The following is a 66,575-nucleotide window of genomic DNA, read 5'->3' on the forward strand; positions in this document are numbered from 1 at the left end:
AAGCATCCGCCACTTCTAAGAAGCGTGACTTTCTGGGTAAGAAAAGATACGCGAAAATGTGACTGCTCTCTGTGTTTCTGTGAATTGCAGAGTATTTACCCCACCTGCCCTGTGCCGCCTTCTGGGACCTCGTCCTTCCCACGGGCCGCAGGTGCCATCCCACTCAGTCCTGCCCCTCCTCCTCCCCTTTCAGATTCCAGGACGATTCTGGAACCAGCTCTCCTGTCTGGCCAGGGTGAGACCATGAGACTCCACCTCAGGCACCTGGGCTTTGATCTTTTGCAAGGGACAGGGACAACAGGAGAGCATCTGCAGGGGCCCCTGGAGGGAGGTGGAGGTGGCTGGAAAATGGGAATGGACAAAACTCCCTTCGGTTTATGCCCAGAAAGAAAGACGCCAAGAGCAGCATATTCAGTAACTGCTGGTGTTTATTGGAGATCAGCCGGGGGCGGCAGGGCAGGGGTGACAGGCGGGGAGCAGGCTGCACACGCTGACTGGGCCTCCGCTGAGCTCGGCCCGAGGGCGGCACGCGACGACCCCCTTCTCCCGCGCCCAGCTTCGGGCTCCGCTCCGTGCTGCTCTAACCCCACTGCAGCCCAGGGCTTGGGGGACTGGGGAAACCGGCCGGGACGTTCCAAGAAGAGCCAGGAGGGCGGAGCATTCTGGGGGGAAGCTGGTTATTGACACCTGGGTGTAGATGAACGTTGCCCCAGAGAGCGCCGGGATAGCGAGTAATACTCCCCCAGCCGGCACCAGGGAATGGAGTGCTGATCCCCGACATTCCCGTGGGGTGTGGCATGGGCCTCGTTCCCCACCCAGTCCCAGGACCTCCACCTCCCCAGGACACACTGGGACTCAGGGTCCCCCAGGGGTGACCAGCCGGAACCCTGTGGACGAGAGACCAGGGTGAGCGTTGGGTGAGGATTTCTCCCTGGGCTCCTATCGGGCTAGAACGGGGCGGCCATCTAGACTCCGAGCCCTGGAGGAGGAGCCCAGCCTCGGCAGAGGGGCCCGCTGCGCGCGCAGGGAACTCCTCGGGCAAGGGGCCGCTGGACAGGTAAGACAGGCCTTCCGGCAGCGCTTCCCCAGGACCGTCCTCCGCCGCAGCAGCCAGCACCTGCCAGGGATCCTCGGAGGGCCAGGAATCCAGGGCGGGCGGCCCCCCACGTGGAGGCCACCTCTGCACCCCAGGACGCCCTGCAGGTTGGGAGCTGCCTAACAGAGCAGCATCGAGCTTCAGGGGAGCCCGTGCTAAATCTCTGGACCTTCGGGCTGGTGCGGGCAGAGGATGTTCAGAGGTGGAGGAGCCAGTCAAGGAAGGTTGTCCAGGCAGAGGCAACTGGGACCCCAAGTTCTGGGGAACTTTCTCCTCCACTACATTGATGCTCCGGGCAAAGAGGCCTGAGGGAAAGAGAAGATAAAGGATTTGTTCTGTAAAATTCGGATTCAGTGAAAAGGCTGCACTCAAAGACCCAGAAGGCCACATGTGGCCCAAGGGCCACAGGTCCCCACCCCTGGATGTTTGGTCCCCATGCCCTCCCTCCCTGATTCCCTGGGAGAGCTCAATGTGTACCCTCCTGCCTTCACCCCTTCCCTTAATTTCAGTTCCCCAGGGGACCCGCAGTCCCCCTGCCCAGGGTCAGCAGGGCCTCTGCACCTGGGAGAAGAAGACAGAGCAGCCTCAGGCCCCGGAGAGCCCAGCTCCCTGCCACGCGGCCCTGCATCCTGCTCAGCCCCATCTCCCTCGCCCAGGCAGCTGGCCCTTTATCCTGTCAGGGGGGCGGGGGACAGCAGGAACAGGCTGGGCCCGCGGTTGTGGAGACAATACATCTCCGCATCCCACCCTCATTCCTGATACGGTCTGTGGCAACAGGTGCACCTGAATGTCCCAGAGGAAGCTGGGTGTCTCCCCGCCCTGGCGCCTTTCCTGCTCGACCCAGGTGACCTGGCTCACAGCCCACCCCTGGCTGCTAGCCCTACCCTTCCCTGGATCCCTTCACCCTGGGCCCCAATCTCTGCATGGCCTCTCTCAGCAACAGAAACACTGGTTCTCTTCTCTCTTTGGGATCCAGATCTTTCTCTCCCAGCATCCCCATATCACCTTTGCCTGGACTCCACCCTGCAGGAGTTCTGGGGTGCAGAAGTGGTCCCCTCTGAGGAGCTGCTCCTACATGAGACCCTGGGTATCGGGCAAGACCTGGTTCCCATCCTTACGAGATGATGGTGTGTTAATTCCCTATTGCTGCAGTGACAATTACCACAGACTTAATGGCTTGCAACAATGCAAATTTATTACTTTACTGTTTGGAGACCAGGAGTCCAAAATGGGGCTCACTGGGTTGCAATCGAGGTGTCAGCAGGGCTGTTTCTTTCTGGAGCTCTAGAGGAGAATCCTTTCCCTACTAGAGGCTGCCCACGTTCCTTGGCTCGTGGTCCCTCCCCTCCATCCTCAAAGTCGGAAACAGCAGGCTCTTCTCACGTTGCCTCACTCCGACTTCCTCTTCTGCTTCCCACGTCCACATTTAAGGTCCCATGATTACACTGGACCCACCCAGATAATCCGGGATAATCTCCCCATTTTAAAGTCAGATGCCTAATAACCTTAATCCCATCTGCAACCTTAATTTCCCTTTGCCATGTAACCTAACATGTTCACAGATTCTGGGGATTAGGACGCGGACATCTTTGGTGGCGTTGGGGTGTGGATACCATTCTGCCTACCACAGATGGCCAGGTGTGCCCTAGAATATAAGAAATACTGAGAGAAAGCGGCTGTTTACAGGTAGCAGTAGAGGAGGCTGGGTGAGATTACACACCTGTAATTCTAGCACTCTGGGAGGCCGAGGCGGGAGGATTGTTTGAGCCCGGGAGTTCGAGACCAGCCTGAGCAAGAGCGAAACCCCATCTCTACTAAAAATAGAAAAATTAGCCGGGCATGGTGGCGCATGCCTGTAGTCCCAGCTACTCCAGAGGCTGAGGCAGGAGGATCACTGGTGCCCAGGAGTTTGAGGGTGCTGTGAGCTGGGCTGATGCCACCACACTCAAGCCTGAGCAACACAGTGAGACTCTGTCTCAAAAAAAAAAAAGGGAGAACAGTAGAGGAGGGCATTTGGGTGCTGTTGTCAAATGCCCATGATTTGATCATTGTTGGAGCTGGGTGATGCGAACATAGGGACTCACTAACCGTCTTGTCTATTTTTAAATATGTTTGAGTTTTTTTAATAAAATTTTTTAGATGCCTTTGTTCTCTCTGCTGCTTCTGGGAGGCCCCCAGAGGAGGCTTCCCTGGCTGCCTGAGGTCCGACCATGCAGCGTTAGCTACTGCCCCATCCCCACCCCCAGCCCCTGCTGGCTGGTAGCAGAAGAGCTAAGAGCTCCTCTCCAGAACTGGCCAATGGGTGGAGACCAGGGGCCTTTTTGAGTGACATCCACTGTTAACCTGGAGCACGCCAGAGACTAAGCCCCGCACAGGGGGCCTGCCCCTTTCCAAAATTCCCATCCACGGAGCCTCTGCAGGCCACGATTCCTGCCATTGGCTGCAGTCCAGGGGCCAAATGCTGGACCAAGGGTGACTCAACAGTGGTGACAGAAACAGGACTGTTTTGTAGCCATGCTGTGTCTTCAGTCAACCCTGCAGGTTGGCTCAGCTGCCCCAGGTCATTTCTGGTCACTGTTAATACATTTCTGCTGGTTCTGGACTTGGAATTTCAACGGTTCTGAATTCGGGACCAGCTAACACCGTCCCATAAGAGAGAATGGGTTAGGACAGGGCCCGGGAAGGGCTGAGTTCCCTTGCAGCTGAGCAGCGGCCCTGAGAGGTGGCCTGTGCTCTGGGTGTCACCCTTCCTATGGGGACAAGCACAGCCCACTGTGCCCTCCTTGGGACACGAGAACAGCCTCAGCCTCAGCCGCCCCCCTGCCTGTGTCCAGCCTGGCCCTCACCGCGCTCTTCCCTTCCTCCCTTCTCCCACACAGGCCACCTCCTCTTCTCCACTGGCGCGTCCCACGGGGGAGGAGTCAGCGTTGGTTGGTGGAGCAGAGCCATGCCTGCTTGGTAGCTGCCCTCGCACCCCTCACCGAGAGCCACGCGGTCCACAGCTCTCACTGGGGAACCCCGCCCGGCCGCCCGAGTGGACCCTGCGGCTCTGCTCTGCCACAGCTGGGCTTACTGACGTAGGCGGTGAGTCACCTCGCTTGGCTGCACTCCGCCCCACTCCCCTCTCTGTCCTCCCCTCTTTCCACCCCAGCTCCCAGGACAACGCCCAGCGGACTCCTGCTCAGTCGACAGGAATCCCGTCCGGGTTGTTGTGCCCCAGAAACCCCGGAAATGGAGGCTGGCGAGTCCCAGAGAGGATGGCGTCTAGAAGGCGAGGCACACTGATGGGAGAGGAGTTTGGGCGGGCAGGGAGGAAACAGGGAGGGCTCCGTAGGAGGGGAGGGCAGGACCTGGAGCTGGAGGAGGACTGGGGACATCTGCTTTCCGTTCAACAAATATTTACTGTTTCCTCCCTTGTGGGAGGAGCTGTAAGGTAAGCTGTAAGAGAAGTACAGGCCAAGACATGAATGCAAATGAGGGACACGGGGACCTCCAGAGGCACAGGAGGGACACCACCAGGCTCTAAGAGGAGATGCAGGACTCCAAGAAGGCAAAAGGTCTGCACGTGGTCCATGCGGTTTATTGAGCCGGCTGTGCAGCACCCACAGACGGCAGGCTGCCCTGTCTCCCTCACCCAGGGAAGCACCTGAGCTTGGGGAGAAGCAGCGGCAGGAATGGGGCTGAGACGGAGGCCCTGAGAGGCGAGGGGTGTCTGGAAACAGTGATCTGTGGGGGCGAGGGGGCGTGGTGAGTCTGCAATGGAGGGTGGAGGTGGAATCGGGAGTGAGAGCCCGGTGGCATATAGGGTTGGTTGACCAGATGGCAAAGAAAGGTTGGTGAAAAGTGGCCACTGTTTTCAGATAATGGTTTGCTTTATTTGGCAAAGGGAAGAGGAAGGGGTAACTCACCCGGGCAACAGAGGGGATGGAGGAAGTAGAGCAGGTGTCTTGGGAGGGAGGAGGGCAACTGAGCTACCCTTGTGTCTGGGCCCTGGGGATGGGAGACGGGACGTGTACGCGTGTTGCCCGCCCAGGCACGTACGCAAAACCTGACTAGGGACTGCCCAGCACCTCTCCCTGGGGTAGGAAAGCTTCAGGGTCCGCTAGCTGGGGCCCCAGGGGCTTCACTTGGGCCAGGACATCCCGGATGGAGCGGCAGGGGATCCTTCCAGAGCTGCTGGAGCCACAGGGCTTGGCACCAGCGGAGGGGTCAGGCTGGGGAGAGCCATCAGGACCCCCACTCAGCGTCGAGGAGGAGACAGAAAGGCAAGGGTGGCCAGAGGAGCTGGACGTGCTGCCACAGGGCTGAAGGACGATTTTGCCACCTGACTGGGAACTGGAGCTGCTGCTGAAGGAGCCGGGGCCTGGGGGCGAGCAGGGCCCCTGGGAAGCACCGCCACATGGGTGGGAGGAAGAGCCGGAGCTGCTGGAGATGCTGGAAGTGATGCGGACTCCAGAGCCGGAGGGGGAGCAGGGCCCCTTGGAGCCCGTGGAGCCGACGCCACAGAGCCGGACCCCGCCAGTGCCCACTGGCTGGAACACAATGGCAGAGGAAGCTCCCGACGCCTGGACGCCGGAACCGGGAGAGCTATGGCTGGGGATGATGGGGTTGCTGGAGAAGTATTTGCCTTCGGAGATGGGGGGCCCAGCTGCAAAGGAGGGGACACCGGGGGAGCCTTTGACAGAGTTCTCTTTGGTGAAGTAGCCCACAGGGTAGATTTTGCCCTTACTGTAGGTCATGCCTGGCACCAGATAACTGTCAGAGGAGCCACCCACCACCTCATAGCCACCGTAGGATTTGTCTACAGAGGTGATGGGGGGGCAGGGCTTGCCTGGAAGGCCACCACTGCTGCAGGGGGCACCCTGAACCGCTCCGGGGCCACCAGAGCCGTGCTGCTCCACCACCACCACCACAGGCCGCTGGCCCCCTGACACTGAGTGGGAGCTGGAGATGTAGGAGCCAGAGTGCGAGACGACGGGCCCTCCGCTGCAGGGGGAGTCGGGGACGTCGGAGCTGCAGGGACGCAGGTTGGAGCTGACGCTCAGGCCGCTGCCGCTGAATGCGCCGGAGCTCTGGGAAATGGAAGAGCTTTCTCTAGACTGGGAAGGGCTTCCCGCGGGGGAAGAATCAGCGTTGGTCGGTAGAGCAGAGCCATGCCCTGGTTGGTAGTTGATGAGTTCCGACTGAGAGCTGCTGCCTCCCGACTGCGAGGAGCCAGATGCGCCATGTAGACTGGAGCCGGAGCTGGAGGAATAGCTGCTCTGGGAATATCCTGTTCCTGGCTTAAATAATGAAGATCCTGAAGAACCACCCTGGGCGACACTGGATCCACTGGAGCCACCACTGGAGGTGCCAGAACCACTAGGGCCACTGCTGGAGCCACCACTGGAGCCACCGCTGGAGATACTGGAACTGGAAATGGAGCCGCTGTAGCTGCTGAAGCCGCTGGAGCCGCCCTTCCCAGCGGGGCAGGGGTGGTTAAGGGAGGTGATCCGCGTGGGATCCTTACAGGGATCTGAGAAGGTCGCGACACTCTTAGCCAAGCTCCCTGGGGGGAAAGCGGTGGTTAGCAAGGGCAACAGGCTTCTCCCCCCGCCAGCCCATCTCAGTCATCCGCCACTCTGAGTTCTCCCAGGAGGAGCCCAGGGAGAGTTCCAGTGGAGAAAGGAGGGAGAACTCGCTGTTGTCGCTAAAGGATACGGAGATGGCAGGATGAGGGCAGTTTCATTGTGGGGAGGCACACACCTACCAGAAAAATGGAAAATGAGACTCCGAAGTGGGAGGCCTCGAAGGGGTGCGCTGAAGACAAGAGAGAGGGAGAAGCGGCAGGAACGAATAGGTCCCAAGGAAAGGACCATAAAGAGACAGAGTGGGGAAACTGAGGCTCTGAGAAGTGGGGGGCATAAATCCTGAGGGGAGTAATCCCAGGCCAGACCGTAGGGCCAAAGGGAAGGAGAAGACACAAGGCAAAACAGTGGAGGGACGAGAGGGAAGGAGAAATGTAGAAAGAGACTCTGGGGAGAGAGACACCGTGGCAGTGGGGCTGAAGCAGGGAAGGGCACTCGAGGCCTAAGACCCGTCACCAGCCCCCTCGTGAGAGTCCAGGCTTGGGCAAAGGACGGAAACTCTGCTTCCCGCCTCAGCGCCGGCCATGGCAGTAAAGCTGGGTGGCCCAGGATGTGGGGCCACCGCCTGTTGCTTCAGAACCTGCCAGTACCGGTGTGACAGGACACCGCACCCTGAGCCACCTGCTCTCGCTGGCCCAGCCCAGGGCACCAGGATGAAACCCCACGAGCCTCTGAGGCTCCTGACCAGTATCAGCTTCCATCTCCCCCCGCCCAGCCAGCGTGCTCGTGCGGCCGCCCCACCCAGGCCGGCATCTGACTTCCGCTGCCTTTGCTCCCCTGGAGGATGTGGGACCACCACTTTCCTCACCCACCCTTTGCTCCCAACCCCCAGGCCCAGTCACCCCATCCTTCCTCCGCAACTCTCTCACCTGAGTTCCTTCTGCCCACCCCAAAGCCTCCAGGTCCCAAGTGGCGTGGACGGAGCCACATGCACATACTAGCAAGTCACTAAACCTCTCTGAGCTTTAGTGCATACATTCAAAGAACTGGAATCTGCTCTGCCTTCTCACAGTGCCACTATGAAGACTAAGTGAGATCATCTACATGGAAGATGCTTTAAAAAACACAAAGCGTTGGAGATTATGGTTTATTATAGCCACTCATCCTTGAATCCTTCACCAACAACCAGATCTCCATAATCTAGAATGTCCCCGCCCTCTCCTCAAAAAGCAATTCTCTGTGTGCTTCTCCATGCCAAACCCCAGCTGTGCCCCCCACCCCTTCGCCCCTCTCCCCCTCTCTGTTCCCCCAGACGCCACCCACCCGCCAGTCCAGGGGAAGGTCGCAGGAATTCCTCAAGAGCTGTAAATGCCTGGTGGTCAACAGCACAGGGCCAGGAGTCACCCAGCCCGCGGCTTCAGTCCTGGCTGCACTGCTTCCTAATGTGCAGTCTGGAGCCAGTTAGTTTCCCAGCCTCTCCAAGACTCTGTCCTCATTCGTGAGTGGGGATAACAAATCTCTCCTAAAATTCTTTTTTTTTTTTTTGAGACAGTCTCGCTCTGTTGCCCTGGCTAGAGTGCTGTAGCGTCAGCCTAGCTCACAGCAACCTCAAACTCCTGGGCTCAAGCAATCCTCCTGCCTCAGCCTCCCGAGTAGCTGGGACTACAGGCATGTACCACCAAGCCCAGCTAATTTTTTCTATGTATTTTTAGTTGTCCAGCTAATTTCTTTCTATTTTTAGTAGAGACGGGGTCTCGCTCTTGCTCAGGCTGATCTCAAACTCCTGAGCTCAAAGGATCCACCCGCCTTGGCCTCCCAGAGTGCTGGGATTACAGGCATGAGCCACTGCTCCGGGTCTCTCCTACGATTCTTATAATGATGAAAAGTGCTAATGTTTGATCAAAAGTGTCTGGTGCATAAAGGGGCTCTAAAAATGGTAGCAATTATTATTACTGTTAAATGCCCAATCTTCATCTTCTAGCATTCCCGTAATAATACCAACCACCACCACCATTTATAGAGCCCTCTAGAATTTCCAAAGCACCTGTCACATACATGGTTTAATTTGAGATACACAGAGAGACTAGAGGTAGGTGTTATAATTAACCCATTTTAAAGTTTCCGAAACTGAGGCTTAGAAGGTTTAAGTGACTTGCCTGAGGTGACAAGGCAGTGAGGAGCAGCCCCCTGACTCAAACACCAGCTTCCAGAGCCCCTGCCCTTCAAGCTTGCTGGGTCCTCTCCTGGACTCTCCCTCCGCCCCCCCCTGCCCCCCCCCCCGCCACTCCCAGGGCCCCCAGCCCCTACCTGGCAGGAGGAGACCGGCCAGCAGCAGTGCCATCACCCTGCGCCCGCCCACACGCCCCGTCTGGGGTGCCCAAGAGGAGCCCATCTTGGACTGAGCGGCCTTCGGACTGACAGCAGCTCGTGGCCGGCCAGGGCCTTTATGCCAGGGCTGGACATTCCCTGGGCAGGAGTCACGGTAGGGAGGGGAGGAGGGGCGGAGGGGGTGGGTGCCCCGGGGGAAGTTGGCGTGGCCGGGAGGAGCTCAGTAATCAGCCCGGAGCATCTGCCTACTCAGCAGTGGCAGTGGCTGCAGCGTGGGGTGCCCATGGCCACAGGTCCTGCGATCCTGCCACCTGACTGGCCTGCCCTGGCTCCTCATTGCCTCACCTGGAACCAGGTGCTCTGCCCCACGGCCGCCCACTCCGAGGCGGCCACTCTGGCTCCCCTCACGCTCCTGCCTCCCCCGGCTGGCCTGTGACTCCCACCCCACCTCCACTTCAGCTCTCCCTTCGGCACTTGGGGGCCTGCTCCCGCCCTACACCCCATGACTGGGGCTCCCATCCAAGCCCCCAACCCCCATCTGCTCCAGCCCTCGGGACCCCATCACTCTACCTCCACTTTCCTCCTTCAGGTGTGAGATCTGCCCACGCCCCCCGCCCCAGTCTCCCCTGCTGCCACTGCCCAAGTACCAGGCTGGCCACACGCCTAGCGTGCGTTCTATCAAGGGTGAACCTTTCCCTCTCAGAAACCCGGCGTCTGCTTCCCAGAACCAACTCCCCGAGCCTCCCTCCTGGGAGCACCCGGGACAGCGTGGGGGTGCTGGGAGCCAGGGCCCAGCCTGGGCCTCAGGCTGGGCTAGGGACCCCTGGCATAGCTGGGCCCCGGTTACCCACAGGCCACTCTCAGCCCCTGACCCAGACCTCAGAGGGTGAGCAAGAGGCTAATGAGGCTAATTGGGGAGGTGGTGGCCCCGGGCTGGGTGAGTGAGCAGGAAGCAGCAGCCAGCTCGTGCTGGGCAGAAGAGGAGGGCCAGGCAGGCTCGGGCCCCAAGATGCAAGGCAGGCCTGGAGGCAGCCCTGGTCTGCTAAGAGGGTGCTTCCCTCCCTCGGCTTTGGCTCGGCCCCACCTCAGCCCATTAACTGCTCATTAGTATTGCCAAGAGTATCAGTATCGGAGGGAGGGGCAGGGATCCCTCGACCTGCCCTCCCTCCTCCCCCAGGCCCAGTCAGACAGCACGCCTGGGGGAGCCCCTGCTGCCCTTACCCAAACTCTTGGCTTCTAGAAGTTCCTGCCTGCTCACAAAGGCAGCTCTGTCCCTGGAGCCCTTGGGCTGGTCTCTCCCACTCTCTACCTCCTGAGCCTCCTGTAACTCCAGCCCAGCACCAGGACAGAAGTGTCCCTGTCTGATAAGGCAGACACTGCCACATGGGGCTAGCAGAACCCACCGAAGAATCGGATTTTGAATTTCACCTAATTTCAATGTGGACGGCCACAAGCAGCCAGCGGCTGCCGTCTAGTCTAGCCCTTGGCTTGCTGGCGGCACTGAAAGGGGACCGGGAGCTTTGCGCAGTGGCAGCGTGGTAGCCAGCGAGGTTCGTCCGAGGCACGACTATTGCTAACTGAAAACTTCCCAAAGCCCCGCATGACGCCTTGCAGTACGGTGGGCACTGGCAATTTTTGACAGTCTCTGTGGACAGAGTGAAGGAAGAGGGGCTGTGGGAGTCACGGAGAGAGGAGGTGATGGGACAGCGTCCCCTGAAGAGGGCTGATGTTTGGGGGAAAACAAGCAACAAAACAAAAAACAGCAGCTTCAGAATGAAGAAGGGATGGGTTCAAGTCCCATTGACCCCTGGCTCTGGGCAACTCACCAAACCTTTCTGAACTTCAATTTCTTCAACTCTAAAATGGGAATATTTTATTTAATTAATTCATTTATTCTTCAGAGATAGGGTCTCACTGTCAGCCAGGCTAGAGTGCCATGGTGTCATCGTAGCTACAGTAACCTCGAACTCCTGGGCTCAAGCGATCCTCCCGCCGTGGCCTCCCAGGGTGCTAGGATGACAGGTGTGAGCCACCGGTGCTGGGCAGCAAATGGGAATATTTTAAATAGTCCTGCCTTGCAAGGTTGTGTGAGGCTCAAACAGGAAATTATCAGAAAGATTAAATGGGACAAGGGCTGCAGTCCCCTAGCCCAGCCCCCTGCCCACCCCTGAAGAGTCTCCTCTGCTCCTCTCCTGCCACAAAGGTGACACGGGGATGCCATTTAAAGTGACGCTGACCTTCTGAACATGCGTCCCTCCCAAGCGCCCTCCTAGGCCCTCAGGCCCGGCTCCCTGCAGGGAGGAGGCTGGGGCAGTGAGGGGCTCAGCAGGCAGCAGGGAGGCCTGCCGAGCCTGTGGACAGGAACGTGGGTGGGAGAAGGCCGGGGAGCAGCAGGGCATGTGGCTTACTCTTTTCCAACACAAGCTTCCTCGGATCAGCCAGAGGTGGCAAAGTTTGTCTTGTTTTCTTTCTCACATTCCTGCCGGCTGCCGTCAGCGTTTGGCCAGGACAGCAGCGCTGGAGGAGGCGCAGTCTCTCCCGGCCTCTGCCAGGTCTCCGGCCACCCACGCGGGCTGGCCGTGTGGCCACACTCCTCCTCCCGCTGCTCTCTCCTGCCCCCGATGTCCACCCCTGTCCCTGTCATCCCGCCACCCTGGGCCTCCCGCTTCCTCAACTGCCCTGCACACATCTGGGCCCTCTGAGCTCCAGTCGCGCTGCCAGTTTCTCACTGAAAACCTGTCTGCTCCGCTGTGGTTTGCTCTGGTGCTCACCGTCGACCTTTCTCTCTGTGCAGGCAGGGAAGCCCGAAGCTGACGGGGCAAAGGAGGGAAGGGAGGGACACGGGCTGAGTGCCCACCTTCTGTGAAGCTGCCAGTTTGGTGACGTCCACAGGAGTGCAGGCGGGTCTGCTGCATTCCACAGCGACAGTCTGCCCCGACCCTGCCAGCAGGTGCCCGGCCCCATGGACAGACTGGGGAGAATGCGGGGACACGGATCCACCGCTCCCCACTCCCCACCAGAGAAAAGCAAGCTTGAAACATGTGCCTTCCGTAGGCAAGAGATGGGGACGCCTGCCTTGTGCTATGAAGAAGGCAGGTCTCTGTCCCCTCCGGCAAGCCGGTGCTGCTGTCTTTTCTGTGCCAGGCACCGGCTCCCCGGCATGGCCCTGTGCTGTGCTTTGGAAATTGCAACGAGGAGGAAGACGGCTTGTTCCTTGCCCTGAAGGAGCTGCAGCGCAGCAGGCATGCAGCGGAGAGAAGGCTAGCGTGGAGAAGGGGCAGGCTTGGCTGCGAGGCGAGCGGCTTCCCTGGGCCTTGAGGAATAAATGAGGAGCCGGAAGCAGGCCACTGAGACTCAGGGCCCTGGCGGTGCTTCCGGTATAGGTAGGATGAGCAGATGGCTTGGGTTGGTGAGGGTCACACGTGCAGGGAAATAGTAGGTGGGAGAAGGGACGGGCTGCTGGGACCAGACTGTAGATGCCACAACACCAGGCTAACGGAATTTGGATTGTATAAGAAATGGAGTAGACACAAGAGGACGCAGGGAACGGAAGGGCTTTGAATGGCCAAAGAGGAGGCTGAAGCCGGGCGTGGTGGTGCAGCACCTGCAGTCCCAGGGACTCAGGAGACTGAGAGGAGAGGATTGCTTGAGCCAGGACTTCGAGACCAGCCTGGGCAACACAGCAAGATGCTGAAAAGAGGAGCCTTGGGGCAAGAGAATGCCATTTACTGATTGCCTACCTCAGGCCAGACACTGTGCCCTGTGTGTTGGACGTGTGTTGTCTTGTTTAATTCTCACAACAGCCCTACAGAGTTACGTGATTTTTCTCCTTATCTCACACATGAAGAAACTGAGTTTAAATTATTTGCCCAAAACAACTACTAACAAGCAAAAACGTTTTGGAAAAGACTCAAACCCAGGCCTGTTGGACTTCCAAGCCCACACGGACCTCATTACTCTGTGCCTCTGACACTGTGCTATAAAGGGGTGGCAGTGGGTCGTGGGTCTTCACCGCTCCTTAAACCCTGAAGAGTGCATGCAAAAGTTCTCGTGTGTTTGTATCTTCCTAGAGAGAAGGTTTCCACTTCCATCCAAGCCTCAGAAGTGAAGAAGCCCTAAGTGGGAGAGTCGCCAGGAATGAGGTCCTCGCACCAGCTTCTGTCCCCTGCATGGCATCCGTGGACCTCCAAGGCAGGAGAAGCCCTGGAACAGGTGCTCCACTTAGGAACCCTTGGCAGACCTGGGGTTTAGGCTTGGGAGAAAGGAATCGGGGTCAACACAGGAGGCAAAGCCTGAAAGAGGAGCTTATTTGTGGTGGGGAGAGGAGAGAGAGGCCCCCAGAGCCACTCTGGGCTCCCGGACCTGTGGCCCCCTCCGCGTTTGTTGCTCCCTGCTGCGCTCCAGTCCTAGGCCTTTTCCTCTCCGCCTCTCTTTCTCCACCACGCCCAGGCCCAGTGGACTCCTCTCTCCAGCCGTAGCAGCGCCCCTCTCCCCGAGCGCGCGCGGATGCCGCCCGCCCCAGCGGGGCATGTCCTCCCGGTTGTTCTTCCTGTAGTGGGGAGGGCGGCCCTGAGTCACCCACTCTCTTCACCTGGTTCCTCTGGTGACCAAGGACACAGAAGGCGAGGGCGCGTCGCACCGCGCGGCGCCTACCCGTCGTTGCGGGGAGGGACCCTCTAGCCCAGGTGCGCCCAGGAGACCGGCCAAACGCCGGCGCCGCCTCAGTCTCTGCGTCTGGGGGGCGCCCTGCTCACTCTGCGGGGTCTCCCCTGTGGGGCGCTCAAGGGCTCCTTTGCCATCTTCCCCAATGGAGTCCGCAGCGTCGTCTCTGCAGCACCCCGCGGCTTCAGGAAGCGGCAGAAACCTTCTCCCCCGGACCCATCCGTGGAGCGGGCAAAGCGCAAATGTGTTCGTGGCGTTTTCGGCACTTAGCTTTAGTCGGAGCTTGGGTGCTATTTTGGAATAAAAGAATAAATGACTGTCGGGCCATGCTTCCCCCTTCCACCTTCCTGGGGACACATCTCCCTCCTCTCTGGTTTCCTCTCTGCTGCCCTCTGCCCGCCCAACCGCACCTGCTATGTGCAAAGCCCCACGGTCCGGGGACACAGCGAGGGGCGGGGCAGGGGAGACACGTGCCCTGGGCTCTGACACAGCCGCTCGCGGGCCTGTCTGTCCTGCCCTCATTCCGCACGGGTGACTATCCCCCTGGCCGCCCTCCTCCCTACTGGATTAGCTCCTTTTTTTTTTTAATTTGAGGGATGCCCACAGCAACAGGCTTCCACTGCCACATGGTGGAGCTCCAGGGCTGGGACCCCTGACCGGGCACTGATCTGACGCTGAGGGCAGAGTAGGACGGTGCTTGAAAAATCCCCAAGGGGACTCTGCTAGGTGCCGCCACTGCAGCATAATGTGTTGCTCCTAGCTGAGAATTCCTGCTCTGAGGAGCAGTCTGCACCCCACCCCTCTTCCCCGAATATTCCATGGTGTGGGCTGTGCTCATCTCTGCCCTTCCTTCCTTCTTCCCTGCTCTGCTCCCTGACCCATCACTCCCTCCTCTAGAACCGGCCCCCTGGGGCTTGGCTGGGTCAGCCTCCACTTGCCATCTGCCCATGCCCTGTCCAAACCCTCCTGGCAGCCCTGCTGGCCCCTCCATGGGACCCAGGGCACCACAGACAGCACATGGGAGTCAGAGCCAGGTGCATCTTCAGACCTTGGATCCAGAAAGAGGAAGAATTTGGCAGGTGGAGGCTCTGCCCACCAGGCTATCTGCACCCCAATTCTTTTCCCTTCACCCCTCCTTCCCAAAAGCAGCAGCGAGTCAGCTGAGGGACAGTCATGCTCCCTGGGCCCAAGCCTCCATCGCTCCGTTTAAGTAACATCTGATTTGGCCACCAGCCCTCTTGTCTTGTGAGGAGGCGCATACTGAAGCTGTGATTAGCTCTCAGGGTCACAATAATATTTTTCTTCTCGTTCTGTGGGGCGAGTGCCAGGGAAAACAGCACTCACTGCTCATTATGTGCACCTATGAAATAGTCATTCTTTCCCCTAGCGCTATTAATGCTTTTTATTGCTATTGGTCACCCAGAATTAGAGACCCAGCTCCCTCGAGAGGGTGAGAGGGCCAGGGTGCAGTCTGAGTGTGCTCTTAGGAGAGGCCAGGAAGCCTTGGAGTAGGAGGGCTTGCGTGGCCCCAGAGCTCCTGGGGACAGGCTGAGCGCGGGCCTGTCTTCTCTCCTGTCTTCTGGGCTGTCTGAATGCCCCTCGGTGAGAGCGCCTCTCGGGCAGGGAGCTTCTCCTATTCCCCAGCGTCTCCCTGGCACCTGATGCCTCACCCAGCAACAGAGGTTTCCGGTAAACACAGAGTCCTATGGCAGAGGCCAGCATCTCGTGTCCAGCTCTGTTCTCCCGGACCCCAGGACTAGCCAGCCCCACCAGAAAAGGGTGCCAACTCCTTGCCAGCGTGTAACATTCAGGTTATTGCAAACAAACATGTGCACGCGCAGGACTTACCTTGACTCTCTCAGTGAGCCTAGGAGACAGGATATTTGTCCTTTGGAGTTGCAGACACCAGTTTAGGGAGTTAAGCATGACGCCCACTACCGGTATTGGGGATTTACCCTGGAATCTTGACTCTGTGTTGCACGCACTGTGCCACGCTGCTTTTGCCTCTTCTCCCCAGGTGGCCCCGCGGCCGGGCTCGCTCCCTCATTCCATTCGGTTCCTATCGCCCGTCTCCTCCTCAGACTCCTCGCGTGGACGTCACTCTCTTTCCCTCCTCTGCCTCGCGCTGCTTCCTAGCGTTTATCGCTACGCGGCGGCCTCTCATGGATACGCCTGTGCATCCGCCTGCCGTCACCGCCCCCAGGCAGGCCGCGGCGGGCCGTGACCGTGACCGCAGGGCTGGAGCGCGGGCTCGGGAGGCAGCAGTAAGCCGCCGCCGAGAATGCACAAGCAGCGAGTGCGCGCACCGCTGGCCAGGCAGCCCGTGCCTGGATTTTCCGGAGGGCTCCGGAGCCTGCCTCGCCTCCCCACACCTCGCGCCTGGCTCCCCGTCCCGGGGTCGCCCTAGGGAGCCACGATGTCGGGCACGCAAAGAGCAAAGGCCGCTCTAGGCTGCCCTCTGGTGGCAGGGCTGGAAACGCCCACACTCCAGGAACTCGGACTCGGCATTGCGTGGAGCTGAGATTGTCAAAGGAATCCCCTGGGCCGGCGGTGGCTCACGCCTGTGATCCCAGCACTCTGGGAGGCCGAGGCGGGGGGATCGCTCGAGGTCAGGAGTTCGAGACCAGCCTGAGCAAGAACGAGACCCCGTCTCTACTAAAAATAGAAAGAAATGATCTGGACAGCTAAAAATATATATAGAAAAAAATTAGCTGGGCATGGTGGCTCATGCCTGTAGTCCTAGCTACTTAGGAGGCTGAGGCAGGAGGATCGCTTGAGCCCAGGAGTTTGAGGTTGCTGTGAGCTAGGCTGACGCCACGGCACTCACTCTAGCCTGGGCAACAGAGTGAGACTCTGTCTCAAAAAAAAAAAAAAAAAAGAGAGAGAGAGAAAAGAAATCCCCTAAAGTCCCTTCCCAAGTTCCCAAGGTCACACAGAGACAGATGGCAAGTAGGGACAAGAACCCAGGTCACAGTCTGATGCTCTCACCATGCTCTCCTGCCTGCCCCCATCGCAGGGGTTGGGAGTGCTGCGAAAGAGAAGGCATGTCTGGGGAAGGGACTGATGACAGCCTTTGAGGGCATTAGAGAAAAAAACTTAGGAGGTGGATTTGGTTTAATTTAACAAGTTTTCTAAATCACTGCCAGGCACCTGGTGAGCACTTAATTAAAGATTAGAGGAAGAAAAATGTACAGTAAGAGAACTTAGGTTTATACCAAAGCAAGTCTTTTTTGGCCAAATGAATTTGAAACGTGAAATTGGCTGAGTTCAGACTTCCCCCTGGGGCTCCTACCTCAGGGTGTGCCCCTCTCTCATTCAACCTTTACCACGTGTTATTGCCGTGATTTATATGTTTGTTTCCTCCCTAGATGCAGGGCTCCTACAGGGCAGGGAGGACTGAAACTGCTTCCTGGACTGGCACCAGTACCCAGCACCCCACACAGCGGGTGCTCAGTGAGTGTTGGTCATGTGCAAACAGATGAACAGATGAGTGGTTTGGAGTTTCCCTGCCTGGAGAGCTTCAAAGCAGCACAGACAACTACCTCTTCTGTCTAGTCCAAGACGTCATTCCTGCACAAAGGCTGAGGGTTGTGCCGGGTAGTTTCTCAAGGTAACTCAGCTTCTATAATTAGATTTTACCATGATACCAGTTCTAGGTTCTTTCCTTTCATTGGCCAAGCATTTGTTAACTATCTGCCATGCCCAAGGTGCTGGGCTATTGTTCTGTATGTCTGTTACCCTATTCTATTATTTAATTCCATGACTCCGTGTTGACGGGAGATGGGCAGGTGCTCCCATCACATTCACTGCTAGGCGAGGTCAGCCGGGGCAGGCAGAGAGGAATGGGCATCGTCTGATCTGCATGGAAAAGTGGCACAGGGGGTTTCCCTGTGCTACCACTCTGCACCAGCCAGGCCCACTCAGTCTCCTCCCCAGCTAATAAACATGGCCTGGGTGCCGATACCCACTGCCTATTAGTAGGTGCTAGAATCTCCAGTGACCTCGTGCCTCCCGCTTCTCTCTCCCACTCACGCACCTGTTGCGTTGGACTGGGGAGAACTGATTTGGAGCCAGGCAGCCCTGCGTCCAGTCCTGACTTTGGCACTTGTGATGTGTCTTGGACTGGTGAGTTACCTCTGTGAAATGGGGCTGATCACTTCTTTGATTGAATGCCTCCTGGGCCAGGTGCTAGGAGAGGAGTATGGGATACAAAGACAGACAAGGCACAGTCCCTGTCCTCAGGAGGCTCAGACCTGACAAGGAGAGGAGGGCGTGGAAACCAGCACAGCGCTCTGGATGGAAGGCAGGCAGCCTGCCGTGAGGAGCCCTCCCTTCTTACCTGGGCCGCTCCAGTACTCAGTTCCCTTTCCTCACTTTCTCTCTTCTTTAAGAATTTTCTTTCTCTTTCTTTTCCCAACTAACTCATCTCATTGGCTTGAGGGATTCAGACCTTCCTCCCTTCCCTTCCTCCCGCCACAGGACGCCCAGGCCTGTGTGTCTTCCTCCGCATGGCAGCGCAGTTCTAACAGAGAAGAGAGTTTCAGATAGGAGCTCGGGCGCCTGGCAGGACCTCCCCTAAGTTTTCCCCAAGCCCCATCCATCCAACGGTGTCTGTCTTCTCCAGGTTACAAACCCTTTATTCCAACCATTTCAATCTGCTCTCTGTTGACCAAATTTGCCATTCATTAAAGAATTCACCGATTCATAAAACATGTATTAAGTGTACATGAAGGCCCAGATACTGTATTCTGTGTCAGGGTTACACAGAATAAAGAAATGGGATAACGCAGTGGTTAAAATCAGAGTTGTTGGCATAGCATAGGCCTGAGTTCAAATCCCGGTTCTGCCATTTGTCGCCTGTATGAGCTTGCACTAGCGGCTGTACCTCTCCAGGCCTGTGTTTCTGGTTTAGGCGACGTGCTGACAACCATAGGGTTATCGTGCAAATTAAGCAAGACCCTAATCTGTAGAGCATTTGGCAACAGCCCCCACAGCACGTCTTCCCCAGAAGCAGACACTGGGACAAAGATTCAAGTAAAAGAGATTTATTTAAAAGTGATGAGGGTGGAGAGGAGTGGAAAGGGAGTGGGGAAGTGGCACGGGGCGGGGGGGGGGGGGGGGACGGGGGGAGGGGCAGGGGGCCTGCGGGGGAGACTGGAAGGAGCCAAACAAATGAGCGGACACAGCACAGTCTCATGGAGGACAACCTGGGCTCACAGGGCTGGGGTATTGATACCTTCGCATTTGTGGTCATTGGTTAAGGCCTGGGGTTGGGGTGGGGGAGTGAGAGGGTGGGGGCTGTGAGGATGTGAGAGAGACAAAATTTCCAGGCGATTCTAGAGCTCTGCACCAGGAAAAGGTCCGGCTGCCTGAGGCAGGGGCTACTGGGAGTGACAGAGGCACAAACATGGTCCAGGGATCCCAGGAGAAACATGCGCAACAGTCTCTGCCCACGAGAGGCTGGAGGCCTGGGAGCAGAAGAGGCATGAATCGATACATCGTCGCTGTTGGGATGACCCGGGTGGGCAGTGGTCCCACGGAGTTGTCCCTGAGGAGACACACAAGCCGTCTGGGAGAGGAAGGCCATTCCGGACGTAGGAAACAGTGCCCACGAAGGCAGAGGCCTGCCACAGCCTGGAGCACACAGGCGCGAGGGCAGCTGGGGAGGTGGTCCGTCCGCTGCCCCCCACGCCACCCCCACAGGCGGCTTCCGGACTGTCCCCCACCCTCCAGCCACGCGGCTGGCCCTCCCCTCCAGGTCCTGCTCTGGGTCCTCCTCCTGGAAGCCTCCCTTGACCATTCCAACTCACCGTGACTCTTCTGAACTCACGGCGTTTACTGCTAAGGCTACTACTTTGGTGCTTACTCATGCAATTATGCAGTTATATGTATTCTTACTGTCTGCGATGTTATTTAACCGTACCTAAAAATCCTGGCTCTCCCAGATGAATTTTAAGCTTCCTGCAAGTGGAAACTGCATATTTTTATTGTTTATATGTTTATATTCTCTCATGGCACCCGGCATCGGTGGACATATTAAAAGCATAAAATGAATGAATGAGTGAATCCTGTCTACTTTGGGGCCTATTAAATTCTACTAGGCTCACCCCTACAATTCTTATGGATTGTAAGATTATTCCTAAACCCTAAGCTTAGTTTTGTTTCATCTGTGCCACGTGTAGGGTTTTTATTTTGTTTGTTTGTTTTTTATGAGACAGGATTTCTTCTGTCACCCAGGCATGGATCATAGCTCACTGTAGCCTTGAATTCCTGGGCTCAAGCAATCCTCCCTCCTCCAAAGCCCTGAGATTACATTGCCCTGCCCTGGCCACATGAGGTTTCAAGGGAGTTACCACTTAAGCAAACTGGGTCCCTAGAGATGATTTTTAAGGTTATGCACCCTCAATTTCTTTTAGCCACTCTTCAAACCCACTTGACTGACACTAGGCCATGGGGATGTCTGGGCTCCTGCCCTTTGCATTTGACTGCTCCCCTAAAAGATTTTGAAAAACTATGCCCCTTGCACATTAAGTCAACATCTAACATTTGTAATCATTTAAATAGTATTGCAAAGGGTATGCTTTCCAGTGAATTGTAAATATTTATTAAATATCACATCACATTTTTTTTTTTTTTTTTTTTTTTTTGAGACAGAGTCTCGCTCTGTTGCCCGGGCTAGAGTGCAGTAGCATCAGCCTAGCTCACAGCAACCTCAAACTTCTGGGCTTAAGCAATCCTCCTGCTTCAGCCTCCCGAGTAGCTGGGACTACAGGCATGCGCCACCATGCCTGGCTAATTTTTTTTTTCTATGTATATTTTTAGTTGGCCAGATAATTTCTTTCTATTTTTAGTAGAGACAGCTCTTGCTCAGGCTGGTCTCAAACTTCTGACCTCGAGTGATCCACCCACCTCAGCCTCCCAGAGTGCTAGGATTATAGGCGTGAACCACCACGCCCAGCCCACATCACATTTTTAAAATTTTATTTTTTATGCTGAGTCTGTCAGAGACTGTGCATTACTCTTATAAGTGTAGCAAATGGAATATAACACCATAGCACTTTCGTATCTGTTAACACCGTTTTAAGAAATACGTGAACAAGCCCTTTAACCAGTCAGAAATTTTACCTTGTTCCTTTTTCTTTTTAGTTCCTTTTTTCATTCCACTTTCCCTATAGGATTTTATCTTAATGAAACAATTTTTTCATTGTATATCTCTTTTCTGTATTTTATTGTACATCTTTTTGGAAAGTCTGTTATTGTATGTCTCTGTAACAAAAATATGTATATAGATTGAAATTTATTTCCCATGAAAGTGTTAAAAATAAGGCTGGGCGTGCTGGCTCACGCCTGTAATCCTACCACTCTGGGAGGCTGAGATGGGAGGATCACTTGAGCTCAGGAGTTCAAGACCAGCTTGAGCAAGAGTGAGATCCCGTCTCTGCAAAAAATAGAGAAATTAGCTGGGTGTGGTGGTGCACACCTGTAGTCCCAGCTGCTCGGGAGGCTGAAGCAGGACAGCTTGAGCCCAAGAGTTTGAGGTTGCTGGGAGCTATGATGATGCTATTGCACTCTACCCCATGGGACAGAGCGAGACTCTGTCTCAAAAAAAAAAAAGTGTTAAAAAGTTATTCTGTTCTAGGTTTATATTGCAATTATTACAATTAGTCAAAACTATAAATACTGACAATATTTAAACATAAAAAGTAAACTTTTACTGAAAATGCATCTCTTAATGAGATGGAAAGGGTTTATTTGTTTTCCTTTGACCTTTGTTTGGCCTCTCCAGGAAGGGCACCCTGGTCAAGCTCAGGGTGGGCAAGAGATTCATTTAGGAAGGGACATTTATACATCTGGAAATTGATCTGCCCACATACCTCTGGGAAAATTTGCATGTACCACTAGTGGTATCCAAATCATAAGTCATTAAACAGAGACTTAACTTGTTTTCCCATTCTTTGATACAAGGGTCCCAGAAAAGTAGGGATGTGGGCCTGACTGTCCTTATATCCAACCCTCCGGGCAATCTAGGAACTCAAATTCCTTCCAGATCTCTGCAAGATTAGGACTGTGAGGAGGGCATCTGAACATTCAAAAACCTAATCATTAGTAAAGAAGCTGCCTAGAGTCAGAATTAAGAAAACATGGTTTTTATTTTTCTATTTCATGGAAGCACCATCATTGTCTACCGATAGTTCCCAGTCGTCGGCCGCCAGGTGGCAGCAGAGAACACAACGCTGGTAGCCCTGCCCCAGCGTCCCCGGCGGGGGCAGAGGAAGTGGGACGGGGTGAGGACAGGACATGAGGTAGGAGTGTATTTAGGCTGTCAGAGAAAAACAGGAGAAATGTGAAGGCCACACACAGATCTCAGGAGGAGACAGAAAATATTGACCACACTTTCTGAGTTCAGAATAAAGTTGAGGGAATGAAGAAGGGACTTAAGGAGGTAGGCTAAATTGGGGAGATTTACAGGGAATCAGAGGGTGGAGATGAGCTTGGGTGCACTCTGCCTGCACACACCTGGGAGAGGGGCAGCTCTGGACCTCCTGTTATCTGTGCTCTTCCCGGGGTGGGTCAAGGTCTGGCTCCTCCTGAGATCTGTGGTCCACCTCAGGGGCAGGGGGCCAGGGGTTTTCTGGGGGCTGGGGTCCTGCTGGCCAGGGGTCATCAGGCTGGGGAGGTTGAGGAGGATCAGTTCTAGGGGGCTCAGGGGGCCAGACTCCCGTTTCAGGCAGGTCTCTCCAAGGATGATTGGGGCCTGGAGGTGGAGGGTCCTTAAAGAGAGGGGGTGCCCCTGGCCAGGGGTCCCCAGGGACTGGAGGGCCCTGAGGAAATGTGGAGGAACCCTCCTCCTCTCGGGCCTCTGTGGGTTTGGGAGACGGGTGGTCCCCACTGGCTGAGATGCCTGTAGAGGAGGAAGGAGAACGGTAAGAGGTGGGCAGGGCCAGACCTCCCTTCCCAGCCCAGCCCAGCCCAGCTGCAGACCCAGGAGGCAGAGCCTCTCTGGGATGGACACAGCCTGAGCTGATCCCACAAACAGACCTCAAAAGCCTCTCAAAGAGCTCTCTATACATTTACAAATACTGAAATGATCTTAAAACGACATGACTCCCACCACCACCACTAATCTGAACCATTAATTTGACTGACTTTAGACTGACAAGACCTCCACAAATAAGCTCCATCCAACTCCGGTCAGGCCACCTCAGTGGCATGACCCCCAGGCCAGCCTGCATCCCAAAGGGGCCTACACCTTGGTCCCATTGGGACCCAGACCCCACCTCTACAGTGACCCCACCCGCCTTAACACAGGTCCTGGCTCCGATGAATAGTTGCCCCATACACCTGGATCCTGACTTAAATCGCCACATGCAGCTACACCCGAACCAGCAAAACGTTTATTCTGACCCTAAATGCACCTTCCTGCATCCCCTTAACTCTTCCCCTAATGCGAATTCCCAGATCTCCCTGACCCCATGGGTCCAGTTCTCCCCCTTCCTTCTTAGCGGTCACCCTCACTCCTCGCGACCACCCCGCATCACCCAAATTGCACTCCTGGCCTCTGTTCCCGGCTCACCTCCGGCACACAGGCAAAGGACCAGGATCCCCAGTAGCTTCCAGTTGAGCATCATGGCTGTCTCCTGGCCCCCAAAGCCAGGGTGGGCTGCGTCTGGGTGCCTGGGAACCCCAAGAGGCTTTATAGGGGAGGACGGAGGGGAGGAGGCCAGTCTCTGGGGAGGGGCTGGCCCAGTGACACACGGAATCCCATCAGAACTGAACTGGTCAAACCCGTTTGGAAGGCCAAGGCTAATTTGTAACCTCTGATGAGGCGTCCCTCATTTTAGTCCCCCAGCCCAGGACCCAGCTGCTTGGCTCTCCCTACCGTGGAACAGACCCTGGGTCACCCTACTTTTGTTTCACAGCCCCCCCATGTACACCCTGCAGCAATCAATACCCAGCTGGCCGCTCCATAATGATAGAGATGGCCACCTTTCATCCCTTGCAGCTACTGGAAGCCAAAGAATGGGAGCAAACCAGCGTGGGGAAGCACCATAATTGCAGGGGCCAGGAGGCAGGACGCCCGGGTGTGGGGGGAGTGCCTGTCAAACCTGGGATGCAGCTGGGACAGTGGCAGCTGGTACCCCAGCCTCCCCACCCACCCACACGTGGACGGCTCCACCTCGGAGCTTCCTCCTTTCCCTGGCACTTCCTGTTCCCCCAGGACCCAGGCATGCGGCTCTCCAGCAAGTGCCTTCTTCAGGCATGCAGGGCCCTCCCCAGCAGTGACATCTGAGGAATTCCTCCCAGGAGCCACCTGGGTGACTACAGAAGAGGAAGAGGAAGAAGATGAGAGAATCTCCCCGTTCCCTCTCCCCACCCAGAGCTGGTTACATCAGTCCCACCCAGCTGCCTCTCCTCCAAGCTCAGCCCCTTCCTCCTCCCTCAGGAGTCCTCCTCTCTGCCCCCTGGCCCAGTGCCTTGGTGCTTGGCTCCAGCTGTCTCGTGCCCACCTGCTCCCTCCCCTCTTCCTCGAGGTCTCAGCTCCCTTGTCTCAGTCAGAGGGCCCCCTAGAACTTCTCCCTCCAGGACCTCTCTGTCTAGAGGTCCACAGACCTCTCAGAAGGAATGTGTCTAAAACAAAACTTGACTCCTCCCCAGGCTGCTCCCCGCCTGGCTGCTCCCCCTGCAGCAGAGGACACCACTGTCCCCTCAGGGCTCACCTCATTTTGAAACCTTCATTCCTCCATCCACCTGCAAGCCCTGTTCACCCCGCATCCAAAGCCAGCCCACCGGTCCTGAGCCACCATCTCTCCTCCAGCCTCCCCCACCCTTCTAATTGGCCTCCCTGCTCCCACTCTTCACCCCTCCCCCACACCCAAACCCCTCCCCCACTCCCAAAGGATCTCTTTAAAATGTACATCGAATTATGTCACTTTTTCTCTGATAAAAAAAGTAGCTCTACACCTGTAATCCTAGCACTGTGAGAGGCCAAGTCGGGAGGATTGCTCGAGCTCAGGAGTTCGAGACCAGCCTGAGCATGAGCGAGACACTGCCCCCAGCCCCAAGTCTCTACAAAAAAATAGAAAAATTAGCCAGGTGTGGTGGTGCACACCTGCAGTCTCAGCTACTTGGGAGGCCGAGATGGATCATTTGAGCCCAGGAGTTTGAGGTTGCAGTGAGCTATGCTGATGCCACTGCACTCTAGCCAGGGTGACAGGGCAGGGAAACTCTATGTCCAAAAAAAACAACAAAAAAAATACTCTTAGGGCTTTTTTTTTTTAAGAGTCCAGAGTCAGTCTCTATCATATCATTGTATTGTACTCTCTCTCCCCAGCACTTACTGTCTGTCCATTTAGGTCCTGTCTAGGCAGGGCTCTCCTGCTGGAGCCTCAGCACCGAGGGCCCGCCCAGCCCCGCCGTGCCCGGAGCTAGTGCAGTGCCTGGATCTGACATTCCTATTGAATCAGTGAGCGCTTTATCTTCCCCACTCCTGGCATTTATCATCTTCCAGAGGAAAAGAGTTTTAAAACAAAAGTTGAGAATAAAGAAAAATAGGAGTTTCTCAAAAAACTTTCAAAGCAGCTTAGGAAAGGGGTTTTGGAAAAGGTACCATCTAGAGAAAGAGTGATGTGTAGGATCACTTCTCACATCTCCAGGAGGAGAGGAGGGTGCAGGAAGAATTCCCACACGTTCCCAGAGAGAACATTTCCAGCGGCTCCTACTGTAGTCATCTTTATTTAGTGCAGGAGGATTCAGACTCGGTGGTAGCTCGTGTTTCCAGCGCCACCCGCCGGGTGAGGAAGGGGCTGGGCCCTGCCCCTCTTCTCCAGGATCCTCCAGCCCCCCAGCTGGCTTTCCCTCTAGCCCTCTGCTGCTCTGCTGCTCAGCGTTGTCGTGGGACTGGAGCTGGAGAGTTCTGGTTGTCTCCTTCACAAACAGCTTCCTCTTTGGAAATGGCCTCACTCAGGCCCTGCAGGTCGTCAAGCAGGACAGAGAGGGACCCTGGGGAGGAAGACAGCACAGGACGGGCACCAGACAAGAGAGGGCTCTTGCGGTTACTGTGCAGAGGGAACAGGGCTGGCGCAAGATATGAGGGTTAGGGGGGAGGTTCTTTGGTCCAAGGTGGGTGTGAATAAAAGAGGCTAAGAGCCTCCAAGGGTCACAGAGAACAAGGCTCACGCATGCAAGAGTGCCTGAAGGAGAGATTCCTGAAGGGCCCCCATCTGTACCTTTGTGCTCAGCCTGTTACCTTTTATGGATTCCCTGGTGGGCTGTGCTGCTGCTGGAGGCACAGGCGCTGAAGCCGGAGGCCTGGGGCCGGATCCCACAGCCTTCTCCTCACGCAGCAGGGAAGGAAGGACTGCCAGCAGTCGCTGCTGCTTGTAATGGGAGAGGAGACCCTCCTGCTGCAAGGTGGCCTGGGAAGGAGAGGTTAAATGCTACCTAGCCCCGGCAGGGCCTCCCTGTCCTCCTTCCACACTTCTACCCCCAGCCAGCCCAACCTGGGCCCTGGTCTCTACTGCCCCCCTACCAGCATGAGGTTCTTGTCCCTCTCCAGCTCCTGCATGCGCCGGGTCAGTCGCTGCGCCTCCTCCTTCCGAGCCTCCTCTTGCAGACGCCTGAGCTCCTGGTTCCGCTCCTTTTCCCGGGTGGCTTTGCGCTGGATCTGGCGCAGGGAGACCACTACAGAGAAACCGGGGCACAGAGCGGACAAGTGTGAGTCAGCCCAGAGGCAGCCAGGCCCTCTGCAGCAAGGGGGCAGGGAGCCTGCACCAGCAGCTCTGCGGACCTCCCGTCTCTTCCGTGCCATGAGAGGGCTGGGCTGCTGCTCTAGGGCCCTGGGAATCTGTGAACCCAAAGTGCCTTCCCCATCCCCAAACCACCCCAGAGATCCCTAGGGGAAATCTGAATATGGACTGGATACTAGATTTTGTGCAACCAGTGTTCATTTTCTTGAAGTATGACAATGGCATCACAGCTCTATAGGAGACTTTCCTATTTGTGGGAGATGCCGCTGAGCAACCACGTCTGCAACTGACTTCAAATGGTTCCAAAAGCTATGTAAATGTGCACAGGGATAAGGGATCAAGTGTGGCAAGTGTTACCTGCTGTGCTGAGTTAGAGAAGACATATGAATATTCATTACGTGATTTTTTTTTTTGAGACAGATTCTCACTCTGTCACCTTGGGTGGAGTACAGTGGTGTCATCATAGCTCACAGCAACCTCAAACTCCTGGGCTCAAGCGATCCAACTGCCTCAGCCTCCCAGAGTGCTAGGATTCCAGGCATGAGCCACCGCGCCCGGCCCATTACATGATTCTTTTAACTTGTCTAGGTGTTCGAAATTTCTGCTGGGGAGGGTAATTGCTGGCGTTAGACGTCTGGAAGCTGGTGGCCTCCGTGGAGGGGTAGTGACTGGGGTGGGTCGGGGGGCTCTGGAGTGTGCTGGCTACACGGCTCTCCAAGTGAGAATTCATCTGCGCTATTCCTCGATATCTTCACTACTTGCATACTTCAGTAAAAAGCTTTTAAAAAGTTTGAGGGGGAAACAACAAGCTACTTGTCAGCACTTCCGTCTTCCCGGAAGGCACGTCTGCCCTGGCAACTCTCACCGGCCTTCGCGTGCTCCCTGCGAGCCTCGTTCAGTCTCCCCTCTGTGTCCGACAGCTGCTCCCGCAGCCGAGTTTCCACTTCAGCCACCTTCTCTTGCAGAGCTGGGGTGAAGGTACAGACGGGGAGGTCAGGAGGAGCCTCGGTTCACGGTTCCCACCCCTCCCGCCACGGGAAGCCCCCCTTTGCCCCACACCTTGCCCATAGAGCTCCTGCTGCTGGGTCAGCTCCTGCCGGAGGCTGGCAGCCTCCTCCGTGCTCTCCCGCTGTCCCCGGCGAGCCGTTTCCAGCTGCAGCCCCACGCTGGCCAGGGACTCCTGGGTCTGCTGCAGCTCCTGCTCCAGCTGCTGGGCCACCTTGCTCAGCTGCTGCCGCTCCGCCTCCCCTGGGAGGGGTGGCACTGGCTCAGGCCTCTCCACGCACCCTAGACCCCAGGCCTTCCCTCCTCTCCATCCCGCCAGACTCCAGGAGCAGGTGTACCTTGCTCCCGGGCCCGGCCCACCTCCTGCTGGATAAGGTGGGCACTCAGCTGCAGTTCTGCATCCAGGCGGTTCCTTTCCTCCCGCAGCTGCTGCAACTCAACGCTCAGGTCTGTGACTGGTGGGGGTGGGCGTGGGGGACAGCTGGGACAGGGGAGAGAAGCAGAGTCAGGGGAGAGCACCCAGCTGACTGACCCCTAATCCTCCATCCCCCCTCAGTCCTCATGGTTTTGGGTCCCAGCAGCCAACACCCTAGGCTCCCACCCCCACCCCCACATACCACCCTATCCACCTCGAAGTGCCCAAAGTGCCCACACTTCACCTCTCCTGGCGCAGCTGAGCAAGGGCGAGCTTTCGAGCCATCAGGCCTGGGAAGGAAAAGGCAGACAGCAACAGAGACGAGTTTGCAAGGGTGAAGGGGACACGGGGGAAAGGGGGAAGAGATGCAAGGACTGCTGAGACAAGGACGGTAGATGGACGTGGGATCAGAGCGAGCGGGGCCAGGAAGAGGGTCAGATGCTGGCGGGGTGGGGGCAGGCTGCCCTACCCACCCTGAATGGTGTGGACCTTGCGGACGGCATAGCTGAGTCGGTTGCTGAGGCTGGGGAGCCGGGCTGCAGCCTGTTCCATCTTAGCCACGGTGCTTTGGACCCAGATCTGAGAGCTGAAGAGGGCACAGGACACTGACCCGCCACCCTCCCCCCATCTCCAAAGGACTTGCTGTGCCTTGTACAGACAACCCCTCTATCCTGTACTGTCACACAAGCAAGGAATTTTCTAAGGGGCCCTTGCCCCAAGAATGCATTAAATAACTGTGTACTTTTCCAAGCAACCTGTGAACCTTATCTGGCATAACCTGTGTTTTGTTCACTAGTGCATCAAAGTTATCCTGTCCAACAAGCACAGGAGCACAGATTCTCCGGTACAATGAGGGCAGGTCCGTGTGCTTTATCAGCTGGCTGTGCCAGAAGCAGGACCAACACGACTCACGAAGACTGAGAAGCTCAAACAGGCCCAGGGAGGAGGCCAAGGGAGTGTCTAGGGGCACAGCTGGGACTTCCTCAGGGGAGTCCAGGGCTGTACCGACGGAAAAGCAAGTGAGGACAGAGGCTGGCAGTTGGAACCCCAGCAACACAGCAAAGATCACTTTGACCTGGAAACTGTTTTAGTAGGTGCTTCCAACACCTACTGTGGCCACTTTCTGATAAGTCTCCAAGTCACCAGGGATTATCTAACAAACCTGGCATCAACCCGAGTTTGGACTGTTTTAAGTCTGGAGGACTTCTGGCAAAGACTCGCTGGCAAGAAGCATTTCTGTGGTCTCCTAGGACCAAAGTAAAACCCTGTCCACAACATATCTCTGTTCTCCTGCAGGTACGAGGCACGTGCAATGGACCGAATCTGGGAGGTGGGGCACCACGACTAGTCTAATTCCATGTGTGTTAGAAATTTTTCATAATTTTTAGCAGCTCAGTGTTTCCAAGGTACCAATCCAAGAGAAGGAAGTAGTGGGCAAAGACTCATCCTGCATTATAATTTTGCTAAACCAACAATTGTTATCTGACCCATCAAGAAAAGCCTCATGGTATCCATAAACATTACAGGACACGAACTAGAGGCCAGCCACCGTGCTGAGAGCTCTACACGGACAACCTGCCTCGGGCACCTCAGCGTCCAAGGCCGGGGCGAGGTCATCACCAGCACAAAGAAACTGACCTTTCCTTAGAGGTCTTTCTAGAGGTCACATAACATTTGTCAGTGATGACACAACTGGGAAGCTGGTATGAGAGGCACAGGCTGGCAATTGATTTAGACGCAAACTGACATTTTGGATGGAATATCTAGTAAGCAAGTAAGCATATAACTTCAAATAAATAGACTAAATTTTTTTCCAAGTAAACGGGGCATGCCTGTAAATTTTGAGAGAAAAAGAAAGGAAGATCAAGTATCCACAGCCCCATCCTTGAGCAATTCTGAAGGTGAAGACTCTCCCAGGTGCTCAATTTAGCTCAAGCTGTTACTAGACCACACTGTGGGAGGAAGCACGGCCTCACCTCCAGCCCAACATGCAGCGGGAATTCCTAACAAGCGACCACAGCGCAAATGTAGCGGGACAGGCTGGTCTTGAACTCTGGGGCTCAAGTGATCCTCCTGCCTCAGCCTCCGAAAGTGCCGGGATTACAGGTGTGAGCCACCATGCCTGGCCACTCCTAATTCTTTAACTCCAAGGTGCCCAGGAAACCGGGAAGGCAGAAATACTACTTCCCTCACCCCTGCACCCCAGATACCTGCTGACAGCACCGGCCACAAGCCTTAGCTGCTCCTCAGCCACAGCTGTCTGCTGCTGCCAGCGGTGCCTGGCCTCCTGAGCACGGCTCAGCTCCACCTGCAGGGCCTGGGGAGGATGTGGTGAAAGACAGGGTCCCTCCCTGGGGACCAGCCGTCCTCCCTGAGTCCCTGCCTGGCTCAGACACCGACCTTGGCACCTATCCGCTCCACCTCCACCTCCGTAGCTTTGTCCTGCAGGGAGCGCTGCAGGATGGCCTGCTCCTGGCTCTGGGCTGTCACTTGTTCCTGGAGCTCTGCCATCTGGGGGAGGAGAGGGAGCTGGGTAGGGCTCTCCAGAGCTGAAAGCTGAGGGGACACTGGGAGTGACAGGGCAGGTGCAGAGGTCTCTGCAAGAATGCCACGCAGGGAGACAGAAGCTTAGGTTCCTGAGAATGGAGTCTGGATCCAGTGTTCCTTCCAGAAGCACTTTCCCCGTACCCACACCTTGAGGAACCTCCCCCTGACCCACCCACAGGACCCAGCAGCTCAGACCAGGCCGCCCACACTCAGATGCTGTCACCTCCTCACAGAGGCTGTCCCCAACCATCCTGAGGGTGACCCACCCTCAGTCTCTGTCACAATTTTTCTTTATATAATCATTTGGCATTCTGTTTACTTGCTGCTTCCGCGTCTCAGCTCTAGAATACAAACTGCATGAGAGCAGGGACTTGTCTGTTTGTTCATGGCTGCGTGTGCACCATGTGGTAACCACTCAACAGTATTTGCTGAACGGTACCATCCGTATGGAAGGAGCAAGGAGCTGGGGGAATGTAGGGGAAAAGAGAGTGCAGCGACCTGTCCCTTCAGCTGCTTAACAGAGTCCCTGTGCTCCAGCTCCTGGGCCTTGAGCTGCACCATGAGGGCAAACACCTTCTCCCGCCAGCGCTTCAGCAGGGACTGGCACTTCCTGGTAAACTCGGGCTTCGGGGAATCTGAAGGTTGAACCTGAGGGTGGAGGAAGGGGAGGAAAGCGTGGGTTCCTGGGGAAGTAGAGGAAGGAGGCGGCATCTTTGTTTCTTCTCTGTCTTGCCCGAGCGAAGGAGAAACAGCAAGAAGAGTTCAGACGGGTTCTGGGGCACACTGACCTCTCCTGCCCACAGGGAGGGAGGCTAGGGACAGCAGGTGTGGGGTGCAGCGGAGAGGGAGGGGGTCTGGGGGAGGGCCCTACCCTCCTGGTCAGCTCCTCCTCCTGCAGGGCCAGGATGTGCGTGAGGCTCTGCACCCGCACCTGCAGCAGCTCGGCAGTGGCGTGCAGGCCGTCCCGGTCCTCCTGCAAGTGCTGCGGGCGGGGGGAGAGCAGCCCCTCTGTAGGGCCTCAGGCCTGGCCCAGGCACTGCCTTCCCTCGTGGGGACTGTGCTCCACACTCCCCTGCAGGGCCACCCCATCCCACAACCTGACCCTGAGCCACACATCCCACTCCTGGCCCCCACGAAGATGCACCCTGCACTCTCACCTGCACGGTCTCCAGAAGCTCCTGTCGCTCTGGTTCCCATGCCTGGCTGCGGACCTCGGGAGGAACTTGTTCTCCCACATATTTTCTTAGATTCTCAACCAGGGTCACCTGTGCCTCCAAGTCTTCTTGGGTCTTGCTAGGGTTGGGGTGGGGACAGGGCAGCTATTGGTGGGGTACACTGGAGACCCACCACACCCCCAACTTCTGGACCACCCCCTTTGGTGTCTATCCCCAGCCACCCACCTTAGATGCTTCCGCAGCTGCTCGGCCTCCCCCTGGGCCACGGCCAGCTCCTTGGCTTCCCCTGCCTGCCTGGCTTCTAGATCACTCAGAGACGTCTCCAAGCCCTTGGCCTTGTTGGTCAAACTGGAAAGAGCCTCCTGGTGAGCCTGTGTCAAGGAGGACAGCTGTGGAGAGGGGAGAGGGCTCAGCAGGGCCAGCCCCCACACGGGCCTTCCAACCTCCCCTATCCCCCGCCCTGGCCTTGTCCCTTCACTCCGGAATGACCCTACCAATCACCCAGTACATGGCAAACAGAGATAGTCCCTGACACCTCACTCTCCCCAGTCACCCCCCAACCCATCAGCAGTTCCCATCAGTCCTCCCCCAAAACATATCTTCACCTCTCTCTGTCTCTCCATCTCCACTGCCACCAGCCTAAGGTAAGCCACACTCCTCTCCTGCCTGGACAACAGCAACCATCTCCTAACTAGTCTTCAAAAACCTTCAGTGGCTTCCCGCAGCTTTCAGAACAAGACCTGGACATCTCCCCGCGCCAGGGGGCCAGGTGACCGGGCCTCTGCGCACTGCCGGAGCTCACCCTCCATGGCTCTCCCACTGCTCCCCGGCTCCAACCACAGGGACTCGACCAAGAACCAGATGCCTCCTCCTGGCTCCCCAGACCCTGAACGACGGCCCCTCCTCAGGGAGGCCTCACTGGGCCTTCTAATTCCCCACACTGTGCCCTACTTCTGTTGACGTCCCTCCGGGCACGTAGCATCGGACAGCATCTTGCCTACATGTGCATTCACCATCCCTCACGCCCCGTTGGGAATAAAGCTCTAGGAAGGGAGGAATCTTCTTTTGCTCACCGCACCTCAGATGGTCACAAGGGTATCAGAGTCACCAAGAGTCAGGGGACAGATGGGGAAGGAGGGCAAAGTGGCCACCCTGCCTCCCAGTCTGCCCCTCCTTAGCCCTGTCTCCACACAGCAGTAAAGTGATTTGGGGGCAGATATAAATCACAGAACTGGTCTTTTTAGTCACCAAATCCAAACCTGATCACATGATTTCCCTACTTAAGCCTTTCCGTGGTTGCTCAGTGCTCCTAAGGGGAAGTGTCAAGTTCTAACCTAGCCAGAGGCCTGGCACCCTGAGTCCCGAGCTCGGCAGCACACGGCGCCCCTCATGCCTGCGCTGCGGCCCCCCGGCCTCCCATCCCTCGCCTCCCCCTGCCGCCCTGCTGAGCATCCACCAGCTCCCAGCGCCGCCCGAGCGCCTCTTCGCCAGCCAGCGCCTATCCAGCACAGATGCCAGCTGCCTATCTCGAAGCTTCGTTCATGAATCTGAAAGTCATTTATATCTTTCTCTGAATTGTCCCTTGTCCATTTTCTGATTGGATTGCTGGTCTTGCCCTTACCAATTTCTAGGCACATATTACATACTAGGGTTGTTAGCCTTTTCCTGTGATACGAGCTATAAATATTCTTCTCTAGTTTATCACGTGTTAACTTTTTTTTGTCATTCCTAATGTTAATTTTACAAAGTCAATGTATCTTTTTTTTTTATGGCTTCTGGACTTTGACTCACAGGTACAAAGGCCTTCCCCACTCAAGGATATAAAGGAATTCACCCACGTTTCCTTCCAGTACCTTTATGGTTTCATTCCTTGACATGTTAATTGGTTAGGGTGGCCTTCCCTAAACCCCAGACTAAGTTTGGATTCCCTTGTCCTTCTTCTTCAAGGCACTTCTCCCAATTGCAATTAATTAATTATGATTAAATTAAATGTGGACGTGTGTCCTCTACGAAGCTGTCAGCTCCATCCATGAGGGCAGGGACTCAGGCTAATTTGGTCACTGAGTTTCAGAGATGGCAAAGAGTAAGCACTGAGTTTGTGGACTGAATACTCTCCCTTCTCCTGTCCCCCATGGCACCCCACAATGCCCCCAGGTGAGCTGGGTACCTGGAGTAAAGCAGGGAGGCACACCACCTCCTACTGGGAGGGGAAAGAGGGCTTCAAGTGGTGGGAAGTCGCCTGAGTCCTGGGAAAAACGTGCAATCTGAATAAGATCAAAACACCCAAGTTCTCCTCCTTTCCAGGCACTTACGTTTTTCTCCTTGCTCCACTGCTCACAGGGGTCTCTTCTGCGGTACCTGCTCCTTGCTGGGAAGCTACTGCCCAGCTCTCCCTGTTACAACTCTGAGTCCCTCCTGCCCCACATTCACCTGCTCTTGGTGCAGCCTCTGAACCTCCTCCAGCTCCCGCTTGTTCCCTTCTTCCAGGTTCTTCCTGACGACCTCGGCACCAGCCAAGGCAGCACGCAGGCCCTCGGCCTCTGCTCGGCCAGCCTTCTCTGCCCGTGCCAGAGCCTCCAGTTCCATGGCCTGGGCCTCCAGCCTCATCTTCTGCTGCAGCGAGGTCTCCCGCAGGGCCCGGACCTCCTCCTCCAGCCGCCGCAGCTCTTGCAGCTGCCGAGAGATCAGCTCAGCCTGCTGGCTCAAGGCCTGTGACCCCTCCAGCTCCAGGGATCTTCAAAGACAGATTGGCACACGTGAGACTTGTCTCCAATGCCCAGGGCATAAATGGAGACAGAAGCAAAAGGGGACCCCTCCGTTCCCATGTGGGGAGGTGGGGGGATGAAGCTGGAGCATAGAGAACTCTGTATTTACATCATCATCACCATTCATCCACACCCTACACACACTAGGTCCAGTGCCTGGGCTCACAGGATTAAAGCCTAGCTGAGATCATGGAACCTGATCTCTCTAGAGAGCTATATACATGCAGAAGCATTAAACATCAAATGTACACATCATTAGGCCACATATTCTAAGTGGAAATGTTGGAAGAACACCCAGAGGCATCTGAATCCTGATTCAAGGGCATGAGCTTCCAGTATCAGGATGGCGAGGCCAGGTGCCAGTTAAAGGCATTTGTTGAGGGTTAGGTATACTTTATGAGGAGTCTGAGAGAACGGTACATCAATAAATAACACAGTGCTGACCTTTGGAGAACACTCTACCCGTGTCATGTAAAGTTTAATTCTGCTTAGAACAAGGCCGGAGAGACAGCTTTCCCTCTGAGACCCAGTACCAACCAATTGTTTTTCAAAGTAGCTAGGGAAATGAAGTGACCCGCCAAAGTCCCCTAGCTGGCAGCCAAACTAGAAATAGAGTCTCTATATCCCGACACCCAGCCTAGTATTCCCCCTTTTTCATCATGCTGTTCCTCTTTGATGTAATCCTGTTCTGGAGCGAAATGGCAGAATGACATTCCAGTACAATTGGGAAAAGACACACAGGAAACAACAAAAATACAACTTTTTACAGACAACACACTGACAGCCAGCATGGCCAGCGCCCATGGCACATCCTCTGTAAAGGCTGTCTTCAGCTGCTCCGTCAGAATGAACCCACACCAACACAGTACTGCGTCTCTGCTGCTAGTTAGTACGTCTTCATTTTGCCTTCTACTACGCTTTGTGATTGGCTGCTGGTCAATCTATTTCCTCCCTTTGGATATTAAATTCCTTAATTAATAAGTTTTGGCCGGGCGCGGTGGCTCACGCCTGTAATCCTAGCACTCTGGGAGGCCGAGGCGGGTGGATCGCTCGAGGTCAGGAGTTCGAGACCAGCCTCAGCAAGAGCGAGACCCTGTCTCTACTAAAAATAGAAAGAAATGATCTGGCCAACTAAAAACATATATATAGAAAAAATTAGCCGGGCATGGTGGTGCATGCCTGTAGTCCCAGCTACTCGGGAGGCTGAGGCAGTAGGATGGCTTGAGCCCAGGAGTTTGAGGTTGCTGTGAGCTAGGCTGATGCCACGGCAGTCTAGCCCGGGCAACAGAGCAAGACTCTGTCTCAATAAATAAATAAATAAGTTTTAAGTTGGGACTTGTCTTATTATCATCCCCATCTCTAGCACCTAGCACACTGCCTTATTATTTATGCATCATAGGTACCAATAATTGCTTATGTAGAAATGAGTAAGTTAGGGAACCAAGGGCTGAAATAGGGTAAGAAATCTATTTCAGTGAAGAAAGGTCACTAGCCAGCAAGTCTGAGAAAACGGTGATGACTGATCCCTACCTGCCTCTCCACCCTGGCTCCTGCCTATCACCAGAAAAAACATCCCGTTCCCTCGTGGTCACTTGAGGTCTCTGGGTGTCCCGCCGCCTCTCTGAAATATCTTGATGGGCTGGGGGCTGGACCAGGGGAATGTCTGAGACCCAGGAGGGAGCAGTTCTTGGCAGAGTTGAAAGGGGCCGAGCTTGGAAGTGGGAGGGGGGAATCAGCCCCATGGAACCTGAGGAATCAAAAGCAAAGAACGTCAGTTTCCCAGACAGTGGCAATCACCAGTCCCCTTGCCTGGTCCCACTGACCTGAAGGTGGAAACATCTCGACATTTTTTGAAGGCTCTAGATTCTGTCTCCAGCCATCTATGTTCCCCTGGACAACAGGAGAAACAAGGATACTCCAATTCAATTTTCAGGCCACCTTCCTAAAAGAAAGCCCCTATAATAACAAAGTTATAATCCATAAATTACAGACAGGTCCACCTGACTCTCAGCTCGTCTTTCGTAAAAGAAGTAGGAGATTCCCCAAGATTGCTAGCTTGTCCCAGTCCAGCTCCTAATAGAACCCAGGCAATAACTATGAAGTAGACAGAGTTTACTGAGAGACAGGCTGAGGGGGAGCTCTTAGGCTTTACTCATACTTTTAGGATTCTGGGCAGTACCTTTACCCTCCTCCTTAAGGTTCTATAGTCCCTGCTGCTCCTGGCTAGAGGTGAGAAAGGAGGTAGGGGCCCCGAGCCCAGTCTCCGGAGTTCTCTCCACGGCCCAGCAAGCCCTGGGGGAAGCCCATCCCGACACCACCAGGCCATGACTCCTGGGTCCTTCCCTATTAAAGTGCTGGCCCAAGGCCTGGACCCAGATGAATGTGGCCACATGTGGGGCTAGATCTCGGGCAGAAAAGCCAGCTTCCTGACATCTCATCCAAATCTTTTTTGCAGCTTTCCTCTCAGTTTCTCTCTAGTATCCCCTCGGCTTCCATTCCTGTTGCCCACCTCCTCTTTCTAGAGTCCTAAAGCATATTTGGGCTCTTCAAGATCTTCCTCCCACCCGAATTCATCTATTTTTTTACCCAGATCTGGGATTCCTAACCCGTCCCTTCCTACATCCTAATCTGCTTTGTTCTTGAAGGAATTATTCTGGGCCCTCACCCTCATCTCTCAACCCAACGGCCTGCGCTCGCCCCCCTGCACCCTAGCCGGCTCCCCGCTCCCCCGTCTCCTCTCCCACGGATACCCTGGGTCTTCACCCTGCTGGCCCTGAGCTCTAAGGCTGTTCTGACCTCATCTGTCCCTTTACCCGGCCCCTGTCCCTCTCTTCCCTACGGATCCCTTGAACCCCCCCGAACCCCCTCTCAGCCCCTTCCCGCCCCCAACCGACTCCTGCCGAACGCCTCCTACCCAGCGCAAGAGCCCTCCGCGCCGGGGCCACGCCCCCACACCTCGCTCCGGGCCCGGCCTCCGCCCCGACCGCGCCTGCGCACGGCGGGCAGGCTGGCGTGCCGCTCTAAAGCCCCAGTTCGCCCGGGAAGGAGGAACAAAGGTGCACGCAGGCGCAGTGGCGTCTACAGCCGGGTCCAATTAATGGGTCCTGGCGTCTCCGCGCCTTAGCTGCTCCTCCCCACTCCGGGAACCCGGGAAAACTTGTGAACTAATCAGAAAAAGCAGAAGGCGGGAGATTGGCGGCCCTCCCGGCGCGCTGCCCAATGGCGCGGAGGAAAACACAGGAGCTGGCCAATCAGGAACGGGACGGGGGCGGGCTCGCTCGGCGCGCAGTTGGGACCCGGAAATTCCGAAGGAGGGGTCGGCGCTGCCCGCGCGCCGAGGCCGCGCCCCTCCTGGCCCCGGCTTCTTGGCTGTCAAACAGCTGTGGGAGCGCCGGCTCCGGCGGAGGAGCCCGAGAGGTCCGGGAGCGGCCGCACGGCCTGGTACCGCCTGAAGAAGAGACCACTCGGAGACTGCACCGCGCGGGTAGATCCGAAACTGGCCTGGGGCTGGGAGGGAAAAGGCCGGGTCTGCCTTCCCTGATCGCGGGGGGCTCCTTCCTCTGTTTTTATCCCACCCTGAGAGGCCAGGAAGCAGGGGTTTAGGTCCGCTCTGTTGGAGTTCATAAGGACTCGTTTGTACTGCCTTTTGGAGCATGACAGTGGATTCATTTCCCTCAGGGGTTCAAACTAACTAGTTATGGGTGAAGGATTGGCCAGAAGAGGGGGCGCAGGCGAGCAGGAGGGGTGCATTATTTGCGTAAGCAAGTTTGACAGGAAGAAGCTGCTCTTCTCCAACTTACACAGAGGTGGTACGTTCTTACTGTACGTTGTATGTTTGCATAACAGGACCCCCCCACACCCCTCCAATTTTTATTTCCTCAGAAGCTGCTTAATGTGTCGTTGTCTTGCACAGATCGGAGGTTTCCCGAACATTTTGCGGCCTGAGGATCCAGTTCTGCTGAGATGCTATAGGACGTGTTCCTGTTTTTGCACTGCATCAAGACCTTCCTGGAATTTTTCAGTTGCAAGTTAACAACCAATTTTGCATTGAGCGCCTGTGCTGCTTGCACTCTGAATTTGCACTGCTCGGGTAGTGTGGTCAAAATTGAAATTGCACACAGCACAAGTTTGCATCAGACTGAAAAGAGAACATAAGCCAACGATGCATGGCCCAAGAGTGGGAAAGGTGATAGATGCCTGAAGTGGAAGAGGTGGTGCAGAGGGGGCACCGCCCATGCTGCCCTGCTTCCAGCTGCTGCGCATAGGGGGCGGCAGAGGCGGTGATCTCTACACCTTCCACCCCCCCACTGGCACTGGCTGCACCTATCGCTTGGGCCACAGGGCTGACCTGTGTGATGTGGCCCTGCGGCCCCAGCAGGAGCCTGGCTTCATCTCTGGGGTCCACGCCGAGCTGCATGCTGAGCCCCGGGGTGATGACTGGAGGGTCAGCCTGGAGGACCACAGCAGCCAAGGTGAGCAGCGAGCAGCGCAGTTTTGCCCCTGGGCAGTCAAAAGTTCCTGGCTGGAATGAGTACGGGGCTCCACAAGGACCTTGCCACCTGCTTCCTAAACTCCCCATAAGGTTAGATGATAGATGGTCACGGTCTAGACCTCCATCTTCCCACCGGAAGGGTGCAGTTCAGTTCTCTGCAGGACTGATCCTTGTTGGTCCTGTTTAGCTCATACAGGGCCTGGGGCATCATCAGAGAAATGTCACAGTGGGGATGTTCTGGAGCCATTGGGGGCCAAGTTCAGACTTGATTCAGTTTCCAGCTTTGCTGAGGCACTCTGTTCCTGGGTTAGGACAGTTATATGTTGAATTATGTTTTAATGATCTGGGCATGTGTCTTTCTCCCTGACTTGGGGTAGTCAGTCAGCCTCAGAAGGCCTGGATTCACATTTGAGTTCTGCCACTGGCCCCTGGCAAAGCTTCTTGGTAGAGTCAGCTTTGGGGGTGTGTGATTAGACTATAGTAGCCAACATTCATTTAGTGCTTACTATTATAAGCCAGGCACTGTTTTAAGTGCATTGAATGTAGGTGTCACTAATATCATCCTCATTTTACAGTCAAGGAAAATGAGGCACAAAGAGGATAAGAAATTTGTCCAGGATCACATAGCTGGTAAGGTTGTAGAGCTAGGGTTTGAACCATTCTGAACTGTTCTGAGTTGGAGTTGGACAAGAGTGCGCATGACTGAGGATTGGACCTCAGGAGAGTCAGGGAGGTGTCCTTTGTAGGAAAGCATAGGAAAAATAAACTTGTCCCCAGTGGCCCATACGCTTATTACCTGGTATCTATTACCTGATGAGGGGCTCAGAATGTGAGGGAGAATTTGATGAGGATGTCATGTTCTTCCCCATGTTCCCCAGAAATCAAAGAGTCAGATTTCTCCACTCCTGACTCAGGACATTTCTGTTTTTGTCCTTTTCTGTATCTGGTGCCCCACCATCAACAGGGACTTTGGTCAATAATGTCCGACTCCCAAGAGGTCACAGGCTGGAGTTGAGTGATGGGGATCTCCTGACCTTTGGCCCTGAAGAGCCCCCAGGAACCAGCCCCTCGGAGTTCTACTTCATGTTCCAGCAAGTCCGAGTCAAACCTCAAGACTTTGCTGCCATTACCATCCCACGGTCTAGGGGAGAAGCTGGGGCGGGTTTCCGGCCCATGCTGCCCTCCCAGGGGGCTCCACAGCGGCCTCTCAGCACCCTCTCCCCTGCCCCCAAGGCCACACTGATCCTCAACTCCATCGGCAGCCTCAGCAAGCTCCAGCCTCAGCCCCTCACCTTCTCCCGGAGTGGGGGTGGGCCAAAGAGCCTCTCTGTTCCCACTCCACCTGGGGAAGTGGGGGCCACCTCTTCTGCCCCTCCCCCACGAAATCGGAGGAAATCTGTTCACCGAGTGTTGGCAGAACTGGATGATGAGAGTGAGGCTCCTGAGAGCCACCCACCAGTCCTTATGGAGCCCAGGAAGAAACTCCGTGTAGAGAAAGCCCCGCTGACACCCAGTGGGTAAGGGAGAGCCCTCACTAGTCAGCCTTCTCTATCTCACTGCCCTTCGATTCCTTTTATTTCCCCAGGCTGGGAGCAGGACCCTCTGCTTGAGGTTTGGGTGTGGGAGGTGGTCAGAGGCAGAATAGATGCTAGAATGGCAAGACCTGGGTTAGCTCTGACAGGAGTAGAAATATGTAGATAGGAGGAAATGAGTTAGGTGGGGTGGGGGCAGATCAGCAGAGGTTCCTACCTTTTACATTCCTATGGCTTTAACCCATCTTCTGGTGCCTCAGGATGGGGAACTTGCAGGCTCACACTACAGGTTTTCAGTGACTAATTTCACACCCAAAGGGAGAATCATACCCCTAGACCAAGGAGCCAACTGAGGACTAGTTCCTAGGCCCACCCTACATGTTTTTAAGGACAGATTCGAAGCTCACATTAGTCCAGTGAGTCGATCTAGGTTCCTCCTATGGCTATCCAGGGGAAAGGTCTAGGCCTTCTACAGGTTCCCAGTGACCCTGATGTTTGTGTCACTTCTTTCAGAAATCGACGTGGCCGTCCTCGGAAGCACCCAGTGAGCACCCCCATGACTCCCCCTGCAGGTGGGGGCGGGGAGCCCTGCGCAGCTCCTTGTTGTTGCCTGCCCCAAGAAGAGACGGTGGCCTGGGTTCAGTGTGATGGTTGTGACGTCTGGTTCCATGTGGCCTGTGTTGGCTGCAGCATCCAGGCTGCCAGGGAGGCTGACTTCCGATGCCCAGGGTGCTGCACGGGCATCCAGACCTAACGTCTTGCACCAAGGCCCCAGAGGACACAGCTCCATTCTGTGGGTGGACAGTGGAGTGCAAACGGACCTCACAAACGCTCCCGCTTCTTCCCTTCCCTCCCCAGGAGGGAATGACTACAGGGAATAAGGGTGGATTGCTTTAGATACGGATTGCTGTGGATACATAGCCAAGGTGACAGAAGATGGTTTCTTGCCAAAGAAATTGCTGCCTCCAGGAAGTTGCCAGTGAGCTGCAAGTGCCCACTGTTATGGGCTGTAAGGCCTTGTTGCCATGGGCACAGTATCTGTGGTCAGAGCACGCACCAATTGCAGAAGCCATACCTGCAGCTGATGTAAGAGGGAGTTCTTAATGTGCTTGAATGGCACTGCCGAAGGCCTTCTGGGAAGACCTAGGGCCTGACCTAAAACAGCTTTGCACTGTGGCCAGTCCTCCACTGACCATATCATAGTGACCTGCTTTTCAGAACCTTGCCTCGATTTCCAAGTAAAGAACAAGCAGCTTCATTCACTCCTGAGTATTTACGACTCTTGTGGGTCTGATATTCCTTGCTTCCCAGTTCTTGGGAGAATGCCATTTGGCGACGTGTGGAGCACTAATTCAGAATCTCTGGAGAAGTCCTTTGTTCCTTCTCCCCTCCCACTGCCTCACTTGATCAGACCAAACAAAAAATAATCTCTGGGGAAGGGGAGGAGAGATGAGTAGAGAAATATAAATCTACTCACTGGAAAAAGTATAAATATATGGGGACGAGCTGGGGGTAAGAGGCAGGAAAAAATAAGATTTCTAGTTTAAGGGAAGACAGATCCACTGCCATTAACATAAGGTAACTGGGATTTGGTCAAGTTCACAGGGATTTTACAACTTTTAGGGGCTTCACCAGTACCGTCAGGGAAAGAGAAAACCCGTGTCTACTAGCTCCAACAGTTGCTGGCCTGGTCCATGCAGAACCCAGGTATGGTACACGTGATTTTCTGTGAGCCTTACGCCAAGCCCATATTGTCAAAGCACCATCATCTCTATAGTTCTTATTTGGAAAGCCTTATCTTGACCTGGTCTATCCCCTCCTACCTTGATTTACCAAACTAAGTTTTTTCCACATCAAGGAAACAGCTCCCAAGCAAAGGCCCCTAATGAGCTAGTGGCAGAAACAGGAATAAAATCTGCGTATCTGGTGAGTCACGTAGGGACACGGTATGCCAAAACCTTCAGTGGAAGCCAAATGGACCCTGGTATCCAGAAAGCACAAAGTGGAGTTTCTGATTGGGGTGATAGCCAACAGAAATAGTATCTGAAGACTTGATTTCTTAGTATAAAGCCACTGAGGGCTTCCAGAGTACAGTGGGGAAAGAAGCAGCTCTTAAGGGGGTCACGGGGTACATGGTGACTATCTGTGGGCAGGAGTGTGGTGTTCAGACCCCTGTCACAGGCTCCCAAGAACTAGCCTGTAAGGGCCCTCTAGAAAGAAACCTGTTCTAATCCCAGCTCTCCCTCTGACATTGTGGGACCTCAAGCAGTTTAAATGGCACCTTGGTTTCAGGGTCACTTAGGCGTGAGAGCAGTTAGGTGTCACTGGATATCCCCATCCCCACCCCTCAATAACTAAAGCAGGATAAACCAAGACAAAATTATCTATCTACTGTGTCCCAGGCTTCTTTATTTAAGAAAAAAGTGATGAGTGATGTGGGGATTAAAATCAAGAGCATCATTGAACTTCACCTTCCTTCCAGCCAGCTCCCCCAAAACTCCCTGCCCCCACCCTTTGTGTTCCCAATTCCTTCCTTTGTGATTGAAGAACTTAATCCCAAAAGCCCTGGTACAAACTCCAGGTTCTCCTTCCCGAGCTCCTCCCCTTTCCTGGCCCCCCATTCCTAGAAGGGCAGGCACCTCAGTTTGAATGCATGGGAGAGCCCAGAGTGGTGACAGAGACAGACGGAAAGGCTTCCCCCTCAGGGAAAGGGACCGAGGAGTACAGGGTGGCAAAGTGAGGGCTCCCATAGCCTGGGGTACCGAAATGAGGCCCTGGGGCCAGAGGAAAGGACACTGGTGCCCCTGAGAAAGGGGACCCAGCAGCCTCGAACTCCTCCCGTTGTGAATAGTCACCGCTAGATCGCTTGCCCTTCTGGCGCCGGTTACAGAACCACACTCGGACCACCTGCGATGGACGACACGAAGGAGAGAGGCATTAGACCATAAGCTCTGAGACGTGGGTCTGGCTCTGCTTGGTCATTTTGCCCACAGCCAATAGCCCTAGAGTGGTTGGAGGAGGAGCCAGAGCTAGGGAAAGGGAGGAGGAGAGGGAGCACAGCAGGAGATGGGCACTCACGTCCTTCTCCAGCCCAAGCTGCTGGGCGATGTGGCTGATCTGCTGCAGGGTGGGTCTCGGGCACTGCAGGAACAAGTTCTCCAGGTTGCCTCTCACTCGGTTCTCGATACTCGTTCTCTTTCGCTTTCGGGCCTGCACTAGGGTCTCTGCTTTGCATATCTGAGCAGGTGAGGAACGGGAGACAAGGGCAGGCTTTGGACCTGCTGAACAACAGCACCATGGGGCCAGTGACTAGATGCGTCACCAGGGCCAGGTGGTATGAGAAAGGAGGGTCCTCGAAGGGTGGCTCTGGGCCCTTCCCAGCAGAACTGAGGAACTGCACTCCATCCCATGGAGAACTACTGCCCCAAGAGGGAGAGCTACAAGGCAGGGAAGGAAGCAATGGAAACGGGCCGAGACAGCACAGGCCCCAGTGCATCCCTCCACCCTCACCTCCTGAAGATTTTCATTGTTGTCAGCTTCCTCCACCCACTTCTGCAGCAGGGGCCGCAGCTTACACATGTTCTTGAAACTGAGCTGCAGAGCCTCAAAACGGCAGATGGTGGTTTGGCTGAACACCTTCCCTGGGGGAGGCCAGTTGAAAGAGAAGCAACGTGAGGTGGCACGCAGGGCCCTTAGGACTCCAAGACCCAGGCCTCCCACCTCCTCCTGTGCTTACGAGATCCCACTCTGGGTCCTACCTCACCCCAGCGGGAGCTCAAGGCCCAACTGTCTCCTCCCCTCCCTTTTTGTGGGTGAGGGTGCAGCCTGCCCCTGAAACGCCCCGACTCCCTTGGTGGGAAGGAAAGGCCCAAGTTCAGGACTGTTCCTCCCAGGGGAGATGTGGTCCCCGTGGGTCAGAATGTGCTGGGGGACCCACCAAAGAGAACCCCCAGGGTGAGCCCCACGTCGGCCTGGGTATACCCCAGGGTGATCCTCTTCTGCTTCAGGACCTTGGCAAACTGCTCGAGTTCTTTCTGCAGAGCTTTGACGTCTGGGGACTGCATTTAAAAAGGCAAAAGACTTGTAACAACATAAACACACCATTTATCCACCTCCTTTTTCCACTGGGGGTCCAAGAACCTGACTGTGGCCTCAAGGAATGGTCTGTGGGACTATCTCTGCCTCCCAAGCTGCCCACCTCACATCTGGAAATAACCTGTCTGCACCCACTCACCGTTCCCTGACTAGTGCACATGACAAGGGGCTGCCCTTCCCCTAGAAACTGGTACATCCAGCAGATGCAGAGCACCTCAAACGCATGGAAAGGTAGGCCCCGGCCTCAGTGAAAACACCTGTCAGGTTATGCCGGTTAGGTTAGAAGGTCCCACCTGGCTAGCTCATTTAATACTTACAAAACTCTTTTTGACTCAAGTATCACCCCCAGTTTGAGACTACAGAAATAAAGAGCACCATGTCTCTCTGATGCCAAATTCAATACGCTCTCCCCAGCTTGCTTTGAGGGTCCACAAACTGTGGCATGGCATGCACATGCACAAGCACAGTACAAAAAGTAGCAAGTGTCATAAGAGGAGTGAATAAAATAATTTGTATATACTTGGTGCTTGATTCTTTTTAAAAAAAAAATCTGATTATCCCTTGTTTTTACCACAGTTTTTTGCACTATAGCAGTGTTCTCAGTGATTTTAAATTCAACACATGTATTGGACACCTTCTATAAGCCAGCGGCGACAAAGTGGGCAAAAGCCCTGGCATCAGCATGGCCGAAGTGCTACGGAAAAAGCAAGCAGGCTACACAGGAGTAGGGTAAAGGCAGGAAGGAAACTGTGGAGGAGGGTGACAGCTTTAAATAGGACAGAAGGTGATATTTGAGCAAGAGACCAGAGCTCAGGGGCAAGGCCAGCGTGGCTGCACAGGGCGGTGGCCTGGTAGTGCTCAGGGAGCCCAGCAGACCCTGTGGGGGCCACAGTGACTTTGGTTCAGTCAGGGTGGAGTGCGGAGCCACTGGAGGGTTTGTGGAGTGAAATGATCTGACTCTCGCCCTTTAAAACACGACTGTAGCCGACGTGTTGGCCACAGACTGTAAGGAGGCGGCAAGGGTGTATCTCACAAGGCTACTGCAGCAATGCCGGCAGAGATGCTGGGGGCTGGGGCTGGGGGTAGGACTGGCTTGGTTCAGGATGTTTCCTAAGGACAGGATGTGGGACGTGAAAGGAACGGAGGACGACTGGGTTTGGCCTTGCACAACTGGGTGTCGAGTGGAGTTCAGGGAGCCATCCACAGGAGACAGCAAATGTGGCAGTCACCTCACATCTAAATGGTATTTAAGCCTTAAGGGTGGAAGAGAGGAAGGAAGGGTGGAGAGAGCAGAGGATGAAGGACTGAGCCCTGGGGCACAACAATGAAGCAGCCAAGGGGACAGAGGAACAGCAGCTTTTGAGAATAAACAAGGCCTTTTTGTAGTGCTGGAAGCCTTAGGGGAAGCGTTTCAATGGTGATCCCGGTGATCAATCGCATCCAATTCAAACAGGCTAATATTCATTCCCAACTTCTGCTCAGCCGATGACTTGAACCTATAAGTACCTTCAGCTGTCTTCCTGGATTTTCCAAAACCTATTTTGCGGATTTGGAATAAGGTAAACCCCAGTTCAAATCTTTGCTTCACCATTTAGCAGCTAAGACCCGTGAAATAGGCTAATAACACCTCCCCCTAGGAGAGTTTGTGACGGTTAATGAGATAATGATGTATAAACTGACCACACAGCCAAGCACTTAGGAAGTGGGCCCCAATTGGCAGCCATTATTATTCAAGGCTCAGCAGTCACCTCCTGGGAAGAGTCTGGGGCTACTCGGTTGCCTGAAACCGCTCACACCTTCTGTGCGGTCTCAGGGCTTAGTACTTGATCTCTAATTGCTTGCACTTGTCGCTTGGGAGGACTGGAAGACCCACGTTTAACAGTCCCGGCAGGGCTGGAGCCTTCAATCCCTCGGCAGCCCCACACTAGGGAATGGCCGGGAGTAACCTCCCACCATTTCTTCTCCTTGCATACAGCTTATGGAACTGAGGCTGAAGCTGATCAAAATCGGCCCTTCCCGCTCTCCACAGGGGGTGCTCGCCGGCCTGGGGCAGAAGCCCAGGGAAGGCCGGCCCTAAACTTGACTGGAGGTAAACCCGGCTCCCCACGTGCACACACAGCCCCAACAGGAGCTCCCATCAGAAAGCAGTCACACCCTAGACCTTCAGGAACAATAACCCCGGGATAAGTACTGTTTCTACCCTCAGGCCATGCTTAACCCTAGGCCAAGATCCTGGGTCTGATAGGATCAGGTTTTCAGGAAGGGCTAAGGGTGGGAGAAGGGGCTCAAACAAACCCCACACTGGGCCCAGTGTGGGCTGATAGTGAGTGACCTGGCCCTGGGCAGCCCTAGGAAGTGAGGGACCTCCTTGACAAGGGCCATCCTGGGCCAGCCTCCAGCTCCCCCAGGCCACCCTGCCCTCACCTGTCGGGTTCTCACCTTGGCCCTGCTGCCCAGGACGGCCTGCAGTCGCCACACACCCCTCTGCCCAGGTGGCTCCCCTGCCTTCTCCCCTCGGGGTTCCAAGCCGGGCAGCTGCAGGTGACCACTCCCCTCTCTTGCTGCCCTGCCAACCGGGCCCCTCCCCTCCCTGTGCCCTCTTGGCTCACTCACCTCCTCAGGGTTTGGCTCCTGCTTCTCCTTCAGCTTCGCGGCACCCGGTGGGGCAGGGCAGGGCTCGGGGGAGGCCCCCTCGGAGCTGCTCTCCACTCCGGCTGCGGCCTTGCCCTCGGGCTGAGGGGTCTCCAGGCCGCCTTGGGGCACCAGCCCAGCTCCAACCTGAGGTGCACAGTACGCCATCCCGCCACACAGCTCGTACGGTGGGGGGCACGGGGGGATCCCCCACACCTCGGAGCCTGGCCCAACCCCCGGCCCGATTCCTGGCCCTCCGGGAGGGCCCTGAAAGCTTAGCCAGGTGCGAGGGTCAACCCAACCCGGCTCCGGTCCTCCTGGCCCATCGCCTCCACCGCCTGGCGGGGACGAGAAGGCAAAATCCGAAGCCAGGTGTCCCGCCATGGGGTAGGAAGGCGCCCCAAGCCGGGGGCCTGGTGAAATGAGGGCTCGCCCAGGGACTGCTCAACACCTCTCTCCCTCCCCAATCCCACCCACTAGCCTTGACCTCTGGCCCCGCCCCCTGGATGGGTGGAGGAGAGGGCGGTGGGGGTGGGAGAAACTGAGGCGAAGGGTATTCACCTAATGGTGGCAGTGGTGGCAGTGGAAGGGGAAAGCTGGGAGACCCAACGGGGCGCCCCTCCGGGACCTCGGTGCAGGGCCCCACAGGGACTTCGCTTTCACCTCCCAACAGGCTGCAGCCCTCCCTCATGCTCCGCAAGCCTCGGAGCTGCCTGGGCCTCTCAGACATCGTGTGCTTCAGGACTCTGGGCACTTGAGACCTGTGCACTGTCCCCTCTCTGGGGCCCAACCACCCTCCCAGCTCCTCAAACGTTTACCTAACGTGTCTGTGCCAGGTACTTTTGTGGCCACCCCTCAATTCACGAACAGCCATAAGCACACTGGCCAGCTGGCCCGTGTGGCTCCCATCGGGAAACCCGGGCAGGCCCACCCGGACCCTGACCAGACCCGGCCCCCTGCAGCCTCGCATGCCCAGCACGCATCTGCCCAGCCTGCCAGGTGCCCCCATCTCCAGGGTAGACTGCCAGACCAGGCCTCCATGCCACACCCCGTCTTTCGATCGGACTCTGGGAACTTGTCTAACAGACCCAGGGAATGACCCCCACTTCCCCTTCAAGGGACCAGGCTCTGGACTGACAGGGCTGAGTCTCCCAACTTTTGTCCAGATGGAGGGATCTGACACCCCCTCACGCCACCGCCCATTCCAGGACCTGCTCATCTGGCTCCTAGCCACCCCCTGCTCTGAAACCCACACATCTACCACCAGAGCGGCCCTATTCTCCTCCCCCACTGCCCCAGCCCAGGCCTCCAGCCCTACGCCCTGGGTGGGGAAACCAAGGGGTGGGGGGTGTGTAGAAAAAAAATATCTGAATTCAGGTTCAAAGAGGTCTGGGAGGGACTGGGGGAAGGGGGCAGGACAATGGCCTTGGCTGGGCAATCCGGGTCCCCAGAGGGGGCAGCTCTAACCCTAAACAAGTGCTCAACCCTTGAATGGGCCTGGATGGCTCCCCTGGGGACAGCTTCCTGCCCCCCAACCCCCCAGACCCAATCCCCTCACAGAATCCTCCTCAGAGAGGCTAAAAGAAGCTCTAGCTACTCCTTCTCCCCACCCCCTCAAAGATTGAGCCTCAGACAAGCACCAAGGGCCCCTGCGGGGACCTAGGTATCCTGCCCCCCTTCCTCTGGGGACTCAGGCGTCCTGCCTCACCACCCACCCCTCCCCCAGCCCCCCAGCCCCAGGGATGCGCTTTGTCCAGGGGGCTGGCTGGCGCAAAGATGGTGAGGAGGTAGAGAGCGATTTGGGGAGGAGGTGTCAGAAGGCTGCCCTAAGCTCCCCCTCGGGGTGTTTCTCAGGGCCCAGCCTGAGTGTCCTGAGGGCTCAGGCTGCTGGCCTAGTGCTTGATTCTTTTTGCAAGAGAATAGCCCACGGAGTGCCTGTCTGTGAGGGATGCTGTTTGTCTGCTCCCAAAACCTGCCCCAGTGGAGTTCCGGGGTAAATCAGGGGCTCCAGAAGGGCTCTGGGCCAGAGCTCCCTGTAGCTTGGCAGGCCGGGACCCTGAGCTGGGAGCCTGACCTGTCAACTTAAGTAAGTCTTCTCCCTCGCAGGTTGCGGGCTCAGCCCTGACTCGTGCTGCCTGCTGGGGTCCATGGCTCACCTCTGCCTTCCCAGGGGCTGGTGTGCCAGGGGGTCCCGCCCGACGGGGCCAGCTATCTTCATCCTGGTGGCATCCGTGAGTCTTTTGAACCTTGTCCCCCTTCTGAGTCTGTCACGCTGCCTGTGTTCCTGTGCCCATCACCCACCTGCGTAGACTTTTTGGACAACTTAATACTTCCGTAGGTCTGTTTGAAGATCTACAAGGCAGTGGGGTTGGAGCTGTGTTCACTCTCAGTCATTTATTGTCAAAAAGGCAGGTAGATTAAGGGGGCTGGTGGGGGAGGAGAGACAGGCTTTGGAACAGGAGGGGCCCCTCCCCAGCCATCGCCTCAACCCCCAAGACAGAGCCATCATGGCCCCTTTGTCATGCACCTCTCTGCTGTCTGCAAGCAGACGGCCTCCCAGAGGAGGGGGAGGGGTGGGCCGGGGACTCAGCTGGAATCCCAACTCCAGTGTTCAGCTTGTCACCCTCTGGGTTCCCAAAGACCCCTCTTCCCAAGTCAGTCCAGAGAGCACCTGCTGCCTGTTTTCCCAGCTGCTCCTAACATACCTTTCCCACCTTCCCCACTTGACACCACCTTTTTGATTTAGACCATACTTTATAGTTCTAGGTGGTATGTTTCTGGCCTGGGTAAGAGGCCCATTCCCAAGAGGGACCCAGAGGAGGGTGGGAGCGTGGGTCCCCGGCTGCCTTGCTGAGCCTCCTGCAGGCTTGGACTCTGGCTCACTGGCAACCTTAATGGCAAGTTGAATTTGTCCGAAACCCTAGCCAGCCCCCTCCTGGGGCGCTGAGGGCTGATGGGAGGCTAAAACTCACTTCCCTTCTCCTTTTCCACCTTCCTGTTAGGCCCAAAGCGTAGCCGGCTTCACCTCTGCTGTGGCCAGCTCTCCCAGGCCTGGCCCAGTGCTGTTGGCCCTGTTGGGGCTGGGGGAGACTGGAAGCCAGGTGGAGTCATCAGATCTGGCTCCTTGACCTTTCTTGGTCTCTCAGAGAGTCACCAAAAAACTTCAGGTCCCCAAAACCAATTTAGGACTAGACTCAGGGATGCTCCACATACACCTTCACACAGCACTGTGGGGAGAGGCAGATGGGGGGGCCTGGCACGCTGCAACACTGTGTGACAAGTGGCCTTACTGCTGTCAGCCCAGCCATCCCCTCGCTGGGGGATGGGGGTGCTGCTGGGTTGAAAACCAACTGGAAAAACTCAGATGGGGACCAGTGGAGACTTGCTCGTGACAAAGGCAAGGAAATCACTTATTCTGACTTCTGGGGTCTGTCAAGCTGAAGGCAGAAGAAAGGGAAGGAATGGGGGGCTGGGGAGAGAGGGTTCAGGCTTGGCCCCCCCTTGGGAGATGATCTCCCTTAATCTCAATTCACGCAGAATCCGCTGCTCAGGGTGGACCAGCTCCCTCTTCCCAACAATGGGCCTTCTGATCTCCCCACGAGACCTGCAAACTGAGGTTGTCTTTTCCCAAATCCAGACACTCTTACCTCAAACAGAGGAGCCAACTGTCTGGTCGTAGCCTGCAGGGACACAGAGGTGAGAGCCTGAGGGGTGGGAGAGCTGGAAGAAGCCAGCAGGAAGAAACCGGGAGGCCACGGGCCAGGTTCGAGGCCCTGGCTCTGACTTCCCAGCTAATGGCACCCCCGCTTCCGTGCCTCCGTTTCTTCACCTAATAAAGAGGAACTGGACTAAATGAACTGTAAATTTCCTTCCAACTCTGACAAAAAACTGCTGCCCACTGCCATACCCCCTCCCGTCAACCCTCCTCATTTGCCCTGCCAGTGTAGACTTCTCTCTGCCCGCCCAGGAAGAGAGGCGGGGCAGGAGAGCGGGGAGGGGTGTTCAGCGAGATGGTGGCACAGGCCCCCCTGCACCTCGCTGCCCACCTCCCAGCAGCCTTCCTGGGAAATCCGGCAGGTTTGATCAAGAGGTCGGTGAGAAGTTTGAAAGGAGCCACTTTTGATTTGATTTTCACTGCTTGGGTACTTATAAGAAATATACTTCAGGAGGTAAAAGTTCTCATGGATAAGAGCAAGGAGGAGAGGAAGGGAAAGACAGAGGGAGGGGAGGAGAGAGGGAGAGGGAGAAAGAAAGACAGAGAGAGGGGCAGAGAATGTGTGCATGTGTTGGGAGGAGGCAACCCAGGTTAAAGGCTAGAGACAAAACAGAACCCCTAACCTACTCCTCCCTCTTTTCATATTCCCTAAATTGCTCTTCCCTAAATCTGTTCTCTCCAGCCCCAGCCTCCCAGAGGGAGGGATTCCAGACGATGATTAAGGTGGCTTCCAGCTCCACATTCCTGAGAATACCTGCCGTCCTGCCCTTTTTCCACTTCTTCCAAAGGAAGGCAGCTGCAGCTCCCACAGTGACCACTGCAGAAGCCAGAAGCCCACAGAAGATCCAGACTGGGGGGTGCTTAGCTCAGGGATGCTCTGAAAGGCAGCAGAACGTGGGGGCCACTGTCACACCAGCTGGGCTCCCCACCTTTCCTGGCCCCCAGCTGCTCACTTGAGGCCATGCAGAGACCTAGCATTTCTACCCAGTACTCCCCGACAGGAGAGCCTCTACTCATTTCAAAGGGATCTTGGTGGACTGCTGGCTCCGAGCAGTGCCATCCCCCTGTGGGCAGGTGGCTTGAGGCCCCAGGGACCCGAGAGTTGCGGCAGGGGCAGCCCATCCTCAGCTAGGCTAGATGGGCAGGTGGGATGGGCTCCCTTCCAGAGGCTTTGCAGAGAATCCCACTCACTGAGGGGGCCAATGGGACAGGGAGGAGTGGTGGCAAAGGAGACCTCAAGACCTCCCAGACCAAGCCAGAATTGCTGCCTTGGATCTTGCCAAACTGCTGTGCATCCTCAGGCCACCACCCAGGCACCATCCCGCTGCATTCCACGGTGACCGTTGGTGACGGCCTGCCCTGAGAGCCTTTGGCGCTCAGCCTGGGTGAGAAGTTGAACGCCTAGTGGAGAAAGGGCTGACCGTGCACGTGTGAGAGAAGGAAAGCAGGAGGGCTAGGGCGGTCAGCCACGGAACTACTACAGTCTGAGCACACAGGCGATGAAATGGAGTTTGGGAGCCGCTGCGGGGCCTGCGCTCCCATCCCTCCCCACACTGATCAGTCTGCTCCTATCACACCTATGGTGGGCCGTCGCCCCACCCCAGCTCCAGGTCTCCTGAGAGGCTACAGCTCTGGGTGAGGAAGGATTGTTCCTTTCCTCCTCCCCTGCTGCTGCGGCGCTGCTTGCTTCTGGCTGGCCTTTGCTGGCAATGAAGGACTCAAGCATGCTGAGAAGGAAGTTCTGGCCATCACAGTTGTATCCAGAGTGTGCCCTGGTGCTCTGGTTCCTCAGCAAGTCACAGACCACCGTGGTCTGGAGAGTGTGTGACTCTGAAATGACAAAGCCCCAGAACTCTAAAGTTACAAGACAGCAGAACAGTGGCCCTCTCAACCTCCACTCCCAACGCCTCCCAAAATGCCTGAAATTCCCTTCCCTGACTGATAAACCCTCACTCCTCCAAGACATATCTTCCCAGTCATGCACATCCCTGGCCAAGTCATGTGGCACCTCCCTCCCTCCCCCGCAGCAAGTGGCTCCCTCCGTGTTCCCAGGATGCGACCGTTCTGCCCCCTGCCCACACCACAGGGAGCCCTCCTGAAGGCCCAGCACAGCATCAGGTTTAAATCCCAGATCCAAATGCCACCCACTGGCTACATGCCCATGGCAAACGTACCTGAACCTCTCCGAGCCTTGCTTTCCTCATCTGGGAACTGGAGCTAACAGTCCTTACTTCACCAGTAAAGATTAAATGGGATAATGCACGCCAGTGTTCGTGTAAAACCTACCAATAAGAATTCAAGAACTAAGTAGCTGCTATTGTAAGTGCATTATTGGTAACAGCACAACGAACAGCACTTACTAGGCCCTCAGCTGTTTGCAAGATGAAAAAAAGGTATAGGTTAGAAATATACCTTACTGAGGACCCTGACCAGGTCTCCAGCATTCCTGTAACTTCTTACTAGTGCAGGTGGGAGGTGGATATGATGCAAAAAGGCCCGTTGTTTTCCAGTTCCTGGTTGGCTAAGGTTTTTTCACCTGAAGGAGGCTCGGGAACTTAAGGACAATGGCTCATAGCTAAGAGGCCTATGCCTTGACTGGAGGAAAGGGTGGGGATCTTATGTCCTACCCTTTCTAATACCTGATATCCAGTACTTTTGGCACCACTGGGTACATAAAACAGGGTCTGAGTCAAGGATGAAATCCTCCAGACAGAAGGAGGAGAAAGTATCAAGATGTTAGTGAGGATGGGGCCATGTCCAGAGTGCCCAGCACAGCGCCCACCCAGAGCCTAGGAAATCTTAGGTGAGCAATGACAACGCAGCTCTGCATCTTTAGGCCTGTCCTGAGCGCCTCCTCCCAAGCCCCCAACCCCGGTCACCTTGGCTCTGGTTGTTCTGGCCATGAGGCTCCTTAGGATGATGCCAAGGCGCTGTGCTCTGGCCTTCAGTCTGAGAACCAGCTTCTCCCAAGCTCTTGGGTCCTGGACTGAGACCAGGGTGCCAGGGCTCTGCCCACCTGCCCTCCTTGCAGCACCAGAAGGGCTGGTTGTCCAGGTAGCCTGAGACTTCAAAAGCGGCTTGCCCAGGCCTGGGCTGGGAAAGAGCAATGAAGTCGAGGCACAGAGAATGGGTTGCTGAGGAAGAAGGAACGATGGGAAAGGGTTATCTCTAACAGGAGTCTTGCCTGGGACACGGCCGCCCAGTGTGACAAGGTGAGGCTGTGTGACTACTTTTGAGGGCACCAAAGGAGCGGGGAAGGGAAACGGGGAGTGAACAACGAGAAGAGAAACTCATTTCCCCCTCCGGGATCTCATCCAGGCTCACTGCTGTGAACGGTAACGGCTCCCAAATCCCTAAATCCCTGCACTGGTCGTCAGTATATCCGCCCATCTGTCGGCCATCTTGACCGAATGCTCCACATCGCCTCAAACTGGACTCGCCTAAAACTGAGCATGTCCTCTTAGCGCCCCTGCCATGGAACAACCTGCCCCTCATCCTACGCTCCCAGTGGGTGGCATCACCGTCCCGCCCGCCCACTTACCTGAGCCAGAACTGGGCTGCGGTGTGGGCAACTGCTGATGTCATGGCAGCCACGAAGCAATCCCAGAGGTCATGGAACAAAAAGGCTCACAGACCACATTACGATGCTCAAATAACATGGTTTATTAATAAACACAGAACACACCGTGAGAAGCAAGAGGAAAGCCCTGGGGTAGGTTAGCACACCCAGGACAGGGTGCGAGCTGGGTGGAAGGATCGCACAAGCTGAATGTGGGCCATGCAGCGTGCATCGGTCCTGTCAAACGGAGACCTCATGAATACCGAGGGCCTCATGTCTCCCATACTTAGGGCATCGTGAATATTTAGTGCCTACTTGGTCTTTCCGTCTCTTTCTGTCTTTATTCACACAAATATGCTCTACTTCCGTATCTGACAGATTACTGACTCGGTTATCTATGTGTAACACTTCTTTCCAGCTCCCTCCGTGCCCTTCTCTTTCCTGTCTTCTGTAGCAGAGCTGGATGGTCCCAATCAACCGGCAAGTGTGCTTCACGTGGGTGTTGACCCCAGAGCGCTGCCTCCCCTCTCTCCTCCAGTTTCAATCACCAAGCCCTGCTCATTGCTTACTTCCTACTTCTCGAATCTGGACGTTCCCCCACCCCCACCGAACCAGCCCTAACCACGGCTTGCTCGGATTATAGCCAGGGTCTTTCCAACTGTCTCCCTCCCTCCAGTCTTAACCACTTAAAATCCGCCCTCCTTGACACAATCACGGTGATCTGTCTGGAAACACGTATCTGGCCACATACCACTCTGCTGCTCCTTAAAAGATCCCCCTTCTGTCCTCAAGGGCTAGCTTCTGAGCTCCTCAGCAAGCTGCACAAGGCCCGGAAGGCTGCTGCCTCTGCCACTCCCTGCCGTCACCACACCCTCTTGGAATGGGAACTCCTCCTGCAGTTCCCGTCCCACTGCCTCCCTGAGACTGTCCACTCTTGAGGGAAGACCCATCCTCCCCTCCTTCTCCACACACCTCAAACCATCTACCGTGCTGCTGCACCCCTTTATTTCAGAGATGATCTCTGACTCTCACTCAGAGGATGGTGGGCTAATCCCAACACACGCACCCTGCCACTCCTCAATGTCTGTACTTCCCTGTCGGGCCACCCCTTTGCCCGTCCAAAGCTAATTCCCTGCCTCTCTTGCTCATCCCCTCTATTCAGCTGCAAAGTCCCCTCCTGAAGACCAGCTCCCGGGAGAGCTAAGAAGGTACAGCGTGAGGCTCCCCAAGCTCTCCTAGGCTAGGCTCCTCCAGAGCCTAGGAATCACCTAGGCTGTTGCCCCAGGCCTTTCCCCTTGAGAGCCTGACTCAGAAGGGTTGGGATTGGATCCAAGAATCTGCATCTTTTGGGCCGGGCGCTTGGTGGCTCACACCTGTAGTCCTAGCACTCTGGGAGGCCAAGGCGGGTGGATCGCTTGAGGTCAGGAGTTCGAGACCAGCCTGAGCAAGAGCGAGACCCCGTCTCTACTAAAAATAGAAAGAAACTAGCTGGCCAACTAAAATATATACAGAGAAAAAATTAGCCGGGCATGGTGGCGCATGCCTGTAGTCCCAGCTACTGGGGAGGCTGAGGCAGTAGGATCGCTTAAGCCCAGGAGTTTGAGGTTGCTGTGAGCTAGGCTGACGCCACGGCACTCACTCTAGCCCGGGCAACACAGCGAGACTCTGTCTCAAAAAAAAAAAAAAAAAAAGAATCTGCATTTTTGTTTTTTAGAGATGGGGTCTCACTATATTGCCCAGGCTGGAGTGCAGTGGCTACTCGCAGGCACCATCACAGTGCACTACAGCCTCAGGCAAACTCCTGGCCTCAAGTGACCCTCCCACCTCAGCCTGCAGAGCAGTTGGGACTACAGGCATGTGCCACCGTGCCCAGTTCAAGAATATGTATTTTTTTTTTTTTTTTGAGACAGAGTCTCGCTCTGTTGCCCGGGCTAGAGTGAGTGCCGTGGCGTCAGCCTAGCTCACAGCAACCTCAAACTCCTGGGCTCAAGCGATCCTCCTGCCTCAGCCTCCCCAGTAGCTGGGACTACAGGCATGCGCCACCATGCCCGGCTAATTTTTTCTATATATATTTTAGTTGGCCAGATAATTTCTTTCTATTTTTAGTAGAGACGGGGTCTCGCTCTTGCTCAGGCTGGTCTCGAACTCCTGACCTCGAGCGATCCACCGGCCTCGGCCTCCCAGAGGGCTAGGATTACAGGCGTGAGCCACCGCGCCCAGCCAAGAATCTGTATTTTTAACAAGCACTTCTGATGATTCTTTTGAGATGTACCACCTTGGACAAGGTTTTAACTCACTGAGCCTCACATTCCTCATGCATAAAATGAAAAAGTAACACCCATCTCAGAGGATTAGAGGTAACACCAAGAACAAACAAATAACTAGTAGGTATTTTAAAACATTATTTAATTTTACGTATTTTTAATTATTTATTTATTTATTTTAAGGCCAGTCAAGTGAGGCAGTGGGAGTGGAGAAGGAACAAAGGAATCTGTAACTGGTTGTGATCAATTAGTTGTAAACTCCACTGCACTCGGACCAGCTTTAAGCCCCCATTCAATTTTAATTAGCAAATTATTTTATTTGATTGATTTTTTCTGATAAAAGTAACACCACCTATCTCAGACTAATATCAACAAGAAAGTGACAGCCCCTCCAACACCCCTGCCCCCAAGATAACTCACTGTTGTCAACCTGGTGAATGTTCTTCTAGGTTATTTTCAAGAATAAACTGCTTTAAAGAAAAATGAGATTCTACTGTTAATGTAACTTTTCTTTTTTCCAGTTAGTAAATATATGTCTCACCAAATCTTGCTTTTGTCCCCACCTCAGCATGGTGCTCATCTGGCTGAGGTCACCAGCCACTTCCTAATTGTCAAAGCCACTAACTCACGCCAGCCCTTGTCTGATGTGGTCTCTCAGAAGCCCATGACCCTGGATTTCCCTTCCTCTTGTCACTGTCTTGTCTGGGGAACTAACTCCTCTCTGTAGCCTCTTTGACTGGCTCCAGTGCCTGAGCGGTGACTACACTGGGTTGCCTCAGTCACTTCCTCAGCTCACCCGCTGCTCATTCCACAAGCCTTGCCTGGAGAGGCCCACTCACCTCTGACTTCTTCAGTGCCCTCTGCTTCCCTTGCAGCTCCCAACGTCTCTCCACACAGCTGCTGAGGTGGTCTTTCCCAAACACAGGTACCATCATCTTACTGTACTGCCTGAGATCCTTCAATGAGACCCTCACCAGTGCTTCCAGAAACACAACTTCTTGGCCTGTCTCATGTAGGAAACTGGGACTTGCCTGGGATTTAGAATCCAAAAGATCTTGCTAGACATCCTTCACTCACCAACATACCGTTAGGTGAAGTTAGGGAAATTAGATAATTTCTAAGCTTCTTTCTCCTCTGTAACCTGGGAAAATAGACCCACCTATCAGGGAGGGATATGGCCGAGATTCAACAGCTTAATGTTAGTAAATACCCAGAAAGCAATGACAGAGATGAGTCTCTAACAATCAATATGTTCTGATTCAGCCTGTGTCACCCAACCCCCACTTTGCAGATCCACCTGTGGTTCCCAGAACCCTACTCTGGCTGCTCCAGGTGCCTGCAGAGCCACCCCCCCCCGGCACCCCCAGTTTTGTCTACTCAAGACCCTGCTTGTCTTCCAACACTGAATGCCAGCCACCTCTCTCAAGCCTTTCTGCACCTCCAGAGGGAGAAATCACTCCCTCCTTTGGGAAACCCGAGCCCCTACACATTCTGCTATGACAGCGTCTGTAACATTTTATGACACTAATCTGCTTAGTAGTTCTTTTTCAACAGGCCGGACACCCTTTAAGTTCAGATCTTATTCATCTTTGCATTCCCCCATGCCAAGCAGGAAGTAAGTAGCTGATCAATACGTGGGCATTGCAAAAATCAGTTTCTTAGAAAATTCACTTTTTCTCTGTTCATCTTCCGCCATGCCGAAGAACCAACTGCAGGTAGGACAAGTTCAAGGTTCGAGTGGGGTGGAAAGGACTGGGGCAATTACTTCCCCGAAGCAACCAGTCTCAGAGCAAACCCTACCCCCTAGGCCTGCCCTTATCTTCTCTGACTCCCAAGGCCACCTCCCTGCCAGGGTTGCAGGAAGCGCTCTCTAGGGGCCTCAGAAAGGCCATAGTTTGGGGGAGGGCATGTTTCACAAAGGGAACAACAATGAAGCCTCCCTACAACTCAGCTCCCGCGCGAAGCTTCGTCAGGCCGCTGGTAATGGGGGAGGTACCCGGCCTCAGTTTCCCAGAGAGCAGGCCTCTCGCTGCGACGCTGGGGGTCGGGCCTTGTCAGGGTGGGGGCCGGGAGGCGCTCAGCAGGGCCGAAGGCCTCCCGCACTCGCAGGCCGGGCTTCCGGGACCAGCCGCCCCCAACAAGCGCAGCCGCAGGACGAGGGGCTGCAGGGCGGGCCCGGCTCCCGCCCGGGGCGCTCCCAGCCTCGGGGCCTGCGGACGTCGCCAGCCGGGCTCCCCGCCGGCGCAGTGCGGCGCGCCCCAGAGGCTCCCATTGGACGGTAGCCTCTAGGGAGGCGGGACTTTCCCTTTTCTTTGAATCCCATTGGACTGAACCTGGTCAGAGACAAGATTCTCTCCTCCCAAACTGAATGGCGCTTTGGTCCGCCCCTACGTTGGAGTTGGGGGTTAGGTTTTCGTTCTCGGCCACTGCAATGCAGCGTTTTTATGTTCAGACCCTTCCCCACCAAGTGAATGTGATGTTTTAAAGAATCCGCTTTCATGTCTGATTTCCTAGCCTATGACCTAGGTCCTACTTTCATTTCCAGTCATGGGGTCATTTGAAGATGCATCAGAAGTCTTTGCCTTTTTAGAAATTGTGGTAAAATGTATAACATAAAAATTACCACTTTAGCTATTTTTTTCTTTTCTTTCCTTCCTTCCTTCCGACAGGGTCTCGCTGTGTTGCCCAGCCTGGAGTGCAGTGACTGTTCACAGGACCAGTCATACCTCACTGCAGCCTGGAACGGTTCCAGGCTCAAGGGATTATCCCGCCTCAGGCCCCCTACTAACCATATTAAGTGTACTCTTCAGTAGTATTAAGTCTGTTCATATCCTTGTGTAACCATCACCAAGAAGCTTTTGATGTACATAAAATTTAAATTACTAAGGTAATATATGCTTGTTACTGGTGAACAATGCAAAAATATATAAAAGAAAAGTTAGCAAAATGCATCGTATGTTTCTACCACGAGAAGGTAACTATGTCAATAATCTGCTGTGTACCCCTCCACATGTTTCTTTAATGCCATAAATATGAATAGCCACATACTTAAAGGTTTTATTTTTGCTGTCACAAAGATAGGATAATAGTATTCATGGTACTCTAACTCCATACATATAGGTTAAAACTACTTTTTAATAACTGCATAATAGTCCATAGAATGGACGCATCACAATTTACCCAATCTTTTCACTCTTGATGGACAGTTGAGTTGTTTCCAGTTCAACACTACAAATAAAGCTACAATAAACATTCTTACATATTCTTAGCCTCAACTCTTTTTATTTTTATTATTTATTTATTTTATAAATGTAGACACAATTAATAAAATATAATGTGCTTAGTTTATCATAGGAAAGGATATCCCTATTATATTCTCTGTTGAAGTATGAGAATCTCTCTCTTTCTTTCTTTCTTTTTTTGGAGACAAGGTCTCACTCTGTCACCCAGGCTGGAGTGCAGTGGCTCAGTCATAGCTCACTGCAGCCTCAAACTCCTGGGCTCAAGCGATCCTCTCACCTCAGCCACCCAAGTAACTGGGACTATAGGCACATGCCACCACTCCTGGCTAATTTTTAAATTTTTTGTTGCCCAGGCTGACCTTGAACTCCCTGGCTCAAGCAATCCTTCTGCCTGTGCCTCCCAAAGTGTGGGGGTTGCAGGTGTGAGCCACCAAGGCCTGGTCGGTTATTTTCCTTCATACCGCCAGGTTACATTCACAAAAAATGGAAGCAGTTTCCATGCTTTCCAGAATGCCCCTTTTCCTGTATCTTTATCAGTTCTGGATGTTACTGCTAATCAATTGATTTGCAGGCCATTTGGATTTATAATTAAACCTTTCAATGAGGTTGAAGTGTCAAGTTTATCTTGACCTCAAGGAGGTAATTCAGCAAGGGCCAGTGTTGTGTCACTGCCCAACAGCTGGCTGTGAGGCTGGCTGTGGCCCTGTTATCCATGGTGAACGCCACCACCACGGGCTGCAGTCGAGGGCTGTGAGCGGTCTGGAAGAAGGCTAGGCCGAGGAGAGGTGTGGGTGGCCAATGGTGACCAGCAGAACCAAAGTGTCCTGGGCCAATGCCCTTGGGACCAGTGTTCATCATCCCAGGTTCATTCCGTGTTCTGGAATGAATTTGTCCATCCCTCAGGAAGACTGAAAGGAATTCATTCAGAAGGATATTATTTACTTGTGTTCAGACTTGAACTCCAATAGAGAGTTCTGGGATCTGCCATACCTTATGGGTCAACTTTATCCAGGTCCGCTTCCCTGAATTACCCTTTTCCTCTTTCTACTGACTGGGATGACACCTAATTTTACAATCTGCTTTAGTGTCTTTGTTCCCACCTAGATGGTAGGCCCTTTGGTGGTGGTGGTGGGGGAAGCATCTTACTTAATGTTCTTATCCCCAGAGGCAAGTGCAGTTGGTTCATGGCACATGATAGGCACTCAATTAATTATTAGGTGAATGGGCTCCATTGTTAAGTGTGGCCTGGCACAGTGGCTCACATCGGTAATCCCAGCACTTTGGGAGGCAAGGTGGGAGGATGGCAGGATCGCTTGAGGCCAGGAGTTTGTTCTAGACTAGCCAGGGCAACATAGAGAGCCCCATCTCTACAAAAATAAAATAAATAAATAAAATAAGGCCGGGCGCGGTGGCTCACGCCTGTAATCCTAGCTCTGGGAGGCCGAGGCGGGTGGATCGCTCGAGGTCAGGAGTTCGAGACCAGCCTGAGCAAGAGTGAGACCCCGTCTCTACTAAAAAAATAGAAAGAAATTATCTGGCCAACTAAAAATATATATACAAAAAAATTAGCCGGGCATGGTGGCTCATGCCTGTAGTCCCAGCTACTAGGGAGGCTGAGGCAGTAGGATCGCTTAAGCCCAGGAGTCTGAGGTTGCTGTGAGCTAGGCTGATGCCACGGCACTCACTCTAGCCCGGGCAACAAAGTGACACTCTGTCTCAAAAAAAATAAAAATAAAAATAAAAATAAAAATAAAAATAAAAATAAATAAAATAAAATAAAATAAACCAGGCATGTGGATGCATGCACCTGTAGTCTCAGCTACTCAGGAGGCTGAAGTGGGAAGATGCTTGAGCCCAGGAGTTTGAGGTTGCAGGGATCATGACCAGGCCACTGCACTTCAGCCTGGATGACCAAGCGAGTCCTTGTCTCAAAAAACAAAACAACACGCAACAAAAACAATAAACTCAAAAAACTGTTAAGTGAATTGTTCAGTGAATGGGTTAAGTGTGGGAAAGGTAAATGGTGGAAAGGCAGAGACCCTAGGAGAGGGAGGGCTCAAGAAGGACAAAGGCAATTTCTTTTTCTATCTCCTCCTATTCTTCCAGTCATCGTGGGGACAGGGAGAGTAAGAGGTACAGGGTAGATTAGAGGGGACAATTCTGATTCTTTGAGGAGGGCTGGTGGGGTGGGAGGGAGCTTCTCCACTGTTTGAAAGCGCTGTCCCCTGTCTCATGACCCATTCAAAATCGTCCCCTCCTTAGGAGTCCCGAGGGGGAATAATGGAAACAGGGCAGAAATGGAGGCAGCCAGGCGGTCCTGGGTGTCCACCCAGCTTTGCTTCTGGGTGATTTTGTAACCTATCGCTTAAACTCTTGATTCTCTAAAACGAAGTGTTTCTCCTTAGAGGAACATCGCGAAGATTAGAAGAGTTACTAATACAAACTTCCCAGCAAATAGTATATGCTGCAAAGAAGTGAGTGACTTTCCCCCAACAATTTTAAGGCCCCCAAAATCCTTAGCTTGCCCTGGCCTGCACTGATCTTTCTTTTCTGAAATTGTACAAGTCACAAAATGTCAGCTTGCAGATTTTATGTCATTATCCTGTGGATGCCTGGTGCATTTACTCTTTTCTGTTAAACAAAATGCGGAGGTTCCAGATACCAGGGGCTTTGAGCTCATTCTGCGTTTCTTCCCTCCGGCCTGGTTTGGTGCCCTGCAGGTGTTCCATGTCACTGGCTATGCATCCACGCTGCGCGGCTTGTTTGTACAGCCTCCTCGCTCTCGCCTTTGGAACTTCAGCCCCATACAGATGGTATTTGATACAGTGACAGGGAGAAGGGTAGGGGTCCAAAGAGTGTCACATGGTTAAAAAAAAAAAGATTCATGTTTATAGGAATAACAGGGCGGAGAATTTGACTTTCACACTATCAAAACATGGGGTAGTACCTACCTTCAAAGAGTCTACAGTTGAAGGCATATAGATAATTGTTTAAAAAGATACACAACAATACAAGGTTACATTTTAAAAAAAGATAAAGAAGCCATATAAATTGAGGATTCCACTGTATTCTTATTTACATGACCAGTTCCTTATTGATGGATTTTTTGATTTCCAGGCTTTGCCTTTACAATGCAGTGGTAGATGTCTTCATACATCTGTCTTGTTCTCAGTTATCTCATTTGTGATTATTAATGATAAAATTTTTTTATTATATGCATTTTAAAATGGCACAATTTATATATAGTGAAATGATCAGATCTTTAGCAAAGCTTTCAATGAATTTTTTTTTTTTTTTAAAGACAGGGTCTTGCTCTGTTACGTGGGCTAGAGTGCAGTGGCATCATCATAGCCCACTGTAAACTCAGACTCCTGGGCTCAAGCCATCCTCCTGCTGCAGCCTCCTGAGTAGCTGGGACTAGGGCAGGTGTGGTAGCTCATGCCTATAACCCTAGCACTCTGGGAGGCCAAGGCGGCAGGATCACTTGAACTCAGGAGTTGGAGACCAGCCTGAGCAAGAGTGCAACTCCATCTCCATTTATTAAGATGATAAAAAAGCTGGGACTACAGGCACTCACCACCATGCTAGGCTATTTTATTTTTTTATTTTTTGTAGACACAGGGTCTTGCTATGCTGCTCAGGCTGGTGCTGAACTCCTGACTTCAAGCAATCCTCTCCTCTCAGCCTCCAAAAGTGATAAGATTACAGGTGTGAGCCACTATGGCCCCATCAGTGAATGCTGACAAATACCACCATGTTACCCACACCCCTATTGAGATATAGAAAGTTCCCTTTGCCCACTTCTGTTCAGCCCCCTCCACCCTGTAGCAGCCACTGATTGAATGACTATCACTATAGAGCAGTTTTGCCTGTTTTAAAACTTCATATAAATGCACTCATAGAGTAAGGCCTCCTCTGCGTTTGGCTTTCTGTGTTTGTCGTCATATTTATGTGATCCATCATGTCGTTGCGGGTAACAGTAGTTTGTTCATTTTTATTGCTGATAATATTCCATTGTATGATTGAATCACAATTTTTTATATGTTGGTGAGTATTCCCAGCTTTTGGCTATTACAGATAAGGCACCTATGAACTTTCTTGTACATGGTTTTTATGGATACATATCTTCACATATCTTTTTTTTTTTTTTGAGATAGAGTCTTGCTTTGTTGCCCAGGCTAGAGTGAGTGCCGTGGCATCAGCCTAGCTCACAGCAACCTCAGACTCCTGGGCTTAAGCGATCCTACTGCCTTTTGGCCAGATAATTTCTTTCTATTTTTAGTAGAGACGGGGTCTCGCTGTTGCTCAGGCTGGTCTCGAACTCCTGACCTCGAGCGATCCACCTGCCTCGGCCTCCTGGAGTGCTAGGATTACAGGCGTGAGCCACCGCGCCCGGCCTCTTCTCGCATCTTGAATAAATCTGTATGCATCTTGAGTAAATACCTAGGTATAGCTAGGAAACTAGCCATAGGGTACTAGTTTGTTTAACTTCAATAGAAGATGTAAAACTGATTTTCCAAGCGATTGTTTAATATTCCTACAGGCAATACCTGAGAACATAGGTTGTTCCACATCCTTGCCAACATGTATACCTTTTAATCATTTTTCTTTAGCCATTCTAACGGGTGCTTACTGGTTTCTCACTGTGGTTTTACTTTGCATGTTTCCCTGATATCTATTGATACTGGGAGCTTCTTCATATACACATTGGCCGTTCATATAACTTCTTTTGTAAATTTTCTGTTTAAGTTTTTTATTCATTGTTGTTGTTGTTAATAGTCTTTTTGTTATGGAACCATGAGTTGTTTATATATTCTTGGTATAAATCTTTTGTCAGATAAATGTATTACAAATGTTCTAACAAACACCTTTTCTTTTTCTTTTTTAAATTCCTTTTGGAAGGTAATACTGATTTTTCGCACATTATCCAAAATAATGGCCCAAATTGTGAAGGCTAGCCACTAGGAACTCACATTATTGTCTTTGTATCAGAAAAAAAGGCCAAAGTATTTAATTTCCCTGAGGGACCCAGGAACTGTTGGAGGACTTCATTCTTCAGTCAGTAAAACCTATTTTAGAAGATTTCTCTGAGGACTATGGAAAGACCTAAATTGACATGAATTCTCTACGTCCTGACCTAAAGCAGAATCTCAGGACCCAACCACACCTCCCAGCCAGCCCACGCTCATCTCCTACGGCCTATTCACCCCTGGAGTCCACACTCCTTCACCCCTCTTTGACCCTCTGTCCCCTTCCTCCTGGCTTCAGCTCACGCTCCTCCAGGAAATACCTAATGTTAAGGTCACTAACACGCTCAGCACTGTCAACTCTGCATCTTCCTTTAGCTCTCAGCAGCTTTCCTCACTCTCCACAACTCTTCCCTTTCATTCACGTCTCTCAATTCCTGTGGATTTACTTCACAAATTTGACTATAAAGTTGTTCCAGCTGAAAGAGCAGAGAATTATAAGCAATCTTTGTGAGGCCACTACCCAGGTTTGTTAATTTGTAACATTTTAATATTATTGACTATATGTAGTAGAAATATATGTAGGTTTTCCTCATTTTGCCCACTTCTGATATGCATGTGTATCAGTCAATACTGTACTGAGCAAAGCAAGGGCTGCCTGGTGGTGGGGGCAGGGCGGTGTGTGTGTCTTGAATTTGGTGCATGCCTTTATATTTTTACTAAGTTTTTATAAAAAAAATCCTTTTGTTTGACATGTTCTTAGACTTTGTATAAATTGTTTCTTGCTGAATGTATCACTTGGTGGCTTGCTTTTTCAGTTAACAAACAGTTCATTTGTTTTCATTGCTGGATAGTATCCCTGGGAGGAATATGCTATAATTTATCTCTTCCCCTCTTCATTAATTATTAGGTTGTTTCTGTTACAGACATTGCAACAATGAACACGCTGGGCCTCTCTCACTGGTCCCTGTGTGAGTTCTCCTGGTATACGGATGTAGGAGTGGAATCACTGTACCTTGACCATATGATGCTACATGATGCCAAATTGTTCTCTGAAGAGTTGTATCAGTCTGTCCTCCTCTCCACTCTTTAGCAGCTCCTGTGACACTGTCTAGTTCTAGTTCTCTTCCTCCCACACTGTCTGCTCCTCCTTGGTCCCCTTTGCTAGCTCCTGTTGCTGTAGATGCCGAAGTACTTGAGGGCTTTGTCTGGGCACTTGCGCTGTGCCTACTGCCTTCCTAAGCGCTCTCGTGCCCTCCACTCTCGGGATTGCAAATATCATCTATGCACAGATGGCTTCCAAACATGTATCTCTACATATTTCTTTTCGTTCTTTTTTTTGAGACAGAGTTTCACTCTGTTGCCTGGGCTAGAGTGCCGTGGCGTCAGCCCAGCTCACAGCAACCTCAAACCCCTGGGCTCAAGCGACCCTCCTGCCCCCCGAGTAGCTGGAACTACAGGAATGTGCCACCATGCCCGGCTAATTTTTTCTATATATATTTTTAGTTGTCCAGCTAATTTCTTTCTTTATTTTTTCTTTTTCTTTTTCTTTTTTTTTTTTTTTTTTAGTAGAGATGGGGTCTCGCTCTTTCTCAGGCTGGTCTCAAATTCCTGAGCTCAAACAATCCGCCCGCATCAGCCTCCCAGAGTGCTAGGATTATAGGCTTGAGGCACTGTGCCTGGCCTTACATATTTCTATAATTAAAAAAAAAAATCGTACCAAAACAGGTATTCTCATATATTGCAGATGGGACTGCAAACTGGTGATGTTT

The 66,575-nt window shown here is 54.1% G+C and overlaps 6 protein-coding genes and 1 non-coding gene across 14 annotated transcripts; 2 read left to right on the plus strand and 5 right to left on the minus strand.

Moving 5' to 3' along the window:
- Window positions 1–438: 438 nt before the first annotated feature.
- On the minus strand, window positions 439–1,724 carry C2H6orf15 (chromosome 2 C6orf15 homolog). Its single transcript, XM_045541602.1, has 2 exons — window positions 1,658–1,724; window positions 439–1,401 (listed from the first exon to the last, which is right to left on the minus strand). The coding sequence occupies exons 1-2, from the start codon at window positions 1,722–1,724 to the stop codon at window positions 581–583; spliced, it is 888 nt and encodes a 295-aa protein (XP_045397558.1). The 3' UTR covers window positions 439–580.
- A 3,244-nt stretch (window positions 1,725–4,968) lies between these two features.
- CDSN (corneodesmosin) lies at window positions 4,969–15,777 on the minus strand. 2 transcript variants are annotated; one of them, XR_006733218.1, is made up of 3 exons: window positions 15,502–15,777; window positions 13,583–13,943; window positions 6,574–6,644 (listed from the first exon to the last, which is right to left on the minus strand). XR_006733218.1 is itself a non-coding variant. In XM_045541603.1 (2 exons), the coding sequence occupies exons 1-2, from the start codon at window positions 9,053–9,055 to the stop codon at window positions 5,149–5,151; spliced, it is 1,581 nt and encodes a 526-aa protein (XP_045397559.1). In that variant the 5' UTR covers window positions 9,056–9,228; the 3' UTR covers window positions 4,969–5,148. The 2 variants fall into 2 exon arrangements, 1 of the variants encoding a protein (XP_045397559.1); XM_045541603.1 differs by lacking the exons at window positions 13,583–13,943; window positions 15,502–15,777 and adding an exon at window positions 8,971–9,228 and having other exon boundaries at window positions 4,969–6,644.
- LOC123633613 lies at window positions 10,508–10,645 on the plus strand. The gene has a single exon (XR_006733644.1). It is a non-coding gene; the product is annotated as a U4 spliceosomal RNA (small nuclear RNA).
- A 6,043-nt stretch (window positions 15,778–21,820) lies between the features above and the next one.
- PSORS1C2 (psoriasis susceptibility 1 candidate 2) lies at window positions 21,821–24,468 on the minus strand. 2 transcript variants are annotated; one of them, XM_045541605.1, is made up of 3 exons: window positions 23,228–24,468; window positions 22,171–22,555; window positions 21,821–21,973 (listed from the first exon to the last, which is right to left on the minus strand). In XM_045541605.1, the coding sequence occupies exons 1-2, from the start codon at window positions 23,280–23,282 to the stop codon at window positions 22,200–22,202; spliced, it is 411 nt and encodes a 136-aa protein (XP_045397561.1). In that variant the 5' UTR covers window positions 23,283–24,468; the 3' UTR covers window positions 21,821–21,973; window positions 22,171–22,199. The 2 variants fall into 2 exon arrangements, with proteins under 2 accessions (XP_045397561.1, XP_045397560.1); XM_045541604.1 differs by having other exon boundaries at window positions 21,821–22,555.
- An 899-nt stretch (window positions 24,469–25,367) lies between these two features.
- Window positions 25,368–37,322, minus strand: CCHCR1 (coiled-coil alpha-helical rod protein 1). Of its 5 annotated transcripts, none has more exons than XM_045541610.1 (18): window positions 37,221–37,322; window positions 36,130–36,196; window positions 35,837–36,053; window positions 33,972–34,275; window positions 31,767–31,930; window positions 31,524–31,659; window positions 31,238–31,348; window positions 30,865–31,014; window positions 30,220–30,330; window positions 30,030–30,136; window positions 28,293–28,405; window positions 28,064–28,109; window positions 27,743–27,885; window positions 27,459–27,647; window positions 27,265–27,366; window positions 26,183–26,334; window positions 25,901–26,069; window positions 25,368–25,653 (listed from the first exon to the last, which is right to left on the minus strand). In XM_045541610.1, exons 2-18 carry the CDS (start codon window positions 36,143–36,145, stop codon window positions 25,535–25,537), a joined length of 2,349 nt encoding a protein of 782 aa, XP_045397566.1. In that variant the 5' UTR covers window positions 36,146–36,196; window positions 37,221–37,322; the 3' UTR covers window positions 25,368–25,534. The 5 variants fall into 5 exon arrangements, with proteins under 5 accessions (XP_045397566.1, XP_045397565.1, XP_045397563.1 ...); XM_045541609.1 differs by having other exon boundaries at window positions 36,130–36,262; window positions 37,221–37,286; XM_045541607.1 differs by lacking the exon at window positions 37,221–37,322 and adding an exon at window positions 36,486–37,105.
- A 288-nt stretch (window positions 37,323–37,610) lies between these two features.
- Window positions 37,611–41,213, plus strand: TCF19 (transcription factor 19). The gene is made up of 4 exons (XM_045541614.1): window positions 37,611–37,790; window positions 38,220–38,778; window positions 39,763–40,315; window positions 40,844–41,213. The coding sequence occupies exons 2-4, from the start codon at window positions 38,541–38,543 to the stop codon at window positions 41,082–41,084; spliced, it is 1,032 nt and encodes a 343-aa protein (XP_045397570.1). The 5' UTR covers window positions 37,611–37,790; window positions 38,220–38,540; the 3' UTR covers window positions 41,085–41,213.
- A 1,506-nt stretch (window positions 41,214–42,719) lies between these two features.
- POU5F1 (POU class 5 homeobox 1) lies at window positions 42,720–47,511 on the minus strand. Of its 2 annotated transcripts, none has more exons than XM_045541612.1 (5): window positions 47,039–47,511; window positions 44,268–44,388; window positions 43,841–43,971; window positions 43,409–43,567; window positions 42,720–43,237 (listed from the first exon to the last, which is right to left on the minus strand). In XM_045541612.1, exons 1-5 carry the CDS (start codon window positions 47,438–47,440, stop codon window positions 42,971–42,973), a joined length of 1,080 nt encoding a protein of 359 aa, XP_045397568.1. In that variant the 5' UTR covers window positions 47,441–47,511; the 3' UTR covers window positions 42,720–42,970. The 2 variants fall into 2 exon arrangements, with proteins under 2 accessions (XP_045397568.1, XP_045397569.1); XM_045541613.1 differs by lacking the exon at window positions 47,039–47,511 and adding an exon at window positions 46,865–46,936.
- Window positions 47,512–66,575: the final 19,064 nt, after the last annotated feature.

This window comes from Lemur catta, chromosome 2, assembly GCF_020740605.2.
Source record: "Lemur catta isolate mLemCat1 chromosome 2, mLemCat1.pri, whole genome shotgun sequence".
NCBI lineage: Eukaryota > Metazoa > Chordata > Mammalia > Primates > Lemuridae > Lemur > Lemur catta.

What these genes read in the sequence shown, in the direction of transcription:
- PSORS1C2 (XM_045541605.1), bottom strand. Translation starts at nt 23,282, where the DNA reads ATGATGCTCAACTGGAAGCTACTGGGGATCCTGGTCCTTTGCCTGTGT. An exon ending in CCTTTGCCTGTGTGCCGGAG is followed by an intron (nt 22,556 to 23,227) that starts GTGAGCCGGGAA and finishes CCTCCTCTACAG; the next exon opens with GCATCTCAGCCAGTGGGGAC.
- CCHCR1 (XM_045541607.1), bottom strand. Translation starts at nt 36,698, where the DNA reads ATGTGGCCACATTCATCTGGGTCCAGGCCTTGGGCCAGCACTTTAATA. An exon ending in AGCTTCTGGAGACCGTGCAG is followed by an intron (nt 31,349 to 31,523) that starts GTGAGAGTGCAG and finishes CCCCGCCCGCAG; the next exon opens with CACTTGCAGGAGGACCGGGA. An exon ending in GCAGGAGCTCTATGGGCAAG is followed by an intron (nt 27,367 to 27,458) that starts GTGTGGGGCAAA and finishes CCTTCACCCCAG; the next exon opens with CTCTGCAAGAGAAGGTGGCT.
- CDSN (XM_045541603.1), bottom strand. Translation starts at nt 9,055, where the DNA reads ATGGGCTCCTCTTGGGCACCCCAGACGGGGCGTGTGGGCGGGCGCAGG. An exon ending in GGCCGGTCTCCTCCTGCCAG is followed by an intron (nt 6,645 to 8,970) that starts GTAGGGGCTGGG and finishes CTTTCCCCCCAG; the next exon opens with GGAGCTTGGCTAAGAGTGTC.
- TCF19 (XM_045541614.1), top strand. Translation starts at nt 38,541, where the DNA reads ATGCTGCCCTGCTTCCAGCTGCTGCGCATAGGGGGCGGCAGAGGCGGT. An exon ending in GGAGGACCACAGCAGCCAAG is followed by an intron (nt 38,779 to 39,762) that starts GTGAGCAGCGAG and finishes CACCATCAACAG; the next exon opens with GGACTTTGGTCAATAATGTC. An exon ending in GCCCCGCTGACACCCAGTGG is followed by an intron (nt 40,316 to 40,843) that starts GTAAGGGAGAGC and finishes CACTTCTTTCAG; the next exon opens with AAATCGACGTGGCCGTCCTC.
- POU5F1 (XM_045541612.1), bottom strand. Translation starts at nt 47,440, where the DNA reads ATGGCGGGACACCTGGCTTCGGATTTTGCCTTCTCGTCCCCGCCAGGC. An exon ending in AGGAGCCAAACCCTGAGGAG is followed by an intron (nt 44,389 to 47,038) that starts GTGAGTGAGCCA and finishes TTTTAAATGCAG; the next exon opens with TCCCCAGACGTCAAAGCTCT. An exon ending in ACAATGAAAATCTTCAGGAG is followed by an intron (nt 43,568 to 43,840) that starts GTGAGGGTGGAG and finishes TCACCTGCTCAG; the next exon opens with ATATGCAAAGCAGAGACCCT.
- C2H6orf15 (XM_045541602.1), bottom strand. Translation starts at nt 1,724, where the DNA reads ATGCAGGGCCGCGTGGCAGGGAGCTGGGCTCTCCGGGGCCTGAGGCTG. An exon ending in GCTCTGTCTTCTTCTCCCAG is followed by an intron (nt 1,402 to 1,657) that starts GTGCAGAGGCCC and finishes TCTTTCCCTCAG; the next exon opens with GCCTCTTTGCCCGGAGCATC.